At 32.2% G+C, this 51,936-nt stretch overlaps 2 protein-coding genes across 3 annotated transcripts; both read right to left on the bottom strand.

The window, feature by feature from the left end:
• Positions 1 to 1,279: 1,279 nt before the first annotated feature.
• LOC126837394 (uncharacterized) lies at positions 1,280 to 3,567 on the bottom strand. The gene is made up of 5 exons (XM_050571303.1): positions 3,537 to 3,567; positions 3,231 to 3,378; positions 2,642 to 2,700; positions 2,294 to 2,471; positions 1,280 to 1,383 (listed from the first exon to the last, which is right to left on the bottom strand). The coding sequence occupies exons 2-5, from the start codon at positions 3,346 to 3,348 to the stop codon at positions 1,280 to 1,282; spliced, it is 459 nt and encodes a 152-aa protein (XP_050427260.1). The 5' UTR covers positions 3,349 to 3,378; positions 3,537 to 3,567.
• Positions 3,568 to 11,986: 8,419 nt separating this feature from the next.
• LOC126837334 (uncharacterized) lies at positions 11,987 to 51,512 on the bottom strand. 2 transcript variants are annotated; one of them, XR_007685503.1, is made up of 8 exons: positions 51,303 to 51,512; positions 33,952 to 34,169; positions 31,030 to 31,157; positions 28,777 to 28,962; positions 16,522 to 16,786; positions 15,408 to 15,738; positions 13,275 to 13,634; positions 11,987 to 12,639 (listed from the first exon to the last, which is right to left on the bottom strand). XR_007685503.1 is itself a non-coding variant. In XM_050571198.1 (7 exons), exons 2-7 carry the CDS (start codon positions 34,109 to 34,111, stop codon positions 13,325 to 13,327), a joined length of 1,380 nt encoding a protein of 459 aa, XP_050427155.1. In that variant the 5' UTR covers positions 34,112 to 34,169; positions 51,303 to 51,512; the 3' UTR covers positions 13,192 to 13,324. The 2 variants fall into 2 exon arrangements, 1 of the variants encoding a protein (XP_050427155.1); XM_050571198.1 differs by lacking the exon at positions 11,987 to 12,639 and having other exon boundaries at positions 13,192 to 13,634.
• Positions 51,513 to 51,936: the final 424 nt, after the last annotated feature.

Genomic DNA, 51,936 nt, shown 5'->3' with positions numbered 1-51,936 from the left:
TGAACATTATTAATTGCCGTTGTTAATACATTTTACATCGATATTCGAACATGTCCAGTTATGACTGTACAATTCAAAGTTTATAGAGTCTTTCTGAAATTAAAAAATAATAAAACGTACACAGAGTGTTTATAGATGCATTGAGTATAAATTCATATAAAAAAAAAAATTCACAAAAACATTTTTTTTCTCCGAATTTGATGCTATCTTTAACCGCTCTACAGTTAAAACTAAACACTATAAAAAAAATTTGTTTTTATTCTTGCTATAGTAGGTATATATAGATTAGACCTGTATCTTTAGTCTAATATTCAGCTCTTTAATCTTGAAGGAATTATTTTTTTTCGATTTTGATACTATTCTCACCTCTACAGTTGAATTAAAATGCTATATTTATTTATATATGTATTTTTTTATTATCAGAAACAAAGACGATGCAGCTAAGGTTAATTGATATTCTTAATAATACACTAACGAGTTAATTAACATTTTTATAAAGTTTTAATATTCAAATATAACATTTACGAATCACACAAATATTACAGTATTCGATGGACAACCCACATAATATACACTCTTTAGATATATAAGAATTAATACATAAAAATAAAAAACAAGGCTAACAGCATTTAAAATGACATAAATGAAATATATTAAATAGTAAATATGAACTTTTTGTTAAAAAACAGACAAATTAAATATTTTAAATACTTTGAATTTTTGTATATTATAGCGAACGACGATGGTATGTTGTTGTAAATTTGTAGCCCTGTAATATTAATATAAAATAAATTTATAGTGCGATAATAATACAATATGTAAAATTATATATATTATATAAATGTAATATCCTTCGGTTGGGGCAGTTTTTAAGAATAATTGTTTGGTATAATTAAAAATAACCTAATTACTCTAAAAAGAACTCCTTAAAAACCCGTATTGAGCATAAATAGTATTTTTTGTGTTTCAATATGTTTAGGGTTTAATACATTTCTTGCCATTGTGTCCCATATGTTATCGTTATTAACCACATACTAAAGCTATTTCTCAGATACCTGTTAACCGTTTATCTCTATTCTCTTCTAGTTAAAACAACCAGAAATTTACCACAATCAAAAGGTTAATTCAACTGTTTCTCTTTTATTTTAAAAACCCTGCTCTAGACCTACCTTCAGTCAAAATTTCAGACCTCAGTGACAAATCCTAAAAACTTAAAAATAAAACATGTTTACTTTTTCTGAGCGAATTTTTTTTTTGTAATTAACAGCAAATTACTTGCCTAGCATCTGCATTGGTCCATCAGTATTCCGTTCGTTACGTATTGTAGAAAATGATTTCCAAAAATCATATATTTTATAAATTTCTTTTTCGACATCTTACCAACTAAGAAAAATTATAAAAGTGTTCACATTAAAATGTATCAAACTATATTATGCTGTAGTTACTAGTCACAAAAATTATTATTGCCTTTTTGTGTACAATATTAGGTCATATTTAAAAGCCATCTAAAAACAGTAATTATGTTTTTCCGCTTATTTAGTTTTTAAATAATCTAAAATCGTGTCCAAAAAAAAATAACGTGGAGAACGTAATAAAATGAATATTTCAATAATTAAAATTAAATAGTCTAAACAGTATGATTTTTTAGCTTTGACGTGATATTCTAATATGAACAAGTTAAACAAAAAAAAAAATTGTATCAAATCTCGACAACAATTTTATGGACTTTTATTTAGAGTGATCTTATTAAGTTTTAGTATAAAATTATTACCAGTTTTCGATTTTAATTAATTAATTTTTTTTTAAATACCTGCACCAAAATATTCACCAGATAATGTGACAAACGAAAACATTATTATTATTAATTATCAATTTTCCAGACCTAACAATCTACGATCGGGGCTATTTTATAAATGGGGTATGTAGATCATATTATGATTCTCAAAAAGTTTTAACTGTTAAAGGTGTAAGCCAAATTAGCATCAAAGCGTTAATTTGAAAGTTATTTTATCTGAGAGAACTAGTCAAGTAGGGTCGACGCATGATGGAATCAAAGAGGAGACGGAGAGGTCACAGGTCTACAGGAATTATTATCAATAAAAGTGTTAAAACCATTTTTAAAAAATCGCTCTGATGCTAATTTGTAAACACTGCACCTTACTTCAATACATTCTTACTGTGTTTGGTTTGGACTTTACTGGTTTGAAAATACTAACTACTGACTCGCATCAAATTTCATATATTATATAATATGTCGCAATATCTATTACTGAACTAATATTATTCAACGTACGAGGCAAATGTTCAGTTAGCTTTTCGATTTCCTCTTGAGTTAGTCCATAGGGGTGATCGAATAAGTATTCTTTAACTGCTTGCTTGTCAACTTTGTATCTTGAATACAAGTGTAAACCAAGTAATTTTGTTTTTTTTTCACATTGAATACGTGTCTCATCATAAATGTAGTGGAGTTGCTAAAATCATTAAATTAGTATTTTTAATACACAATGTGAATACTTTTATTATTGAAATAATGTATCTCGATTTATTTCTGTTATATTATTCACTAGTTTTATAAAGCGTTTAATTAGTATATATATTTTTTTAATGTATTATATTTTTGGATAAAAAAAATCATAATTACTTCAGTAGTAAATAATGATTTTACTAATGCTCTAAATTCAAGTGGCCTCATAGGTATATCTAGAAATCATTATAAATGTATCCACGTTATAATTTACCAAACTATATTATGTTGTAACAAATTGAGTAGTTGTAATTATAAATATTGCGTTTTTATGAATAATATTTTGCCATTTAAGGTATTACATATTATAAGTCTCCTAAAAAGCAATGATTTTATTCGTCCGCTAGTTCAGTTTTAACAACCTGAAATCATTTTTAGGCTTAGAGAAACAAGCTGACCTTAGAGACAGGTCTAAGTGGCTATTTCTCTCCCCAGACAGTTGCACACCCGGAGGAAAAAACCGACAGTGGCCGAGTTTCAAACCGAAGATGCTACACTGCGGCCTTATCTCACTCCACCACGAGCCTGCCCCCGATACTTTCTGCATAACAGAATAAATATTCCTCAGAAATGTTGAAAAAAAACGAACTAACCTATAACCATTAACAATTTGTTATGTACCACATCAATGTAGTTATTAGTTTTACATTTCACATGTAAAATATCATACAAAAATCTATTACTGAATTATTATTATTCAACTTACTCCATACGGAATCAATTATCTTTTCGGCTTCCCAATCCCTTATTTTCCAACCGTTGCGTACTGTTTGGTCACTTAAGTATGAATTTAATGTATCCTTGGTAACCTTATGATATTTCATTTCTACCGCTTCATAAAATCGATCTAGTACCTAAAACCGGTGCATTGTTATTTTTAATAGACAATTTGAATATTGAAATTATAGAAATAGTGTCTGGAATTACTACTAGCATAATATTCAAAAGGTTTATAGAGCATTTAATTTTTTTTTAATGAATCATATAATTAGATATAAAAAATTAAAATTACATAACGGTTTTCGAAAATTGATGCATAGTGTTCTAAACTAACAAACTTATATAAAAATATAATTAAATATGGAAAATTCATTGTTGTATTTTTTCTACGCAACTCGAATAATGTTTTGCAGTTGTTTAAAACATAAATGATTTTTATTATTTTTAATGGCTGCTGTTTTAGCGATTTCAGTGTAAAACCTAATATATGCATGTACATTTTGTTTGTTCAATATAGGTTGAAAATTGCCATTGAAATATAAAATAAACAATCGAGGCTATAGCGTATGAATCATAAAAAAGAAGTAGTTGTTTTGCAATCTGGCAAACCCATAATATGTACCTTGCTAACACAACCGTTTTATAACAAAATGTTATATTTTAACTTTTTGTAAACCAAACGTTTTTGAAGAAAACATTTTTTTTTTTTCAAATCAATTCCATATTAATATTGATATTTTAGACGTTTTATTACTGTATCAGGTTTCTGTCTGATGGTTACACAGGTGAACTTACCCAAGTTAAGTTAGGAATCCTGTGACCATGTGATTATGATAATGTTACCATCCGTGTGGTTATGACCATGTAATAAATAGTGTGATTGTGACTAAAGTAATCAACCGTGTGATTGTGACTAAGTAATGAGCAAATTTTTTAGGCTAACAACAAAAATAAACATTAAGAGTGCCTTAGTGGTGGAAGCGTGTTGTTTTGGATTTTCAATTTTTGAAATAAATACGTATATATGGTCAAGAGACATATATGTATATCATTTAAATATACATTTGATTTTTATAATTCAACGATTGGTGTCATAATATGTACAATTTGTACAATTTTTTGGCTTGCAAAATATTTGAAAAAACAACCCCTGTAATATAAGTTTAAAACCATTTTATAATATTTTCAGAAGACAAGTGATAATTTTAGTTTCGACAATACTTCCAATACGATTTTAATGAATTGTACCACAATACTAGGCGTGGTCAAACATTGTGAATTTATCCCAAGAGACACCACATGAGATAAGTATAATAGTAGTAATTGTAGTGTAATAATATTCTTGATCAGAACACAAGCATTCGTACTATACATTTCGGCGGCGATTTATTAGGAAAAGTTTTAACTAAATAGTTGTTCATATATTTTTATTTTGGTATATAGTCGTTAGTACGAGCATGTCCTTAGAGTTAAAACCGTCTAAGATTTATTCCCCGACTCTTCCAGTACAATACTATACCCTTTTTTAAGTAGCCTCAACTCCTAGATAGCCGGTCGTTTGTCGTAAACGGTTTAATGTGGAAAAAGTAAACCGAACTTGGGAATTTTGTCCAGAAGAATCGGAGCGCGTGTCGGACTAATAGTTCCCCAGAGGACTGAAGCCCCTATTTTATGGGTCAAACTGATCAAACTTTATTCTTTTAGTCGGGGAAAAAATAGGACAGCAAATACACATAAAAGGGCGAACCGCAACTGTTTTTAAATAGTAAAAATATGATACAAAACAATAATAATTCCTAGTTGAAATTTCAAAAATGTATACAGGTACTTTTAACTGTTTTAAACAATTCTAAAAAATTTAGTGTTGCGATAAACTGTACATTTTTTTTAAATTTTATATTAACTCTAGGCTTTAGGAAATATTCAAACATGAATTGTTTTAGTTTTCACTCGATTTTTTCCTTTTTACCAGAACATATAAACAATCCGTACGACTAAAATACTGTAAACTAATTTGTTTAATTGTAAAAAAAGAAAAATGCAATGAATAGTAATTTATAACAGGTCAGGTGCGGTCTGCTATACTTGTCTAAGCAATTATGCTTAATTGAGCTTATTAATAATACTTACAGAAAACGTACACCGATTGTATGACACTGTTTTTGAAAATTTCACATAGCAATCGATATTATTTATTTTTAAATTAGTTTTAAAGAAGAAAAAAATGAGTGGGGTCGGGGAGGTCACAGGTTTACAGGAATTTTTAAATCTGGAAGTGAATAAAATCACTTTCAAATAAACGCTTTGATGCTTATTTGTAAATAATACAGCACCTCAATTTAATACTTTCTGACTTTGCTGGTTTACACTGTGCTAAACGATTCAGATATGGAGTATGTTTGTTTGAATCTTCAAACTACTCGACCACTGGAAAGGGTAAAAATAATTTTTTTTTTTCTCAGCTAAGGTTTGTTTTATTATAACTGAATTACAAGAGCAACCATATTGATTAAGTGACATATTTTACTGTATTGCCTGTTATTGTATTGGTTAGATTAACAGTGGTGCACTCGTAATGATTTTTGTATTATGAACAATTTTAACAATTATTTTTAATACACTACTACAGTAGACAACACTGCTCACATTCTGAATTGCCAAGATTACGCAGTTTAATTACTCATTAGGTACTTAAATAAATATCTGCTCGGTTGTATGGAAATTAGTGAAATTAAACAAAACAATGGATAAAATCAAATCAATAAAACACACATAGTTATCATTTGATGATATTGACCAACACCAAGAGCTGAACTTATTCGACTATTAATAGGCTAAAATAATAATATCATACTCTTTTCCAAACCACCCTCGAGGTAGAGTATCAGGCTCGGTTTTTTTTTTTTTGGCGTGGTTTCCCCTCTTAGAACAGTTTTGCCGACAAACTAAACGGTTCACTTCCACGTCCGGTGTGTCGCTCAAAACGTCTGAGAAGGCCTAGTCCACGACTGAAAATTAATATTTAAATTAAATGTTAACGTTTATGTTAATATTTTAATTTAATTAATAATGCTGTACCTACCTATATTTTTTGCAGTGTCCACCGCGTTCGGTCCGAAGCAGAAACAAAATGATGGTATATAAAAAAAAATTGCAAAGCAGTTGTATGGCGACAAAGATAATTTCGCAAAAATAACTGACAGCCGATTGAACTTGGACAAGTACACAGCTTTTACTACACCATGTCTATGTTCTGTTCGTCTGTCCCTGCCTGTTTTCGTTGCTTGAACACGCCTTAGTTGTCATTTCTCTTGTGGTTTTTACATTTTTTTATTTAATTTCTACGCCATTCTATTTCTACCATCATGCCCAATTGACAGACAGCTAGCTTTTTCTTATCTTCCTGGCCGGTTGTAGGCCACATTTCACGTTATCACTGGTCTTACTACCAGTCTGTGTAACCATTTTTTTCGGTTTATTACATAACAATACATACATATTTTACTTACAAAATATTTAATCATGGAATCGGCTCATTCTTTTTGAATCACCCTGTACTTACAATCGTTTACTCCTGCTGTTTGACTCGTTCGACGTTTATACGAATAAAATTGACTTACCTATCTTCAAACAGGAACAATCAAATTCATCAACTGCAGGCATCAAATGTGTTCATTGTTTTCGAGCCTTGACCATTTAATTTAATTTTCTTAAACCGAGACACTTAGCTCGCCAAGCTTATTTAAAGTTACTTAAAAAAGTGTTATTCGTATTTTCTAAATTCCATCGATTGCCCTTACCTAATTTTTTCACCATCACACACTTCAGAAGTGTTCAGTAAAGGTAAGTTGTCCAAACGTTTAACTCTAAATTGCCTTTTGTTGGACGCAGAAGAAACCTGAAGTCTTGGTTATTTCTGTTGCTACTATTAATTTTCTTATTTAAGACTGCAAACTTCATCGGTTGCTACATCTGGAAACTAATAATTTTTATATTAGTCAATATGCTTTTTGCTTAAACAACAACAAAAATGTACTTTTGTCAGGTCTGTTAACTGGATTGCTATAAATCACTTCTCTTTTCTTTTTTCCCCAACACAGCTAAAATATGTTTGAGAGTTTTTTTACAACACGATGTGCCTCAAAAAATGGGTTTAATCCGTTCTGTTACATTTGACTTTTATTCCGCCTTGCTTGTAACGTTCGTTAGTAAGTCTGTAGTCGTTATTGAAAACATTGGCACATTCCAATTAAAATCGTTTGCGTTTTGCAAGTAGACGAGTTTTCGCACCGGAAACAAACACTTAGGTGAGAACAAATAACGATTAGTCTTACACTAAACACGTTACGCGACGGTTTTGAAATCAAATCGAAACACCGTCCAATAAAATATGATAACAGTGATGTGACAGAACAGAACAGAATAATAACTATTCGAAGAACCTGTCGTGGAATAACCTGCAAATATCGTTTGTGTGTCCAGTCCAAAAACATATAGTCGTGGTAAAAAGTTAGTGTACCTATTTAAAGTGAAAAAAATTGAAAATCGTAAACGATTTTGGCTCGAGGACAAAAATATACCATCCTTTTGACTGATTGTAATTAACATGCACGGATAATAATTATACAGTTTTTTTTAGCTCCACCGTGTACAAACAAGTAACTCAGTTAAATCACTCTGTTCGTGAAAATTGCGTGGAAGGTTCAGAGCAAAAACGAACCAAGTCCAGCACAGCCGATTTACACTTATCGTTTTTCGCATAATCTATTTTGTGTAACAATTAACTAAGGACTCGGTTCACTACTATTACACTTCAATCGTTTCAAAAGTACCGAGCGAACGGTCGTTGTTTTACAATATGTTTATTCGACAATAATTGCCGTTTGTAATTTAATATCAGTTTTCAATTTTACTCGGCCAAAAAAAAAAAATCAAATTAAAACCTAAAAGTGGTATACGAGTATGAAAACTTTATAGTATCATTCTGCATAGAACTATACATAAAACGATGGCGAGTTGATGTTGATTGTGAGTTTACAATTTTGGACGTTCGCTAGCCAATAATAGCTAAATTATAGTATATAATCTAGCTAGGCGGAAATTTCATTAATTTTTTGGGGGGGCTAGCATTTTTCTACCTAAAATGACCAGCAAGGGATTTACACTCCTAAATTATTAATATATAATACTATATAACATTACAAATGTATAAATAAAAATCATAATAATTATAATATAATATTTGTATATTATTTAAGTAAATACATATTATTTTAAGGCAATGTACCTATTCTTAGATCCAAATATATCAATATTTTTTTCTACACCAATATTTAAATCGTTTTCAATGTATAATATGGATGAATTATTAAACCTGTCTTGCAACCATGTCAGGTAACCATGTCTTAATTTTGCGCATAGCTGAAAAGCTGCGTTCGCATGTAGCTGAACTAATTGGCAAAGACAAGGCGACTTGAAATAATTTGAATAAGCTGGGAAATACATTTAAGGTTAGAGCCTTTTGAATTTTATCAATATTTATTGCGTTTTTTGAAAAATGTACATATTGTCATGTTCTATTCGATAGACTCAACGCGACTCTAATATTATATCCTCATCGACACACTGACGTTAGCCTTGCATAATAAATGAGATAATACACACGGCGACACTTCGACAGAACATACAATACAATAACGTCCGACTGTAAAAAGCAAAGAGCAGTGCAAACAGTTTTGAATTTTATTTTTCATGCACACGTCAAAGGAAACGCACAGCTGAGCGGTTTAAAGGACCGTATAAAGAATGAAAAATACGTACAATATTTGTTTTGCCCTCGTTAAAAGTTTTAGTTTGGTTCTTTTCCTCTTTCCTTTTTTTTTTTTTTTTTTATATTTATTTTGCGTTCCCGTTCGTGTAGTTTTTTCTTTCGACGTGCTATTGTACCTTTGCGTGCATATAATATTTCAAGCACACATACACACACTACAAAGTTAGCCTAAAATACAACCAATGTGCGTTAGTGTTGTGTGCATTCGGATGGTGTGTACTACTTGTCTTATACTTTCTCATTTTGACGTTTAAACTAAAGAAGTATACATATATATATATATATATATTGAACTCCCTACACTATTTTAAAAGTGTCTTATGCTAGTCACGCAATATTACAATAAATAGCGTTTTTATGTAGAAAAAAAAAAATATTGATAATAACCATTACAGCTTTTCTGATACCACCTAAATCACTTGTGACAATATTACTACTGCAATATAATACACTTGAAAACTACAATTTTTACATTAAAAAAAGATACAGAGAGCTGTCAAGCTTGCTCAAAAGAAATTCATCGAAGGAAGAAACAATTAAGTTGTTAGTGGTAATCAGATATTATCTAGGTTTGATTACGCGTCGTATGGTGCCAAAATATGAGAAAAACGTGTCGCCTCGAGGAAAATTTCTAGCTACGTGCCTGAAACATAGACCTTTAAAGAAATGGACTGATAGTAGAGAGAGAGGTCCGAATATCGACATCGTTAAAAAGAGACAGAGAGTTGTTAGGTTGGTCACGGAAGAAATAATATTATCATGGAGAAATAGTAATATGATAATACCCGATAACGAAATTTTTATATTAAAATGTTTTAATTAATCTTATTAGTTATTCAAATATTGAATTTTAATTATTATACGTTAAGTGAAAGTCAGCCGAAAAATCGAATAAGGTCCCACTAACAAAAACCATTCATTTGAAAAATCAGTAAAATGTATTATTCCTTTTTTTTATATTTTTTTATTGCGATATTACCTATTATTATTTATTATTATTTTTTGTACAATTATTAAACTGCGATTTTTTTATTATTATTATTACCCATTATTATTTTTTGTATTATTATTAAACTTTGTGATTTTTTTTTTATATTATAATATATATTAGTCGTAACTTGAAAGTGAAACAAATAAGTAGCGATTTAACAATACCTAGTGAATTTGTTTAAACTTAATGCAGATCTGTGATACAATAAATTGTCTATTGAGTTTGTAAAGAAAAACTGTTTTTCAAAACATACTTACACGTTTTATAAAAAATAAAACGAAATGTTCATTGATAAAATTTGAATGAAATTGTAATGGTTTTCAAGTATTTATTAACAATACGCTATACATGTCTACTTAAAACAATACATCATACGAAAGTATTGGATACCCGAGAAAATAATGAAATACATATCCTTAAATGCTTTACAACTTCGCATAACGCAATGATAAATAATAATTAAATATGATTTAATTATTATATACATGTATTTCCATTTGGTGTATTGTCATATAAATTATTATTATTCCATGTCTTTTCAGTTTTTATTCCATGGACAACCTAACAACTCTATTTATCTCTTTTTAACGTTGTTCATAACGCGGCAGTATAGGCGGGGTGTGTGGGAGGCGCAGTCCATGTCTTTATAGGTCTATGGCCTGAAACCTAACCAATATTGTTTAATAACATTGCTGAATTATTTCAGAACAATTCGGTAATTATAATTAAGTTGAAAAATACAATTCTAAAAATTTCGTAAGATTTATTTTGTACCGACGTAGATTAATTATTAATACTAGATGCCTACTTATGTACTAGGTAGTATTTATTTGGTTAACCAAAGGTATTTGCGTTTGATTTATTTAAATACCGTTATTTTACCTAACACTTTTCTGTTATTTGTAGGTAGGTATTGTGTTTAACCCTCGTTATACAATCACAAAAGTTAGGTCACCTACGTTTTATCAATAAATTCTGTTTAATGGCTTAAAACAAGAGTTAACGTTTTACATTGTATATTATTGTACTTGCTTGACTCGCAAAAAGCTTAAATAAAGTTTCGGTCAAGTCTGTACTGACTTAAAATTTTAGCGCTGTTTTCAAAACTGTTTAATTTCATTAACTACTAATCAAGTTAAAAGTATTTATCAATTATTACAACAGTGTAGCCATTGAACATTTTAGATTTAAATTGATTTTTGGGTGAAAAATTGCCTATACGCAATCCCTCGCTTTGTTGAGATTTGGGAAAAAAACATTGAAATTCAAATATTTGATTGCACTGTACAAGAATAAAAATACATATATATTTTTTTTTTTTGCTAATCCGAGTCCGGCCTAAGATTTTCTCTAACAGGTCTTATTATTATTTTCTTAAAGTCGCCTTCAAAGATGTAAGTACGTAGTTTCGCGTGATATTATATCCAGCGTGTTCTGTACGTTTTAATAATTGTCTAAAATGTATATCATGAGCGGAGTTTTTTTTATCTTATTTTCTTAATAATCAGTCTCAAAACATGCTGCGGTTGATAAAAAGAATACTTCACTCCGCCCTTCTTTTAATCTCTAATAACTTAAAAGCAATTACTCAAAACTGGTTATCGACCAGTCGACAATTTAAGCAATTGTTTTCTATTTTGAAAAGTTTAATATGTACGTTCCCATTTAAGTTCATCAAAATGGATCACCCTGTAGAAATTGAAGATTCGGAAACACAACAGAAAACCATGAGAGTCGGTATACTACGCGGGTGTATTTTGTTTCTTGTCCTGTGTGTTTTTAATTAATAATTTCCTGACATAACACAATGTAGAAATACACGGACGTTTATTATAAAAATAATATTACGAACAATTTAAATTAAAAATATACATATATATATATATATATATATATATATATATTATTGCTGCTCCTTGGCGTCCGAGGAAGTAAAACCGAGTGACCAAAATTTGCTCATAATAATTCCAACCACGGCTAAACGTTTTATTTTATAAACTAAAAAAAACGCAATACAATAGTAACAACATATACAAAATCAGCCATTTGTCAGCCGAGTCTGCAACCACGAAAGAGCATTTTCATGTCTCGTTGAAGTACCGAATAAATTTAGATTAGTTGTGGAATTATAATTAAAAAAAAAAAAAATTACATGGAGCTTCCAGTTACAGCATAAGGCCAAGGAGATTAAACAATTATGTACAATCAAGTTTCTGGCTAAAATTGTAACGTTTATTATCTGGCCAAAAGTAAATTAACATGGAGAATTAAACTGTTTTGAATTTGTTATTCATTTCTATTTTGAACGTTGAACGTACAACATATCTCTTATCTCATATCAGATAACAGCGTAACAGATTAACATTCGAAATGGATCCGAAATGGGCTTTCCGATAATTGTCTTTCGTCGTCGCTTCGTAGTTTTTAACACGCTTATATTAGCTTCACTTGTATGTATGTTTGTTTGTATGTTTGTACGTAACTATGTAACTAAAAGAGATAGGCAACCGAACGTACATGCGTGTATTCATTGTTGTTTACCCGAAGTTTTCAAGTAATAGAGACACGTGTGTACTAGAATTAAAAAACACGATTTTTAATGCACATCGAACTAAAAAGTGGAAAATAAATATAGTTTAAAAAAACTAAAAAACACGCTTAAATAGTAAAATAAACTAAAAAGTAGAAAATAATTTTCAATATAGAAATCAATTAATAAATAATAAATAGTATTATTGCGAAAAAAGCGTGGGGTGCTACATATATCAGTTCTTGAAAAGCGCCCCACACTTTTTTCACAATAATACTATTTATTATTTATTAATTGATTTCTATATTGAAAATTATTTTCTACTTTTTAGTTTATTTTACCATTTAAGCGTGTTTTTTTAATTGTTACCTTGCGGCGCGTGACAGCGTAACGCTTTTTTCGGTAACACTTTTTTTCGGTTATGTACCGGCTAATTCTCACCCCAACCCCATTCCCATTCCCACCCGCAACCTCATCTTCAACCCCATTTCTTTTTTGGTAACGCTCTTTTCGTAACGCTTTTTTCGTTACGCTTTTTTCGGTTATTTGCCAGAGCTAAGACATGAAAATGTCACAAAAAAAAAAAAAACATAAGAGAGGTAATACGCAGAGTACGGCGTTGCCCTTAGTTTCAAAAAGAATATATATATATATATTATTTACAATAATTAGTAGTTACAGTAAAAGTAACAGGAGACATAACGGCGATTCATAAACAGCTACAGCCGTTTACAAACATCCGTTTCCCCAACATCCGCACCAGGGCACTTTTTCCGTATTCTCCCTGCCGGTCATGCTCAGCTTCCGCCGGCATATTGTGCTGGTGTCGCTTTCCGCGTCTTCGCCGTCTCCCCTGGGCAACGAGCCGCCTCTGTGCTTGATCGTTTCCCGGCGAAAGCCCATCAGCGACGGTCTCCGACGTCCTCTGATCGGCGATTCTTGGCCAGCTGTTTTTTTACCAGCCCCCGTCACAGATTTGATACTGGCCCGGGACACGGCCCTCGGTTCGGCGGTGTTGATTTTCGGATCCGACGGAAACCTGCAACGAGAATAAGCCGATGAAAACGTCCATAATAATACACAATTGCTCAAAGAACGAATCGTTAAATGATAAGATGACACTCAAAAGGGCACAGGCAGAAAACGCGGTAGTTGGTTTATTTATTTCGTATGACACACAAGATCTTAAGCGCTACACAATCAAACAATTAATACAATATAATTTAAGTAATGAACAAAAAGATAAAAGAAAAATAAATCAACAAAACAGTTAAAATAGATAGTTGTTCATTTTACAACTATGTAAATATACTATGTAATTGGTTATGTCAGGTAACTTTTGGTTCGTAATTCGACGTCAAGTTTACCAATGGCATTCAACGGCCAAGTCTGTGGCTCTAAAGAAGTAGTTAGTTTAACGCGGTAGTTAGTTCACATGTATGAAAATTTTAGAGTATGGCAAAAACAAAATTGGCGAATTCCTCTCCCTCTTGTACATAAGAACAAAAAAAAAAAATCACATTAAATGCTATTCTAATAAAAAAAAAAATGTATTTATTTAAACAATCTATTGACATAAATTAAAAAAATTAATCGCATAAATTAAAAAAAAATTTTCATAATGTGACTACCGTTTTTCCCCTGTGCCCTTCACTTATATGTTCTCTTACAATAATGACCATTTTGTAGTTTCTCTTATTGCAGATACTTTAGTTGTATATATATTTATTTTTAAATTACTAGAGCCCTATTTCCGTATTACCTATAGAGACTGATCCATTTTTTTTTTTTTTTTACTTAAATGATAACTAATTTGTTGACGATTTTTACTGGTTATGGATAATTACTTAAATTTAAGACTAGAGGAAAGGCGGAGTGTTGTAGTTTTTTTTATCTTTGCGCGTTTTTCGACTGTCCACCTCCCAAAATAATTGTTTAACTTTAAAAGTAACTATACATCACTCGATGAGTCGACCAGTCCAGTCAACATTTTCGGCAAATTCTTCTTTATTAAAAAAGGTTACGATTTTTTTTTGTAAATATTTTTTTCGGGCAACAGATTACCAGAAAAATCGGATATTGTTTATCAAGTGGTAACTAATTCCTTAAGAGGGCGTCGCACCAGCGATTTTCAGTGGTAAAAAACATGTTTAAGCAGACTGAAAATAACTCGCTTAGTTTTGGTTTTACAGTAAAAGCACCCGTTATAAAATTAAAAGAAAACAATATTTCGGAGGGGGCAAAACGGTGCGTTTTTTTTTTTTTAATTAATTTTTTGGAAAGTTACAGTCGTTTAAAAATGTTAAAATAGTCGTTATTCCTAAACACACCGTCTTGCCCTCCGGAATATTGTTGTCTTTTAATTATATAATTGGCGCTTTTACTGTAATTCCAAAATCAAGCGAGTTATTTTCAGTCTGCTTAAACAAGTCGAGATGAAAAAATATTTTTAAATCGCTTTCGAGGATGCCGTGATAGTCCAAAAAATAAATTAACCACCGAAATAGAGTCCTAGTTATCGAACTAATAATATTACACATCGCGGTTTAATTTTGAAATTAAGATTTTGTAAAAAATCGCCTATACTTTACTCCTTGCGGTGCGACGCCCCAAAACACCGCATTTCTTCTTTTAGGTAGGCAATTGGTTGTCGCTTTTCCAAAACGCGCCTACGAATAACAACACAATTATGATGTTTTTGGATTTTTGTTGTTTTTTTTTTTTCCATTCCGAACACGTCTCGAATGGAAGGGGAAATGATTTAATCTTCCGCAAGGGTTAGGTCCATAGAACGCAATACGCAATGGCTAACCTGAAAGCCGTGCTCTGTTGGACAGACGGGGTGGTGGCCTGCGCGGCAGCCGTCAACGCGGCCGTTCCGTTCTCTTTGCCCTGTTGTTCGTCCGGTATCGGACTGCCCAACGTCGACGGATCTGCCATTTTCAGATTGAGCTTTATTTGCGATTTAAACGACTTTCTGCGGGCTATGCTGTTCATCGTGCCCGTCTCGTGCTCGGTAAGCTGCCGGACGATGGCCTTGTTCGAACCGAACCACAGGTACCTGGGCGAGCCCAACGTCAACCGCACACGCACGTACCGTTCACCGCCGGACATCCCTCGGCACGTCTTCCTTTCCACGCCACCTGTACGCGCATTACATATTATCATAATATATATATATATGGTAATTCTTTTTTTTGGGGGGGGGGGGAGGTTGCAGCCAAAAACCGCACACTTATGATTTCAACGGAAAAAACACTATATACATTATGTAGCCGAATACCGCACTTGGGAAGATGCTATAAATTTCGTTTTAAATTGCGATATTTCAACCTGCCAAAACGAAAAAACCACCTATGTGTAAATATCGAATTTTCATGTAATCGTCGCGACGAACATTTAGCCGACAATAGTTTTACATACAAACCAAAATATTTTTATCGACAGTGCAGTCCATACACGGATGGAGCAGGAATCGTTTTTTTCCTTCGAAATCTGAATTGTGTTGTTTAAAAAATGTGAGCCAATATTAAACATTTATGTATGCAGTCATAACATTATCCACCTCGATTTTGAGATGGCTATTCATGATGTTGAGCTATCCGTAAGGGAATCAAAAATATTGTCCTTCCAATTGAAAAACAAAAAAAAAGTTAGTTAATAGGCACGTTTTAAAATCGTTAATACGTCATGTTTTTAATTAAATTGGGTTTATTTTCAAGACCACTTGTTTGAATGTTGTTAAATCTTAAATTTTTCTACACATAAATTGTACCTAGAAAAATGTTCTTTGAATAAATATTGTGTAAAAAATAAATCATTATAAAAATGTGCGGTTTTTGGATACAGCAATTTTCAAAAGTGTGGGCCGGTTTTGACCTACCAAAAGTGTGGGCCGGTTGTGCGCTCATGCGAACAGTTCTTACCGATAATCGTGCCGTACTTCTTGAGATTCCTGAGCACTTCTTTGTCCGCGACGGTTTCCGGTACGCCCGTCAGCGACAGCATAGTGGCCCCGGCTCCGGTGTCCATCAACAGCACCGGCACTTCGCGGATTTTCAGCGTCGTGTGCAGGGCCTTTTCCATACAATAGGCACTCCCAAACGTCATATAACACCTGTCGTCCACCAACCGGACGCCCCGCAACTTGTCCCTGAGCTCCGGGTCGGTGGCTTCGATCACTTCGTCCACCTACAGCACACACACAAACGGTATATACTCTGGCCTACGACGGCATAAGGGTAGGCCTAATCCGAGAACGGGCGAAAACGGCGTTTTTGGTGTCTATTTTTTATTATTACTAGGCTAGTTTTTTCAGCTTGTACATTTCGGCCGCTGATCCAAAATTCTAAAACTGTAATATTCTACTAGGCCAGTGTAAAAATGCTTTGTTGTGCATTGTATTACCAAAAAAAAAATTTCCAACACAGTATTTACATTTTCAGCTTTTCAATGTTGTACTAATTACGGTCATAATGATTTGTGGCCAAACAAATAATAACACCGATACTTGCTACGATGAGTTTATATTATGTAAAACGAGTATTAAAGGCAAATTAGCTTGACACTTGGGCCCGAATTCACATGCGAGATCCTGGTGGGAATAAAAAAAAAAAAAAAATCCCATGTCCCAACTACTAAGATGATCGAATATAATATATTATGTTCGGCGGGTTCGAACACAAAGCTACAACAGAGAATCGAACAAAAACCCACTAGGATATTATTTATACACGGGGGCCTTGACGACAACACTGAACCGGCAGTCCATTTATGGATAATATTACCATAATATAAATCCACTTATGAGCTGTTGTTGTACGCGAAGACGACTTAAGTGATTGCCGGAAATATGTATATTTTTATTTTTATAGGCCAATAAAAAAAATATACATCCTAACGACAACGAACAGTAAACACAATTCGAGTAACATAATAATATAATGGCATTTATAATATTATTTGTTTGAAATTAGTACATAAATACATGTTTTTCAGGCGTTGTTTTGTACACGACTATAGACGGGTGACTCTTGTAGAATGAAACTATACTATTAAAGGAAAATATTAAACGGTAGGTACTATATTGTTGTTGGTAATTTTTGCTGAAAGCCCGTGTATGGGTGTTATGAGGAGAGGGAATCTACATAAGTCACACCAACTAGTGGAGATATTATGCCAGTTCTTTGTTGATTATTTTTAAAAGGTATAGTAAGTAAACGATATGTATATATTTCAATAGCCAGTACAACACATTTATTGTTTTTTAACTTTTTTCCCCCTTGAATTTAATTTTGTGCAGCAAACCTCCCGAGTAAGCGTATATGTAAAATATATATTTAGTTATTTCAATTTTTTTTTAAAGTGTAGGTAATTAGTGAATTTATTTTTCACTTGGCTATTTTTTTTTTTACATTTTTCATAAACAACCGTTTGAAATACGTTTTTATAAGCGAACACAATTATTTTTTTTCATATGCTTTAAAAAAAATATGGTTCACAATAATAATCGTTTTTGCGACCCCCCCTCGTCGCATACTCTCAATCAAAATTTTGTGCGGGGGAGGAGAAGGGGGGCTAGATGTACTTGTAACACTAGAAGTTACAATTTTAATTGTTAAATAAATTTGTCATATTCAACGAATCTTTTGCTGAAAAAAAAAAAACACTTAAAATACATTCAAGTTTTAAGATTTTCAATATTCCAACCCTCTCCCGTTGTAAATTATTACCAACGAAAAATATTTTATAAAAAAAAACCCGTGTATAAGTCCGAACTGCCCAAGTGAGTAATTAATATAATCATAAAACAAAAAAAATTGGGGAAATTATTATTTTCCGTTCAAATTCGTTTCGGCTGAGACATAATTGTTGTGTGATCGACGACATTTATTTCGTTTTAACAACATCCTTGGGGATTAACCGACATTTTTGGGGGGGGGGGGTTTGTGCCCTATTTTGGCGTTATTTCCTTAAGTATTGTTAATTTCATTAAAACGTTTCGTGTTTCGTTAACGACCGGTTGTCGTGACTTTATTTTTATGTCAGAATTTAATATGCCGCGTTACGTTTGTCGATAAAAACTCGGGAAAAAAAAAACCCTAAGCAAAACACGACGTTTCCGGATTTTCTTTTTACGACGGCGATTTTTATTATTATTTTTTTTTTTATCGACGGCATAAAACGTCTCTAGGGTTATGGTAAATCGACCACCGTAAAACCACCCTCATTACAATAATATTTAGGTCGCGGGGGTAGTATAATATGTACAAGACAAGTGCACCGTGCCCGCGTATACGACCGATAAGATCGGCGGAATTGTGAATATGCAATTTTTATCGTAAAAAAACCAACGCGGTTTTTGCATTTCGTATTTTATGATGAAATGCCCAAGATCGAAATTTCCAACTGACGGTTATTATTTTAGTGAAAGATTCGCGGCCTAAGTTTGCCGCATTTGTTTACCCTCGCTCGAGCTCAAAGTATTTTCCCCGGTCATCCGAGTAGTATTTTGAAAATGTCGTTATTACAGTGATGTGCGTTATCTAGGTAAAACTATTATTACCGTTTTGTCGTTTACAGTTTACAACAATAATACTATTTACAGGGAATGACCACAGAATAGTTTAAACTAGAAGAGACGCTTTTGATGTCAACAAAAATGTGTATTTATTAAGTAAACACCACAAAATTACTCGATCGTTTTTACCAGTTTGTAAGAAAAATGTTATTCTTTATTAATCTAGATACGTTTGATTTGTTTTTGTATCAAGATAACATGCATCGTCTATTATCTCCTGCCTAGATACAATTTTAACGAATCTTGTTATCGCACATAGGCTGTTTAAAAATGATCTTTGCACACACAGCCAGTGAGGGGGATCGTACAAGGACCTTAAAATGTGGTTTAATTTTTTCAAATTCCAATTATGCACCAGTAAACGCACAAACCAACCGTTAAGTTTTGGAGCTGCTTTTGCTGACCAAAGTCAAAGCAAGCGGTGTGAACGGGCCCTGCGGTGGCGGCCGGAGTGGCCACGGCGTCCGGATGAAGCCCGAGCAGCTGTCGCTGTCGCTCGTGCGTTTCGTCGGCGTCTGCCGCATGAGGAGGCGGCGACGGCGTGGTGCAGCACAGGAACAGCGGCGGTGGCGGAGGAGACGGCGGCGATCCGTCGGCCGCCGCGCCGCCGCGGCACTCGTCGACGTCGCCGTCGCCGCAAACGGCCGGTGCCGGCACGTCGACTGTCAGCGGTTGTGCCATCCCGTTGGCCGGCTGTTGCGGCGCGACCGCCATCTCTTGGACGACCACCATGGCGTTGTTGGCATGACGGACGTCGTTGCCGTTGTTGTCAATTATGCCGTCGTCCGCTCCCTGAAACAAAGGGTTTTCTATTTCTTTACAATGCGGTCAATGCATTTTGATATTTTATTTGCAGACAACAATTCGAGACAATATTGGTTACAAAACACAAGGTCGTTTTCGCTTATCGCGCACATCCGAGTTGGAATCTGTTAAATTTTAGTTTTAGAAAAAAAATGATCTCCGAATCGAAGCCGACAAAAATATCTTATTGTTTATCATTTTTGTATAAAAATGATTTAAATTTAAAAATAATACCACGGTGCTTAACCGGTTAATTGATTGGACACGGTCGAAATTTATTAAAACCATTTTTTTCTTAAATATTGCCTACACAGAACTCCTGAAAAATGGTCGGTATCCGGGGGCCTTACTCACAAGTCTTGTAGTGTACCTATGTTCACGGCACTCGGTATATGCAACACCACAAGCATGTAAATACGTTGAGTGGCATGCAGTTTGCATTTGTTGTAGAATTGAAAAATGTCACAACCCAACACATTGATGCCGCCAAACGTACAAGTCGAACTGGCGCAAGTTTAAAAAGCAAGGGTTGATGACACAATTGACGAAGTAACGACAAGTGCACACATTGTAGTCGGTAAATGATAAATTTTAAAAAAATTATGTCACAATAAAATATAATATAATTACATTTTGTAACAAATTTTTTTTTATATCGTGTGGGTATGATCCGTATATAGATTTAGTAAACAAAAACAAACGGTGTTGTTTGATAAAAGATATCTAATAATTTCGCCTGATAGTAGTTTTAATATAACGAAATTAAAAGTACAAATAAATTATGTAAATCAACATATATTTTTTTTTATAAACTTTCACACGACACGACCATTTTTAAATTTAACTTTTCATTTAGTATTTACATTGATTTTGTTCGTTTTCCTTCTGTCTTGTTTGCTTGAATGTGTATTCATTAAACAGTTGGTTTTTTATTTAAGTAAGTAATATTTACTCCAGTTATTTTTATCTCTGCCCCTTCTCACAAACAAGTTTAAAAAAAAAAAATGAACGCCATGCCTTATAAATTTGTAACGCCGTTGTTTCAAGTGTGTCCATTGTTCGGGTTTTTGGCGTCTGCTATACTTAAGTCATCAACCGTCGTACGATATAACTTATTAATAAACTAAATTCTGATGGAAGTGAAAGTCAAACGTCAATCGTGTCTACAACTCTTAAAAAATTGTTTTGTGTGTGCGTTTTATACTCGGTTTTTTTCTTTAGACTTTTTTTTTTTTTTTGTACTATGTCACCGAAACCTAACGGACATTTCACGACCACTCATGTGTCATCCCTTGCGAGAGTCAGATACCGCACTACTCTTTTTGACATTATGCTTTCAGCTCTGCAGACGGTGTTAAGTACCCGTCAAGAACACGAGTAATGACCGTTATGGCTCGAGGGGAAGATGGGAGAGAATGGGGATGTGGACTGTGAGGCAGATAGGGATAGGGTCAGCTGACAACTTTGATCCCGTGTACGACGGGAAAGACCCAATATATATATATATATATAATGGGGGTAGTGTAGTTTTCCGCAGGACTTGGTGTTTCTGACGCTTGTTGGGCGTTAAAGTAAGATACTACTTGCAATTTGTAGTCAAGCGTGTTGAATTTCTTGTAAATATTTTGTTTTTCATCGCCGCCTCATTATCATCGACCAGCTCAAAACTCAAAAGTTATTTAAGCATAATAAATAATACTTAAGTGTACTATGTATGGGTCGTTCATTGTAAAAGTGGTGTAACTACAATTTTGCTACATGTGTTTGCTTAATTCAATTACAAGGATAATTCACTTCTACAATGAACGACACATATTATACACTTATAACGTCTTGAATATAATTCAAGTTTAAAAATCAAATGTATAATATTTATAAAATATTAAGTAGTGTGATAAACATTTTATTTTCTAACAATAACACGAGGTATCAAATATATATATATATATCAACTATTACATAATATTATATCATACCCAACTATTAATAGTAGGTACTTTAATGAAATTTGATTGTAAGAATATAAATTACATTTCCGACACTGATCCTTAGGACTAGGAAGTCGATGAACTAAGAAACCTTAAACAAATGCCTTACATATTATGTCATAAATATTGTCCAATTATAAAAAAAAAATAATCCAAATAAGTAAAACAATGAAATTAGCTAATGGTTTCTGAGGGGAAAAAAAGGATTTTATCTTCATACTCTTATACAATTTGTCAAAACTTTAATTCATACATAATTGTTACTAAACACGACAAATATTGAATAAAAAAATAGAATAAAAATTAGATAGAAATTTATTAAACCATAAAACAATAGTAAAAATATGTATGTACTTTACATACACTTGATTTCATTATGGATTTTTGTCCTATAGAAAAATTAAAGGTAATTTTTAAAAAATTGTATAAAATGATACGTACGTTTCAAATGCGAAAAAAAATCAAATGTCGACGTTTTGTTTTCTACTATCAAAAACGTGTATTTGAACTTTATAAATCAATTACTCCTAAAATGTAAAAAAAAAAAATGTACAAAACACATCAGCTTCGCCCAACTCTAGGCACTAATTATCTGATGCGTTAGTTAAACCACCGTCCAATGTATACAATGTTAACTTAATCATAGTAAATTTAAGACTGAGTATTGAATTAACATAAAAACGATTCGTCGTTGTCTAGCGTTGCGTTTTTCGAAAGGAGTTTTTTTTTTTAATAAACTTAGCAACAGAGCCAAAAGCTGGTTTTTTAAAGTAGGCGATTCCAATACGACGAATATGTATATAACAGAAAAAAAAAACCCCGATCATCGTATAGCTTAATTTATTTTGAAAGCGACAGAGATACAGGAAAAAACTGATAAAACACCTTGCCCCCCCCCCCACTCCCCTGTTCGATCAGCGTTTTTCTGCGGAAAACATTAACCCTCCCCTCTGGCTTTCCCAATAGAAATCCATGTAATTTCAAAAACGTATCCCTCTTTGCGAACGACAAACCGTTTAGTCTCTGCACGTCTGCAGCTAACGATTTGTTTGTTTCTTTCATTTTTTTTCGGCGAGAAGGGAGACAGAAAAGTGAAAAGTGAAAAAAAAGAAAAGAATTTTGTCATTTAGACAAAATTAAAAATAATACCACGATGCTTAACCGGTTAATTGATTGACACGGTCGAAATTTATTAAAACCACTTTTTTCTTAAATATTGCCTACACGAGACTCCTGAAAAATGGTCGGTATCCAGGGGCCTTAATTCAATTATCCGTTGATTTTATTAAAATCTAAGATGAAGGTAAAAATCCTGGAGGATTTAGAGGTAGAATTAGACCGAAGAAAAAAATAGTAGACGGCGTTAAGACGCATGTTGGAGGGATTTGCGTGGACTTGGAAGATTAAACTGGTCGACCCTGTTTGTATGGGCTCGGATAAAAAAGTACAAGATTGATTATGTCACCGAAATTTTGACTAGAAGAAGGTAAAAGGTACTATAAAAGAACTTTTGATAAAAAAAAATCCAATCGAGAAAATCCGTAACTATTACTCGAAAATCGCAAAACTTATAATAAGATTTTGACTTGATATGTACTCCGAGCTGGTATTTTAAACTATATTTATTATTGATCTACACTATGAAACCACCACGACTGAAAATGTTACAAAACAATGTGTAAAAAGTAAATATTATTAATTTTTAGTTTCACATCCCCAATTGAGGTAATTTTGGTGAAATTCAATCGGTTAAGCTGTGAACGTAAGCGAGCAATTTTTTCCTTTGCTTATCCCATTCTTATTTGCCTATTTTATATAATATATCAAATGGCAAAAACGTATCGGGGCTCAACCACGAGCATAGGGTTGCTTGAATATGTTTATTTGAGTACATTATAGTATCATTTTGCTTTCATAATAGTGATTGTTCGGTTGGAAGTTTGATTTTCCACAAAACGATTACAGGCGCACGCTCTAAACGTTTGGACACCACCCGACGTGGTTCTCACGACGGTTAATGCGAACAATAAAATATTATAATTTTATTTGTTCTGTACTCTGTTGTAGTACACAGCTGTTGATATTTACATTTAGCGTAATATCTATTGACATACTCTTGCATTGTATCGCGTCGGGAAAATGTATATAGTTTTTTTTTTTTTACCATTTCATACACTGCTGTAGAGCACGGGATATTGATCCCGTCGCGTAGGTAAAAACCCAGTGGCAGTAATGGCGAATAATAAAATGAAAAATCAAAAAAAAATCCAGAAAATCCTCTTACACGGTCTCTCTCGCTTTATATCTTTGCCCCAGCCCCGACGGCTAATCCTATTACCGCTTCTTTGGCCGCTCTATAGTCGAATATGATTATTTCGCCGCCAACGGAACACACACAAAAGTACATGGTAGATTTCGCCTGAATTTCTTTGCACGTATAGGTATGTATACTCGTGCAAGTACAGACGATGTACAGAGAACACACACTAAATTATGCCGCTACAGTACGTTTAGACATTTAGACTCGGGAGATTAACTTTGTACATAAATCATTGATCGTACACGGCCCGGGACGAGCCCCTTAATGGGAGTGCAACGTGAATCTTACATGATAACAGTTAAATATTTCCTAGAGTACATAGTGCTCTGGTGCTGTATTGTTTGCGAATTTTAGGAGTTCAATTAGAGCCACGGTAGGAGACGCTGGAAGAAAAAAATTCACAATATCATCTACCTATGTGTTGTGTGGGTAAGCATTTGTCTATTTTTGGGCGAGCGGTAGTTAAGTGAATAACGAACCTTAGGTTCGGTATAATGTACACCCATATAATGTATTGTACGACATTATAAAAATATTATAACTAGACTTTTTAATGTCGAGCTCGTTTGGCCGTAACCGTAAACACTAGTGTACGCGTCCAAAAAAAAAAAAAAAAACTACGACGAGCCAAGTTCACAAAAATGACCGTCCTGATGGAGCTTATATGTTAAAATAGCCCCCTTGAACAATATATACATATAAATAGAACATTGTACAATTCTGTTACAACATGAGTAACGTGGGTTTTAAAGTACTTTAACGAAAATGTTCAACTATACTATGACAGCAAAAACATAATTGTTGTTCGTTAATCGAAATTCTTAATAATTATTAAAAAAAAAATAATAATTTTTTTAAATGAGAATAAAATTAAGAACTTTACAAATTGTGAAATATCAAAAACAAATAAAATGTTTTCAGTTGATTTAACTGTAACCTGATGAACAAATCCAAAAATAGGTTAACCTGGAGTAATCATGTTTTTGTTTAAATTTAAAAGGCCCAGACGAAATGTCTTTAAATTTTACAACATGTTTGAATATATTATTATTGTTATTTATAATATATTTTGTTGATTTTATTTGGACGTATACGGTAAATTACAGTAGGATGTACACATAAATGTTTTGTATAAATAAATGGATTACATAATAATTTGCATGATGATTATCAATATATTTTATAGTTAAGTTTATCGGAAAACCAAAAAAAAATAATATATTTGCTAAGCTTTTGAAACCCGAAAATCTATTATTATAATTATTAAATGTTAACGATATTTAGGAAATATTAGTAAAGAGAAAATCGAAACTTTTTTGGAATTAATATTTTTGATATTTACTGCCAAAAACAAACGTAAAGATATTTTGCCAATATAAAACACACTGTTACAATAATTTAGTATAACATATAAAGTATCATATAGTAGTTGTTCAATGGATCACGATCGTTCACATTGCAGTTCGAAGAGCCTGCCAGTTTGTTTGACGAACTTTGATGTGGTTTTTCAATTAAATTTCCTTCCTTAAAATAACCATTATCGCATAAATTGCATACGATCCTATTAAATTTGATGATACTCAACACTGCGACGCTGTGTCAAGTTGTAATGATTTATAATGTCGCCACAAAGGAAGGAATTGGTGCGCCTGCGCTATTATACAAACGGACGGGATAGGTCATGTGCGGTAGCTTCCTCGAGTGAGTATAACATGTTTATGAACATACGGCTAAAACTAAAAAAAAAAAAAGATTCGGACGGTCGTCGATCGATACAGTATTGTTGTTATTATCATTATCATTATGGCTAAAAAGCGTCAGCGTTAACTGCACACAAGCTTGGACTTGGGTTAAGTTTTCCTGCTTACCGTGCGCCCGCGTCGGACGGGTCTCCAAGAGGTCGGTTTGAGGTGGTGCTCGTGCGACACTTACCGGCAATACACCACTGTATAATAATATAATATGTGTGTACACACATTAAAACGCAATAAGCAGGTTTGCCGGCGGGTTTTTTTTTTGCGAAACGGTACCAGGACCAAGACCGACGGACCATACGTGCGCCACGACCAGCCGAGCGAATGCCTGTGATTTTCCGGCCACGTCAGACCACATGCACCGGGGGGAGACGTTTACCGAAAACAGCAGGAGCGGCAGGTCGTGTACACAGTTCTAATCTTAGACACGCTTGAAAATACCACTCGAACGCGCGCACGACACACGGCGATAATGATGCACATCAAACGCGTTTTATCTGCTGCAAGGAGTAAAGTATAGGCAATTTCTAGCATTCGTCTCGATTTAAACCTTAAGGGCCGGTACGCCGATTGAAAGCGACCGGGGTCCTGTGTGTCTTGGAGGTTTTTTACGCATATTTAATGTAGTTTCAATCAATGTCGACCGCCGTGTCGCGCTCTGTTTTCAAGCTGGTTGTTAAATATTTTCTAGTCAATAATTGTCAAGATAAATGTTTCTTTGAAAATAATCTTAAAAATAAAAAAAATGTCGGTTAGGTAAAAAAGCGCTTTCGCTGTGAGACTTTGGCTGATCCAATTCATTTCTGTGAAAATATATTTGAAACAGTTTTCAATATTAATATTTATTGTTGTCATAAAATATACATACATTATAACTTTCCGTGGCCAACTTAATTAGTACTGTTATTTTTAATATTTTTGATATTCCAAAAATTTCCTATTCCAATTTGCCTTTGCCAAGTTAAGTCCTAAGGTTAAAACTTTTTTTTTTTTTTACAATCTATACAATATGTCTAATCAGTAAGTCTGATGACAAAGATACAATGGCAATATTCAATAATGTAGGAATAGGAAGGCTCTCAGCAGTGCCACCTGACCAGAAAAGCGGTTTAAACTTAAAAACCAACTTTTACAGCAAATAATAAAAATTCCTTTTCCAGCATGACCTAATAAAGTAGCCAAAGATCTCGTATAGCTTTACAGAATTGAAATCGGACCATCCTAAGTAGTCAACATTTTGTCAAGCTGGTCGGTCTAAAATCTTAAAAAACTGACCGCTTTCAATCCTCTTAAACATAGCCATACCGCGAGACTGATGATCAGGGACATTTTGTAGTTGCTATACAAAATTCCTAATAACAGACTTGAGGAGCACATTGTTCTAGCACATCTAGTTAAATAATTTATTTTAAATCGAGCAATTTTTTTTTTTTGGGCTAAATTTTGAACTTTGTTTTATCAAATATAAATTCTCCATACTCGTTTTTGAAATGACGCCCAAAAATGTAAACGACTTATGAAACAAAAATTGTAAATTTCTTTTTTTTTTATGTATAAAAAAATAGATACTTAGAGTAATATATTATGAATATTATATTCTCAAAACAGTTTTCAAAATTATATTTAAGAAAAATTCCTGTTTATTTTTGTTCTATAAAACTATAAATAAAATACTAAAAATGTACGTTATAAACGATGAAAAATTTGGATGTTTTCTACGAAAATGTTAAGTATTTGTATTAAAATACATCCAAAACGTTGAAAAAATATTTATTTTGCTGAAGTGCTGCTTTTAGGTAGTAAAAATGTTTTTTAAATATCGTTTGAAACAACATATTAATTTTTAATGGTTTTATAAATATAATGGAAACATTATTTTTAACGTACGGGATTTTAATAAACGCAGAACAGATGATAAACATAATAATATTATGATCAAAAGTAGAGTATAGTATCTTGCCAAATAATAATTTGGAGTGTGCGATTTTCTTCATTGGTTTTCTTTGACACAGATACTGACGGAGTAGTTTATAAAAAAACACCATGTGTGTATGTTTATGTATTTTGTTTTACTGCTATTAATATTGATTTCCGGTTGTGCGATAAGCGTTAAAATATGTTAGTAAAAATACACAACTGTTATAATTTTGCTAAGCTCGTAATGTAATAATATGTTTTATTGTAGTTAAAATTAACATAATGATTATTTATTTTAAACGACTTATTCTATCTCTATAATAAATATGAAACACTCATTTCCCAATCGCGAATTTTTTCATAAAATACATACCAGTACCTATTATTTGTATTCTCAAAATTAAAAATATTATGCCAGCATAACAAATTTTTGGGCGAAACTGTTGAACGTTGGCACCGTGTTTCGACTGAACTGACTGACATAATATATGATGTATGGCAAATGCCAATTAATTTTACAAATTGATATACCACTCAAAATATTTACAACTTTGATATTAACAAAACAATTTAACTTTTATAATGCCAAGTGTCCATTCATTTCCAAGTGGTCACGTCGTGGAATATCAATAGTTATATTTTTATTTTACTAATTTATGAAAAAAAAAACGCGAAAGCTATGAAATTCTTTAGAGGTGATCTTCAGTCGATATGGGGAAAGGGACGGGCGTATCGTTTGAAATTCTCACTACCCTATACTGTTAATATTTGCTCGTTTAATTTTGGTTTAAAATTATATATGTCCGAGTTCTACTTACCGGCGCACAAATTTCCGGCTGTACCTGCAGTTCACCGGTGTCGAATGTGTTATCTTTTTCTTCTTCTATTATCTGCAATTGGTCTTGCAGGTCATTTTCCTCGATTACGGTGGACAAAAACGAGTCGAGTTTGCTTATTTCCTGCTGCTGTTCTTCGTCCGTTATCAATTTGCCTTCGTCTTCTTCCTACACAAATCACAAACCATCAATTTTTACAACCGCTATGGTAACCCAAGTCGTAACAATAACATTATCGCATACGTCGTTGTTTCGCTTTTAGTTAAGGCGAACTTACATTTAAATGTAATGATGTTTTTAATTTTTACCGCCCACATTTTGTTGAATTTAGTATTTATGGGTCTGAATGTGCATAAATCGACAGTTTGAAATGCCATTTCACAATTATTATTTATTTAGAACGGCTATTCGTGTGTAATGGTAAATAAATCAAGTAGAAATCTTATTCTAATCGCAATAAAAAAATATATATATATTGTTTTTTTTTTTTTATTAGCGGAGTCATATAAAACAAATCATTTTTGCAGCGCAAGTTAGTTATTAAAATCCAGCGACAACTTCGTCCTATGTATGGTAATTAAATCAAAATTGATTTTCGTAAGTTGCAGAGTTAAATGTAAAAAAACAAAAATGTAGTAAACAAATAATTTTTAATTTAAATTAATAATAATGTCTAATAATATTGAATTTTCAACTATAATTTTTACTTGTTGAGGTTCTCTATGAGATTTATTTAAAATGATAATTGATATGTTTCGTGAATTTCAGTTATTGAACTAACCATTGTTCTTACTTCATTGGAACGGAAAGTGATATTTATTTTATTATACGTTTTTGTAGCTTATAAACAAGACAGATCACGACGTGATAAATCACTGGAAACAAGATAAATTACTATCTTTTGAAAACATTTTTTTGATTAGTGTTCCATAAAAAATTATTTTAATGTTTTTGCTTAAGGGGAATGAAAGCGGGCTTTTTCGACCATGTCAATTTATTTCAAGTTTAATACAAGCTTCAGGGTATTATTTTTAACGTGTACCTACAATGTTTTTTATGAGTACAAGTATAATTTTGGTGGCAGGTGGTAAAAAATGCTTTTACACATTTTTTCCTAGCTCGCTAGAATAAATAACGATTATAGTAAAAGTTATAAAAGAAAAATTATATCTAAATCTGTCTTTTATGTTTGTTTGGTTTGGTTATGTGTAATGTACTTGAAACGCAAATTGTTTTCCATGTAATTAAAAAAAAAAAAAATGTTAAACATGTGAAGGGCACAGAGGAAAAACGGTAGTATGAAAATCGTTTTTTTCAAATAGTTTTTTCCAATTTATGCCATTCATTTTATTTATTTATGTCAATAGATTGTTTAAAAAAATACATTTTTTATTGGAATATCATTTAATGTGATTTTTTTGTTGTTATGTGAAGAATGAGAGGAATTCACGAACTTTGATTTTGCTATACTCTAAAATGTTCATAATGTGACTACTACCGTTTTTCCCCTGTGCCCATCATATTTATAAAAAAAAAAAAAACAGCGTTTTAACTTAAAATAGGAATTTTTTTCAACAGGGTTTTTTTTTTTGCAAATCTGGAAACTACTTAAAACACTTGACGTTGCTCGACTACGACTTTATTTACATTCAAAGTTTCTACAATAGCTACGACGATGGTAATAAGTAATAACAGTGTTGTTCTGTATACTTTTAATATCTTTTTCAAGGACTTCCGTACATGGCGGATAGGCATAATTTTTAGACTTAGTGTTGCACTGTTATATATATTGTGTTATACCATCTTTGAGCAATTCCAAAGAAACGGACCGAGATCTCGGTCGGAGTAAATTAATTTTTAATGCGTTTTCCAGTTAAGATATAATATCAGTTTATACGAAAACTTTTCCAGGCGTGGTTTTTGCGGTATATAAACCGCATTTAAATAAGTACATGGTGACGACGTTCTTGGTAATAATCACTCATGCCATCATAAAACATATAAATCGCAATGGGAATAAAACAAACCCGTCGGGTAAACAAGGGAAATACGAATTTGAATAACGCGTTCATTGCAAACATTTCTCAGCCGCAAATCAAAGCAAGGTTTTTATTGCCCAAAAGTTAAATAATAAGAAAAAAAAACGGGGGTTTTCCGGAAAATTTATCACTAATCGTTTGTATTTGTTACGTTACAAAGCAAAGCGAATGCATTTTTTTAGCATAATAATTTTACCTCTTCGTTTTCCGACTGTTCTCTGCTTTTCACGTAGTTCTCCAGCCGTTCGTACTCTTCTCGCAAATTCCATATCTCTCTTTTGAGCTGTTGGTTTTCTCGGCGAAGTTTCTTAATATAATACTGACCTGAAGAAACATGACGTACATTGTTAACGGTAAATATACAAAACGCGAACTGTAGCTTGAAAACGCGTACATATATTTTCTGAGCAAATTACAAAAAAAAAAAAACAAACAAACAAATTTGCTAAACTTACGCGAATAGAATAAATGAATACCGACATTATTTTCGCGGTTGATATTTTATATTATATTTTTTTCCCCGTTGTATTTGTGCGGCGTGAACCGAACGAGGTAATTTTTGAAAGAATTCGATCACGCCGAAGAACACGAACATTGTAAAAAAATATGGATGTTTATTATTTGTTAGATATTTACATTTTCGATAAAAAAAAACTTAGGTTTCCCCCGCCTTGATCGGCTGTAAGTTTTGTTAAAAAAAACAAACCAGCTGTGACGTTTTTCCACGTCCCTCGTAAAAGAAAACTATTTTTTTTTTTCTGTTCTTTTCATACCCGCTTGAATGATTTACTCACCCCACCCTGCTAAGTCGAAAAACTTGTATTTACAATAACAATAATAAAAAGTAGAAATCACATTTACATCGAAACGGCGTTCGATAAATAATAATAAGAGAATAAAAAAGTATGCTACTTAAGGAATGAAAGAGGAGGCTACTATGAACAATTTAACAATATTATGTATATGTATACAGACAATCGATAAATACAGAATCATAATCTTTGGAAAATCTCTGAATGCAATTTAATAATAATGAAAATACCGCCATCTGCTGCAAAAATTTACCACTCATTTTGGTTTGGCCGTCATTAATATTTTAACAAATTACAATAGTTAATTGCAAGAGTACACATTTCTACAATGTGTAAACAAGTGGCCGTTAATACAATACTGATATACCTATTTTTAACAAATGATTTGGTAAATAGAAAATCAACTGGTAGATACTATTTTTGTCAAGTTATTTTTACATATAAGTGGTGTAAATAAGAAAATAATAAGGAATGTCATATTGTATTGAAAATTTAAAATGTGAAGTTAGGTGTCATAACGTCACAGGGACTACTATTTTGAAGGACAAAATCTGCTTGGCAGGCGATCAAACGTTTTTGCACTTAGACAATTTAAAAAATTCCAACTAAATACTAATCAACCTGGCGGTTAGAAACGTGACACATTGCGCACAAGACGACAGTGAAATACAACAATAAATAATATAAATAATATATTATGTACTACCCATAGGATATATTTATCTGTATAATAGTTTGTAAAACATATACTTCAAAATTATTAAAGTCGGTCAAGAAGTCACCGCAACTAAATAGGTTAGGACTTAGGTTAGAAATTCATATATTTAATTGCATACGGCAAACGGGAAACTTGATGGAACGCTGAATTACTAACCAAAAATTGTTAAGAGGACGCCACACCACAGAATCAATTTTTATTTATTTTGGTTTTATTTATTCTGTGGCCACACCACCAATTTTTAAGGAGTAAAGTATAGGCATTTTTTTTACAAAATCTTTACTTAAAGGTTAAACAGTGGTGCGTAATTATTAGTTCAGTAGTTAGGACTCTTTTTTTGGTAGTTAAATTTTTTTTCGGGCTATCATAGCATCCTTGACAGCGATTTAAAAAAGAAAATGTCTGTTGAGTTGAGTTTTACGCGGATTAATTTTTCTCAGACTTCTATCTATATATATTTAAGGAAAGAAATGCATACATATTATACATGACAAAATTATCTGTGCTCCAGCATCCGTATTTTTCGATATACCTAATACAACCGACGCTATATCATTTTAAAAAAGTCCTTTCTTAGTTAATAAATTATTCATTAACTGGTTGAAATATTAAAAAAGGGCCAGTGTAGAGCACAGACAATGTTGTTGTCTATATTATGTAAAAATTTGGTTTCTTAGTTGTGATTATAGCCTTTGTAAAATTAATCCGCGTAAGGCGAGTTTTTCGAAGAAAATAACGACCGTGTGACGTCCTCTTAAGAGGATTGCATGCGGTATGTTTTTTGACGTTTTAGACCAAAAAGCCAGACTAAATTTCGACCACTTAAGATGTTCCGATTTGAATTCTGTTAATTATACCAGTGTTTTGGCATTCGAGGTTATGTGGAAAATTGATTTTTGTTTTTTGCTTTTTTAACGTAAAAGCGGTTTTAACGAATTGGGTTTTATAATTGAAAAAATCGCAAATGTGATCAATTTAATTAAAAGAAACTGAAACTTTTAAATGAAAACCGGCTTCCTACATAACACAGTAAAGTAGCTAAAAAAATCGAATCTCTTAACAGAATTGAAATTGGGGCCATCCTACTCAGTCGAAATGTTTTCTGACTTTTTGGTCTAAAATAAACCAAAATGGCTTTTAATTATAGAGGAAATTATTTAAATTAAAAATAATACCTCGAATCTTACACAAATTGACCGGTAAATTAATTTACATAGTCGAAATTTATTTAAACCTATTTTTCCTTAATAATTGCCTATACAAAACTCCTTAAAAACAAACCGCATGCAATCCATTGAACCTGGGGGTCGATCAAAAATTTGCAAGGACATTTTCGCGCCACGAAATCTGTTACGGATACTTAAGCACCCATTGTAACTTAGTTATTTCTCGATTTTCGGATATTCGGCATATGCTACCCTACGGTAGCCCATCCAATAGGCTCTCCCGGGCCCTGTTGACTTACAGCTGATCGCAGACAACCGTTGTTCCGTGTTCGGTGCCGGGAACATTAAGGGGAACGTCCCGACTGGTCCGTCGGTCAAGCTGGTATTATTTCGGTCGGGTTAGATCAATAGGGCGTACCTACCTTTTTCTACCTCGGCGTTGATGTTGATGGTGCGCAAACGGAGCTCTTCGTTTTCATACAACATCCCTCGGGAAGAGGTGCGGTCCAGAGTGCGGTTCGGCTTGAGTGATGCATCGCGACGCCGGGACCGCAACACCGTCGACGTACCTGGCGGGACCATACCGCCCAACAAGCCGAAAAATGCATCTAACCTCACGCTACACGACCGTCGAGCGACCCTGTCAACACAACAATAATAATTATTGTCCGCTATTAGTACACACTGGGAAACGACTTAGACATAAATGGGGGGGAGTGGAGACGAAGAAAGAACATAGAGCTGGAGACATTATATAGTGGTTCGGATGTATTGAAGGTTATCCAAAAGGAGAAGACTGCGGTGGGCTGGCCATGCTTGGAGGAACCAAAATCTACGTGCAGTGATTGAACAAAATCCTGTCGGTAAAAGACCTTTGGGAAGACCAAGAATGCGCTGGGAAGATGTTATAAAAAAGGATGTTGAACAGATGGGTGGTGGTTCCAATTGGAGAAATCTAGCGTTGGACAGAGAAGGATGGAAGCTTTGGTTGTGAGACTGGATGGTCTTAAAGGCCCAATAAACCCAAGAAGAAGAAGATTAGTACACACTACACGGCTCGAGGACAAGACGTTAGGTCGGTGTTGACAAAGAACGAGTCCCATAAAGGATCGCCAATTCGTGGGTTACAGTTCATCAATATTGAGGAACGTATTTCAATGTACAAATAAATATCAATTTTTTTATGAACAGTAACGAAAAGTATTTATTATTATTTTTTTTTTTTTAATTATTTAAATTTTTGCTTATTTGTTTAGTCAACAGAGTTCAGTAATTTGTACTTCATAGTCACAATTTTTTACTTTTCGATTTACTAAATCGAATATGCGATTCCCAGAGGCCAAATGTTCCTGTGCCCCCCCCCCCCCACTGGTATGCCACTGATTACTAGGAATACAAGTGTTTTTATGATGTAAAAACATTTTTACAACGTCCAATCGTCCAGTCTGAAGATTCAGCAAATTATTCTCAACTCAAATTAAAAAAAAAAATCAAATACGTAGTCATGATTTTTTTTTTATCTGAAAAACTCCAACAAAAATAAAATATAACCCGTTAATAAACACATTTATTTTCAACAAATTGATTTACAATAAATACGTTTTTTATCATTTACAGTATCGAATTAAAAGCGTTTATTCGAAAGTGATTTACCCAAGTCATGCGACCGTCTTCCCGTCCCTACTATACACCGACTTCACTGTTCTAGATTTTTTTATTTTGTTTTATATAATTGACTATTGAAAGAGTCGTACCTATTGAAAGATTTGTATCTATTGAAAGAGTCGTATCTCTAATAAATACTTGGAAAACAAATGTTTACTCTATTAATTGTGAAATTTCGAAAATTTAAACACATTTTTTTTCTTGTTTTGTTGTAAGAACAAAATATGAAAAACGAACTGTTAAAATAAAAACGTCGATTTAATTTTTTCCAAAAAGCCTCCACTGCCTATCAACTTTGAACAAACACATTCTTAAAGGTAAACGCATGAGCTATTAATATTCGAACAAATCGTACGTCATAATAATATTATGATTTCGGTCGGACATTTATGTACAATCGTAGGAATAGTAATAATTATAATTATTGTATAAAATATATTGTAGCACATAATATTAAATTACACATCGTACCAGCACCGTTATATAATATATTACTGATAAATTCGGCCAGGGGAGTTGGTAATAAAAAGGCATGACAAAAAAATGTGCAAGATGTATTATGATATGAGCATCTGTTCAAAATAAATAGAGATCACGATCTAGCAAAGATAGGCATTCGGTCAAAGGTTCCCAATTAGTGATAACAAGTTACCACTTTGGTTATGGCGGTTAATGCCAACGTCCCGCATAGTTAGCTCGCCCTTCGTGGTCCTTTTTTTTATGCTAGATTATAACCATATGGAGAGTAATACTGTAAGGGTAGCTAGAAACCTATGACAGCTGCTTGTCGAAGATATTATTTCGTGATACAGAATATGGACATTATTATGTGATAACTGTTATCAGATAACAAATGGACAAGTTGTCTGATTACCGCACCACTGCGAAACGGAAGTTATCCGCGTCGCTTTGGAAAAATTCGAATTTATTAACTTCAGCAAAATGTATTAATTTCTACTAATAACAGCTAATTCCACAAATCGTTTTTATTTAAATCAATTCGTTTTATAATATTCTAATAGACTGAAAACTTCAAATATTTTCTTATCGTTTGGATAACATCAATCATGGCTTTTCATATCGTTAAACATTTTTTATTATGTATTCAAATTTTAATACGAAAATAAAGATTTCTATTTATAATATTCAAGAAGCTGTGTAGCGATAGTGGTGAAGCAATGATTTATTGTTGCATATTTATCCACTTGTCTGTGACCAATAGATAAAACTATCAACAGAATTATAATCACTATCGTTTTAAAATTATGACACTAGGCCCACAAAATATATTTAATTTTAGCACTATGGAGCAGATGCCAGATTATATTGTTTATAAACTTTTACCATTAAGTATTTATAATGTACTATATATATTTAATGCTATTACTAAAGCAAATAATTATACTATTATTAAACAGTGAACAATCACTTTCATAACATTCTTATTTTTCATAAGAGAATTAAAAATACGTTTTTCCTATTTGGGTACAAAGAAAATGTAATTTAATAAGCTGTAGCTATCGGGTCGAATCTTAATTATAAATACAAAAATGTAGTATTTTAGAAATAATATGAGATATTTGATTTATAAATCAGGCTCTTAAAAGTATATTTTATACAATAAAATAATGGTAAAATAAATGGTATTTTTGGATAAGAATAAAAAATATTTAGTTGTCCCTAAAAGAGTACTATCTTGCTTCAACATATTTTTTTTAACGTTTTTTTATATATTTGTTTAGACAGTTTAGTTGGAAACGGCGTGAACTATGCGGAAAATCAACTTAAACAAATGTCAATAAGAACAGATCCACCCGCTGAACCAGTAAAACATGTAAAAGGTAATTTTATATCAAAATATTTGCATATATATGAGGCATCTTGGTTTATAAGCTAAAAAAAAAAAATGAATTACTACAAGTCAGTATAGTAATTTTTATGGTAATGATTTTGTTGGATAATTAATTGGATTGCCGACTGTTTTGTATATACATTTATAATAATAGTATAGTAATCTATGTTGTTTTTTTTACATGTAAATATTAGTTTAAAATATAATTGTTTTACTAACACAATTAATTTTAATAATACTATCAAACTGCACTTACTGTTAATGTACCTAAATCCTACGTAGATATGGCTACTTAGACGGTGCAATGCTTAGTTTGCAGACAAATATATATTCAATAAGAACATGCAAAGTGTTACTTGTACATGTACGCGGTGCTATACCCAAAAATGGCGACCGTTTCTCATGTGGGGTTTGTTTTTAAGGAGTTTTGTATAGGCAATTATTAAGGAAAAAAGAGGTTTTAATAAATTTCGACTATATAAATTAATTTACCGGTCAATTTGTGTAAGATTCGTGGTATTATTTTTAATTTAAATCATTTTGTCTATAATTAAAAGCCATTTTGGTTTATTTTAGACCAAAAAGTCAGAAAACATTTCGACTGTGTAGGATGGCCCCAATTTCAATTCTGTTAAGAGATTCGATTTTTTTAGCTACTTTACTGTGTTATGTAGGAAGCCGGTTTTCATTTAAAAGTTTCAGTTTCTTTTAATTAAATTGATCACATTTGCGATTTTTTCAATTATAAAACCCAATTCGTTAAAACCGCTTTTACGTTAAAAAAGCAAAAAACAAAAATCAATTTCCCACATAACCTCGAATGCCAAAACACTGGTATAATTAACAGAATTCAAATCGGAACATCTTAAGTAGTCGAAATTTAGTCTGGCTTTTTGGTCTAAAATGTCAAAAAACATACCGCATGCAATCCTCTTAAGAGGACGTCACACGGTCGTTATTTTCTTCGAAAAACTCGCCTTACGCGGATTAATTTTACAAAGGCTATAATCACAACTAAGAAACCAAATTTTTACATAATATAGACAACAACATTGTCTGTGCTCTACACTGGCCCTTTTTTAATATTTTAACCAGTAAATGAATAATTAATTAATTAAGAAAGGACTTTATTGAATTTTTTAAAAATGATATAGCGTTGGATGTATTAGGTATATCGAAAAATACGGATGACGGAACACAGATAATTTTGTCATGAATAATATGTATGAATTTCTTTCCTTAACTATTTATTTTTCTGGTCAGGTGGCACTGCTGAGAGCCTTCCTATTCACACGTTATGTCGTTGTATCGTAGTCATCAGACTTGCTGATTATACATATTTTGTATGGATTGTAAATAAAGAAAATATATTTTTTAAAAACTATATATGAAGCCTGAGAAAGTCATTTTGTCTGTGAATAAAAGCCATTTTAGTTAATATATAATAGTACATTTTTTGTCCGTCGCACAGGCTGCCCCCGAATAAGTAATCCGAAAACAGATTTGAATTTTTCATGAAGTTTACTTGAGATCGGTCAGCGTACTTTTTCGATATCTTATTCCCCTACTACGCACAAAACACACGTTTGAACATTTTATAAAATTTCAAATTTTAAAATAAAATTCGGAAAGAATTAAAATGAAAAATTTGAAAAAAATACTCTCACCGATCTCAAGTAAACTTCATGACGAATTCATAACTGTTTTTAGATTGCTCATCGGATCGTTGGTTCGGCGTGTAATTATTACAACTACAACAATTTTGAAGTTGAATATCATTTTCAAAATTTAATTTTGTTTAAAAATGATTTTTTTTAAGTTCGCCAAAACTAACAAAATCTCACAGAACACGTTATATCTTACTCAAACTGAATTTTTTCGTGAAACAAGCAAAATATGAGGAAGTATCCACTGTATAAAAAAATCTGAAAGAATTAAAAAAAAACTGTCATCCCCGCCGGATAAATGGTGTTCCAAATTTGTAAAATTTTAATACAAATTAAAACAATTTGGCTGAAATTTAGTCAATTACTTTTTAAACAAAATGAGTATCAGGTTCATGTTGCTCATTTACAGAACTGGAATGGTAAGGTCAAATTCATGAGTTTTAAGGTTCCTTGTAATTTTTCTATGTTCAAAACTTGTTTCCAAAATAGTCTACTTAAAATGTTTGCCTTATATAACTCTTAACATTCAATTTAATACACAGCCCCCCTGTTTTTGGGCCTCCACTTTAAAGACTCTATTTAATCTCATTTTACGAAAAATGAGAATAAAACACTAATGGGCAAATTTATGCAAAAGAAATGGTAATATTTAAAAACTAGATTAAATTTCCTTTAAAACCATAGAATGCTCATTGCGCCACTCTTCACCCCTCTTATACTTTTTTTCTTCTAAAGTTACGAAACAAAAATAACAAGATAATTTGTTGAAAATTTTCGAAGATTTTGTTTAGTTTACAATGCATGATTTTGTTTTCTTCTATGCTTGATTATAGGAAAAATAAAAATAAAATGTGTCTCCACTTATGGGCTTAATTTATGGAGGTATACTTTCAAAGAACTTTTTGCTTTAGTACTGGCGTATCGAATGTGTTAAACCGTTCATTTAATAAATTAAGTAAACCATCCTTATTGGTTATTTTCTAATACTGTATTAAAAAATGTAACCCAATCGGCAATCATCATCAGAATTGAAACCGTCTTCCGAATCGGAAGGTATATTCTGGTTTATTAAATAAATTATATTATCTTTGGTATGGTTTTAACGTAGATAATGTTTACATGGCTCTCCGCTCTTGAAATATTTTTAATAATAAAATAAAGAAGGTAGTTGATTCGGCCAGTACTTTTATTATGGTTAAAAATATAAATAAAAAATTAAATCACTAATAAAATATTAGTTTCTATTCGGAAAAGAGAAAAACTTTATTCAATTAGAAATCAACGTCTTTTTCACTGAGTGTTTGTTAAATTCTACTTAAATATAGAAACATGTGGCAATTATTAATTGTTTAATGTTGTTTGTGTCTGCAATTTTTTACAAATGTTTAATAAAGAAAATTTAATAATTTATAAATAAATATAACTCTTTTTGCTTATAATCAATTTGGTTTTAGATATGGACTGTCTACTAGACATGCATTGATCTCATTTTCTAATTTTATTCATACAAATAGATGCTACAAATTTATATTATGCTGATGATATATTTGTATTAGTTAAATTAAATAGTATTAATGACTTACCTATATAAATCTGCTACATCTCGTTTAAATAAAATTAAAAATTGGCTGGATAACAATACTTTAGAATTGAATTAAAAAATATCCATATATGTCTATATTTGTTTAACAAATACTACTAATCATTTTACTGAACCTTAAAACATTCACACAGTGAATTGTTTACAGTCTAATGACTGCTCATATTTAGGCATTGAATATGTAATTGTCGTAAAATATTTGGGTAAAGTGGTTGATTAAAAGCTTAATAAATGGTATAATCATAATACTCAACACAAAATGAACTTGATGCATAGATTTTTTTGTACATTTAACAGTTTAAATCAACAATTTTTAAGAATAGCTTATACTTCTTTTGCTCAATCAATAATGAGTTATGGAATACAAAGTATCGGTAAAAAGTGGTATTGGCCCATCCCTAATTTTAACACTATTTTGTAAGTACATTTATTGTGTAACATGGAATGTGACAACATTCTTTCATAAAAATATTAAAATATTGTGGATTATATTATGTATTGCATTAAAAAAAAAAAAATTCAGAAACTTAATTGTAAAATAGAAAATGCAAACACAGTTCTACACTTTGTAAAAGCGAAAATGTAAGAAGACTTTTTAGGAATTATGTAATATTCTAGGGACTAATTTAAGGGAATATCTACTATGAGAAAAAGCATCAGAGAGATAATATTTTATACTGACATTTATTATAAATTAATAATGTTAATGTACATATTTGTTTAGATGATTTGGTTGGAAATGTCGTAAACTATGCTCAGAATCAACCTGAACAGATGTCAACGAGCACAGCCCCGACTGACGAGCCAATTGACCTAACTACAGGTGCACAAAGTAATATTAAAACATACATTTTGTATATAAATGGGGATCTAGTTTGTTACTTTAAGGTTTAAAATATGCAAACTAAGTACTTAATACTTAGTTTAATTAAAACAAATTGTATTTTATTGTTTGACATCTGACTTAAGACCATTAATTCAGACATAATATAATGTCTGAAAACCGATTACGGATAATTAACAAGATTACTGACTTAAAATATACATTTATTCATAATAATATTGTACAATGTATTTGTGTATTGTTGTTAACCTATAAATTTATATATTTACCGCAGTCTGTGTAAAATATCGTTAAGTAAAAAAAAAAAAAATCAACTTAGAAAAAATGTGATAACAATTTAGGAGTTAAGTAATATTAGATGTATTTTTAATTTTATTAAAAACCTTTATTTGTGTATACCTAACAAAAATTTATTTTAAATTAGCTTAGCGGTAAATTATCTGATGGGCTATGCGGTATAATTTGTGAAACACATAGGTAACTGTGTTGTACATTTATGTTCTACGAAAACAACTTAAATCTCTTAGAAAAAAAATATAGTAAAATATTAAATATTGTTAGTTATATCAAGTTAAACACTACACAAGGGGTTTTAAGAATAGATTTTTTTTTAAATTTCATGTAAAAACTTACATAAACTTAAAATTAAAAATTATATCATACCATGGAATTTTGTGAAAAATTCTCTTATAGTATACAAAAAACAGGTTACATGATTTTTTCCCAAAAATATCTATCAGCTATTGCCTATTTTCGACTTGCCATGTTTAAGACATCGTGATTTTGGCGTGTCGTGTGACTCGTGAATTAATATGGACATTTTTTAGGGTTTTCCGTGGGATTAACTATAGTTGGTGGTTTTAGTGCATATTACATGAAGACTAGACTCTTCTAGTTGATTTTATCAGAAAATTACGACTTACTTCATATCAAAAACCGATTATGGGTAATTTCTCGCAAAAAAAAAAAAAACAAATTGATTGAGATAAGCGGTGCTGTATAAGAAAATGATAACCGACTTTATGCAAGATTTCCGCAGTCAAAAGAGCATTCTACCGCCCGTCCGTCTATACTACCAGTTCCGCTTGTGACTTTGATTAACCCTCAGCACGGCTACATCTGTGTATATATCACGGCTATTATTTATTTTATTCATTTAACAGGCACAAGTGCCCAAAACAAAATTAACAGTAATATTTATATTTATTTATAAAAAGAAATAATACTAAAATAAAGCTGTACAATTTAAGACGTCGAGAACGATGGGTCCTCATTAGCAGCAATACGCATGAGACGAGACATAGGAGAGTTAAAGGAATAATTAGTGGATGAAAAAGTTGTATTATTTTAAAACCCACTCATTTTTTTTTTTGTAATGACTTTTGGCGAACACATTTCCATGATTATTGACATTTTCATGTCTTAGCTCTGGCACATAACCGAAAAAAGCGTTATCAAAAAAGCGTAACGAAAAAAGAAATAGGGTTGGACGGGAGATAGGTGTAGGAGATAGGGGTGAGTGATAGGAGTGGGGGGTAGGGGTGAGTTATAGGAGGTAGGGGTGAGTGATAGGGTAGGGGATTGGGGGTTAGTGATTGGGGTAAGATATCGGAGCTAAGAGCTATGTTGTACGTTCAACGTTCAAATTAGAACTAAATAATAAAACCAAAACAGTTTAAGGGCCCAATTTCTCTATGAATTGTTTTAAGCCAGATAATAAACGTTACAATTTTAGCCAGAAACTTGTCGTTTTAATATACTAGCTTGTTGTTACCGCTTGTTAATATACTATATCATTATCTATAATTCCACCACTACTCTAAATTTATTCGGTACCCAACGAGACATGAAAATGCTCGTTCGTGGTTGCAGAAAAACTTTTATTTTCTTTTTTTGACATTACTCTTCTCGACTATCGGTTATTGTCGTAGGAGTGTCATTTTTTTTTTTTTTTTTTACTAACCGACACGAAGGGCGTGCCGAGAAGATGTGGTTTCCTATCTGTTTACGCTGACCGTATAAAACATAAATGCGGGTGTAATTTTTTTCCCCGCAGCTTCAAACGACACGGGTGTAGCTCGTCCGGATGACGGCGGCGATTCCAGTGAAAACGATACGGGCAACTGGTGGGGCGAAAACTGCGGTAACGACGACGACGTGTGCGTTCAGGCCTTGGAAATCGTTACCGGAAACGGAAACGGAAGCTCGCCGGACCAGAAAGAAAAAACGCGACGACAAACACACACGAGTGAGTACAGACATTACTTGCAAGCCTCTCCGGGCGGCGAGGTGTTCGAGTTGTACGTGACAATGGCCTACCGCAATCCGGTCGTGTACGATTTCGAATGGCGGCAAATGACCGATCACCCGTCGACTCGCTCGACTACCCAAAACGCATGCGACCACCACATGTCGGCGCCTCGTTGCTTGGAATGCCGCCGCGGTCTTATCCGACGAATTGGCGATTTGATAGCGAAATCCAAAAACGACAAGCACCCTTCGAATGACTCGACCGTTGTGTGGCCTAATGGTCGAAGCGCGCAACGAAGGCGCATACTGACCGACGACAAACCGGCATTTTGCAATAGAATAACAAAATAAAAATAGTATTAATAAGCAAAACCAAGTAATAGATTTTCAACATCTTAGTTCAATATTATCAAGTGAACGTTGGTATGGTTTTAACGTAGATAATGTTTACATGGCTCTCCGCTCTTGAAATATTTTTAATAATAAAATAAAGAAGGTAGTTGATTCGGCCAGTATTTTTATTATGGTTAAAAATATAAATAAAAAATTAAATCACTAATAAAATATTAGTTTCTATTCGGAAAAGAGAAAAACTTTATTCAATTAGAAATCAACGTCTTTTTCACTGAGTGTTTGTTAAATTCTACTTAAATATAGAAACATGTGGCAATTATTAATTGTTTAATGTTGTTTGTGTCTGCAATTTTTTACAAATGTTTAATAAAGAAAATTTAATAATTTATAAATAAATATAACTCTTTTTGCTTATAATCAATTTGGTTTGGACTGTCTACTAGACATGCATTGATCTCATTTTCTAATTTTATTCATACAAATAGATGCTACAAATTTATATTATGCTGATGATATATTTGTATTAGTTAAATTAAATAGTATTAATGACTTAGGGTCGTAGCGCCGCCGCGTGTCCTTGGGCCGCATCATTGTTGTTATTATTTTACTTAATTTATAGTTTACCCAATACGCGTCTTCTTTTTACCGATATTTAACGAAAATATTGTTATCCAACCAACTGAACGATTGACGTTTTTGTCGAACCACCAATTTTGCGTTATCCGAACCTTGGATTTTCTTTTTTAAATCAAGACGAACTTTTTTTACGCGCAGCACAGAAAATAAATGGATTTTCTTGTTCAAATTCGTAACTTCGTGTCGAAATTCACAACGCTATACATCCTTTACATTAACTTTCTGGGATTTGTTTGGAAAACCGAGGAGGAGCAATAAAAAATTAAAACTACTCGCTTAATTGAATGTTTCATAGAGACAGTATGTCTATTGTTTCAAGACACAATATGCGGGTAAAAGATTTAGAAGAAATCTCAACTTTAGATATTGCTATCAAAATGATTTTACAGTGTAATAAGCTGAGGTCATTGGGTTTGTTTAATTTATTACTAGGCTATTAGTCTGTATTATATTTCCTAACTTTAATACTTGATGATCTTGAAATGTATAACCTTTTAAAGTAGTAGTCGATTTCTTTGTGCTTTGTTATTATCCGTTTTTATACACGTAACTGTCTTGCAGTCTAGTTAACATATTAGTATTTAAGCTTAATGAATTTTATGTATTATGGTATAATATCACTACTTTTGTCTGTAGTTTAGGCGCTTGTTATCAATATCGATATATTCTTTACGTTTTGTATTATTGTTTGAAAAGTTTAATAAAATATATTTTTAAAAAAATAGTGTTTAAAAGTAAAAGTGTTTATTTCTCATCTTCTATGTAGGTATAAAGGTAGGCATCTGTTTACCACAACTGTTAACGTTGCCCGCTTATATGAGTTACCAAGAGTTTATACTATTTTTTTTTTTAATTATATCCCGTCTTATGTAATATTTTCCATCAGCATAACAACAATTCAGTCTAATAAAATACTCATATTAGAGATGCAAATCTAAATTGCGGTATTCTTGTCATCATCTCAAGAAATTATCAAGTCTATAGACATCACAATGTGACATTAATCTTCCAAAGAACATCTAAAGGTAAGTGGAAATTATACAAATGTGTACAAGTGTAACAGTGTTGGGCGATTTCTATACACAATATTAAAATAATTAATTTACCTACTAATATTATCATTAGGCCTACTGGTTACTATAGGAGTAAGAATGTAACGTCCTCGCTCCTCACGTTAAAAAAGTCAAGTGTAGTGCGTTAAATTTTACTTATAGAGAAAAACATAACCGTATTATACTCATTCATAGGTGTTAAGTAGTATAATTAGAAAATATTTCAATATTTCATTTTGTAATAATGGCCTCAAAATATAATCACTGATAGGTAGGTACTCGATTATAGACCGTAATGTTAAGTACAATTAGAGAACTGATTAAAATATTCTATTATTTTATAATTAAAAGATGGTAGACTTGTAATAATTATTTTACATGTTTCAAAATTACATCGGATAATTTTTTATGTTATCCGTAATCCGATCAGTTTTTTTTTTTTTTAAGAAAATTGCGTTATTATTGTACGGTTATTAATATAAATACTTTATAACATAAGAAAATGTAAAATAGTACAAACTAGTTTTAGCATCGCTGCGGATCTGAGATGGTATTGATGCGTTTTTTATTATTAGTTTTTTTGGACCCTCAATAACTTTTCAAATAGTAGACCGTACTCGAAAAGTACTTTATAATATGCATTAAAATCAAAAAACGGCCATTTAAAATCACGTAACGCAAAAAAAAAAAAAAAAAACTTTCCTTCCAAATTGGATTAGGATATTCTTTAAGTATGGAACTACAGGTACCTTTTACCCTCGAAGAGTTGAAAAGTTTTTCTTTATTGAGTTTTTTTCAGGTGTAGTTTTTCCATTTGAAGGTAGGTCTATTATTGTGAGTTGTCACACTAACATACAATTTGTTCAAAAATATGTAGTCGCACTTTTTTTTGCAATATGAGTTTCATGTTGTTACTGTGTTCTGATATTATTATGTCTTTGCACGCATACATCTTTGCACGGCGTATTATAGCCGTAATAATGATGATTAAAAAATAATTGTTTTTTTAATATCATATAAATTAGGATTAAAAATGTAATTATACCAGATGTAACTCGCTGAGTTGTTATTTTTTTGCAAGCATTCCACAAGTGTTGACGACGCAATTAGGTTGGTGATGAAAAACGGACGGAATAATCTGAATGTATGTTGACAAACGGCTCAAGGCAATTTAAAATATATACTTTTTTTTTTTTTTGGCAAAACAAAACGACTCATTACGAAAAGTCTGGCCCGAAGAAGAATTGAGTGCATGAGATTTTGTGATAAGACTTTTTGGTTAAATCAATTTGGTAGAAAATGCGGTGTAATGCGCATAGCGTTTATTCTATCGATTTGAAAATTTTGTAATAAAAAAAAAAAATGTTTAAAACATTGACTCGGCGGTACTTGATGCAACAGAGTGTAAGAAAACGGCCAGTAAATAAATTGGTACGAAAAAAAAACTATTAATAAAATCAATTTTCAGCTCGATCAGCTATTACCGGTTTTCGTGCTTACAGCTTATTACTTAGCACATAAAAAAAGAGCTTGCTCACACGCCCACTCGTGTAATATTTATGCGGTGAAAACATAAATAATGAATAAACCTCCGCCAAAACCGGCATGTTATTAATTATAATATAAGCCCGGACGTCGGCAAAGCTCGTCCACTATTCATTAGGGTTATTAAATTAAATACACTACACCATAATTACTGCAAACTAATAGGTAAAATATAAAGTATAGTATAATATTAAGTATATTAAGTATATGTTATTGATCACAAGCCGGAACAGAATACTCTGTATTGGTGCGGGTAAACATATTGCTGAGGTCTTTCCATATTTTTGAGATCCAAATTAACTATATAGGGTTGAGATTATATTATTCCAGAGTTGCATAAATAGTTAATACATTTAACGGACCAATCACGGGCCACTAAAAACATCTGTTGATTCGTTAAACCTTTAATGAACGTTTTTGCAACCCTTTCATTTTGGTATAGCCGTATAGGTAAGGTATATAGTACATGAACTTTAACAATTTTACTGTAAAACAAGCACAGTGTACCTCCTTCGAAAACCCACAAAATGGATTCTATCGGGTTTGTCAGTAACTGAACTTATAAATATTGTTTTCGCTGTGGTGCCGATTAGTGTTCATTACTAAGATTAATGGCGACTGTTTTTTCATCGAATATACAAGTCTCGTTTGTTAGATTGGTGCGATTACGTTGATAAATATAGCCGACTCGTTTAAAAATGTACTTCACGTTAATTCGATATAATTTAGATTATAATGTGTTTTTTTTTCTACAGGCGCCTTAATATTAAATGATAATACCAGAAAGGAAAACGTATAGTTTTCTACAGTTTTCTACCCTACAAAAGTTTAGGATTTCAGTCTTTGAGTATGAACAAACATAAAGAATTTATCTACATAGTATTTCCATAGACTTGTTTCGATAACATTTTTTTAGGCAAAAATTCTATCCAACCTTTCAACTTGGTTGTTTTACTCATAGTCTTAAATTGTTTTCCAAAAATGTGCATCTCCCAATACACACTATACGTGTGGCCGAAACGAAGTGGTTTATCTCTCTCACTCCTTTCTTAACTGTATAGGTAGCTAAGGTTTTTCAACAAAACCGCATATAAATATTATAATACAATTTTTCTTGCTAAATTCAATCAAGTGTTTTCCGTAAATTACCTATTGTGTTTTATAAAATAAGATTTGTCTAAAGTTGTGTGTGCTTAAGAGAAAAAAAATTACAAAGTAATGTATAAGCTTAAGGTATGTATATTTTGAACTTAATTTGAAATCAATAGCAAGGGCGCCCGCAGGTGAAAATTCAGGGGGGGGGGCTGCCTATGATTTTGTAATCGATTTTACAAATTTGGGATATTGGATATACATTTTTTTAGCTTTCAGAGAAGCTACGAAGGGAGTTGCCCCTCCCCGTGGGCGCCTTTGTTCAATAGGTATTCGATTTTGTTTTTTTTAACAGGCCAATCCTTCAAGCATGTTTGTTTCTCTCGTTTAGCATATTTTATAATATTATAAATCACACTACACGTTTGTTTTTGCCACTGACGTGCGGCTGCCATCGTTAATGACTCTGTTGGCCGAGTAATGTCAGACCCGTCAGGATGTTTACAGAATCACTAGAGCTGTAGGCGCATAGCGAAATCTTCGGAGACCTTGAGCCACATTTCAAACAGCTTCCAACTTTAAATTCTAAACGAAAAACAAATCGTCGGAATCGCGTTCACGTTGTTTTCGACCCCAACGATTTCCCATAGCGAGTGTTTTGATCTCTGTTAATAATATGATTATTTACTCCGTCAAGAGGTGTGCTGTATGGATTTAAAAGCGTTGTCACACCCGTCTGACGTTTTTTTGGCCACCGATGCGTTTTTACACGGTCGGATAATCGTCTCGATAATGATAATAATAATAATAGCAACAATAATGTTATTATTATTAATAGCCGACAAATAATTGGAACGCGTTTCGAGCAATCGATAAACGCGCAATACGTTCGGTCCATTCCGATTGTAACACGAGTCAAAGTTTTCAAAGCTTTTCCAAAATATATTTTGTATAGATTGCCAAAAAGTGGTATTAACGGCGTGTGATAACACTCGCAGATTCGCTGCATCGTAGTATATCATTACAGTTTGCTGTAATATTAACAAACTTTTTGTAACAACCACAGCGCAAAGACAGTCTTTGCTGCAAAGACAACGAATACCCATTGTCTTTGTTCCAAAAACGCAAAACTCCATCTAAGTTTTTTAATTATTTCACACACTTGTGTATGTGACTGTCGAATTAAAATAATTTTCATCATACGATAATATTATATATTATGCACTCGGTAATAATTAATATAAGTAAATAATCCGGTAGAAAAATGTGTAGGTATCAAAAGTTTATCACCCTTTTTATTATAAACTTCAACTGGTGACACTTGGCTGGTCAATCAAACATGGGAAATTCTCCAATCTCTTAAAAATCGAAAACTTTTGAAAAATTAACTATAAAGTTTCACAACATTTTCGACGTGAAAGTGCCATTTCTTGTACAGTAAAAAAAGGTGCTTTAATTTTAATGAAAATAGTTTATTTTTTCCAAAGCCCGAAATTGGACTTTTTATATTCTTTATTCAAAGTACATAATTATTATGTCTTATTATACTATGTTTAAGTTCATTCTTATACTAACTTTTTTTCAATAAGTTTTATTCCTTTGGGTCATAATCATGACCCATTGATGACATTGATGTTAAAACTTGAAACCGTTGTCTGTATTGCAGAAACCGATACAGCGTATAAGACTTGCAACATTTTTGTCGACGTCGACCTTACACAATTGTTGAATTATGTTTAACTTTAAGATTGATATGAGTTCATAAAAACCTTTGGACTCGACGTTAATGAATGGCTTAACGTGTCATACAAGCAATACAACATTAAATTATTAGCAAAGTCACATGCAATGGTGTAATAACTCATATTGTTTTACACGGAGGTTACAACATTAATTCATTGTGAAGATTTTTATGTTATATATAATATAAAATATATGTTCGTGTAAACCAAGATTTGTGCTTGGACACCCGGTAAACGATCAATTTTGTAGTTTTTTTAAAAAAAATGGTTGTAAGGCAGACAGTTTTTTTAACGAATATATTTAATATTATTTTAACAGGTCATGAAAATCCATTACAATTAAAACGGTTTCAAATAATTACTGTACCTCGTTAAACGAGCAAACAAAACTTCAACTTGAGACAAAAAAAAAAATCCTATACTTACAAGTGTAGGTACGACCAGAGGTTAACGAATATTCTACAAGACTTCTACAATTCGACGAAAACCGACAAATTTGATGGCATTACGACCGACTTGTGTGAATAATAAAAGAATTCCCGCTTAGGTCTGCCAATACGTAAAAATAGCAAATGGAATTTATTGCTTATTTATATTTTAATAATTTTTATAAAACTTCAATATTTTACAGATTCAGCCAAAACATACAAAGAATTGTATATTAAACATGACGTGTCATATTTTTAGTGGTTTTCAACTGGACGACACGGGTGTTAAAACTGAAAATATTGGTTAATAAAAACTGACATATTCTTAAACTAATTGTTGTATTTACATTATTAGGAAATGGAAATTGACATGAAAATTTTTAACAATGTCTTTTAAAACGATTAATTGATGACCTAAAAATGGTTTAATATGCTTAAATCTTGATTAATAATGAAAAACCGTAAATTATATATGTTAGAAATGCAAAATAAAAATGCTAATTTGTTTTTTATTTTCCAAAAAGGTTTTTTATTTCAAAATACCAGCTCCTATATTTTTTTTAATGCATTTATTACCAAGCCCGGTGTTACATGTATGTGGGGAAATGACAAACAAATGTTATAAACAAATTTGATGGTGTTTTATTAGACAACACGTCTTCGTTAACCTCTTGTCTGATTATATACATTATATATTTCCTTGACAAAAAACATACCTGTACCTTTCAATACAAAATCATTTTATTTAAATTATAAATGTGTCAAAAAAAAAAAAAAAACTGACGACAATTTATTAAAAAATCGCATATTTTTCAAACATCAGTTGTAATGTAGTTGTGCGGGACTATACGCTTGTAAAAAAAAATATTAATTTAAATCGAATGCCCACTTACTTCGTACGCCTATACACCTATTTTGGATTTTGGGTAGTTTATTATGCTATTAGAATATTTACAGTGAAACGACAAATGTACGAAAATCATCGCTCGGGTAATATGTTTTGTTATTTATCATATTAGTCGACTCGAAATCGTAGTAAAATTTACCTTCTTCTATGGAAAACCCACGTGACCCGTCGAACCGCATTTCCCCACTGTTGTTGTACGTTAGGTAATTTTTAACGGTTGGCCGCGACTCGGAATGACTTTTTGAACGTCCCGAACCTAAGTAATTGTGAAAAAAAAAAAAAAAACAACACCGTAATAACAGTCGGATTAATTAAATCCGGTCAAGTCCGAAGCTGTTTCCACTCCAAACGGTCGTCCGCACGTTACTACCAGCGCAGCGGCGAAGATAGCTCACGCGCACAGCCAAAGTCCGTGTTTAATGATGTTATTATTTTTATTATTATTACGCCCCTCCCCCCCCCTCTGCCCCCACCACCAGACTTGGCGTCGACCTCGGTTCTCTATTTTTGCGGCTAAACAACGGCAAAAGACTATCGCTTTTCGAACGGTGATGTACACGTCCAGACATCAGCGCAGTCGTTGAAGCGCGTTTAGACAATTGACACAATAATACAGCAATAAAAAATTACACTCGACGTTGAGAAACGAGACGCGTCCAAAACGGATTTCCGGAAACGAATTCGATTATTGATTCGATTTTCGGACCTGAGAAATCCAAAAAAACCGTTTACACTTTATGCGAACCCGAAAACGATGTACCTGCCTTGATCCC

The sequence above is a fragment of the Adelges cooleyi genome, unplaced genomic scaffold, assembly GCF_023614345.1.
Source record: "Adelges cooleyi isolate 19-005CV unplaced genomic scaffold, UGA_ACOO_1.1 ACOO_flye_CR_arks_rails_tigmint_CR_PRNA_248, whole genome shotgun sequence".
NCBI lineage: Eukaryota > Metazoa > Arthropoda > Insecta > Hemiptera > Adelgidae > Adelges > Adelges cooleyi.
This window is presented reverse-complemented; position numbering and strand designations above follow the sequence as displayed.

What these genes read in the sequence shown, in the direction of transcription:
- LOC126837394 (XM_050571303.1), bottom strand. Translation starts at nt 3,348, where the DNA reads ATGAAATATCATAAGGTTACCAAGGATACATTAAATTCATACTTAAGT. An exon ending in GATAATTGATTCCGTATGGA is followed by an intron (nt 2,701 to 3,230) that starts GTAAGTTGAATA and finishes AATGATTTCTAG; the next exon opens with ATATACCTATGAGGCCACTT. An exon ending in AATCATTATTTACTACTGAA is followed by an intron (nt 2,472 to 2,641) that starts GTAATTATGATT and finishes TAATGATTTTAG; the next exon opens with CAACTCCACTACATTTATGA.
- LOC126837334 (XM_050571198.1), bottom strand. Translation starts at nt 34,111, where the DNA reads ATGGTCCCGCCAGGTACGTCGACGGTGTTGCGGTCCCGGCGTCGCGAT. An exon ending in AACAGTCGGAAAACGAAGAG is followed by an intron (nt 28,963 to 31,029) that starts GTAAAATTATTA and finishes TGATTTGTGTAG; the next exon opens with GAAGAAGACGAAGGCAAATT. An exon ending in GAAGTACGGCACGATTATCG is followed by an intron (nt 15,739 to 16,521) that starts GTAAGAACTGTT and finishes ATGCGCGTACAG; the next exon opens with GTGGCGTGGAAAGGAAGACG.